General features: G+C 46.4%; 1 protein-coding gene across 2 annotated transcripts; it reads right to left on the reverse strand.

Annotated features, from left to right (window-relative positions):
• Positions 1 to 13113: 13113 nt before the first annotated feature.
• LOC125435258 lies at positions 13114 to 58142 on the reverse strand. 2 transcript variants are annotated; one of them, XM_048501444.1, is made up of 9 exons: positions 57927 to 58142; positions 30261 to 30362; positions 29115 to 29228; positions 27389 to 27533; positions 26661 to 26774; positions 25196 to 25340; positions 21828 to 21976; positions 16295 to 16434; positions 13114 to 14542 (listed from the first exon to the last, which is right to left on the reverse strand). In XM_048501444.1, exons 2-9 carry the CDS (start codon positions 30301 to 30303, stop codon positions 14424 to 14426), a joined length of 969 nt encoding a protein of 322 aa, XP_048357401.1. In that variant the 5' UTR covers positions 30304 to 30362; positions 57927 to 58142; the 3' UTR covers positions 13114 to 14423. The 2 variants fall into 2 exon arrangements, with proteins under 2 accessions (XP_048357401.1, XP_048357410.1); XM_048501453.1 differs by lacking the exon at positions 30261 to 30362.
• Between the last annotated feature and the right edge of the window lie 13947 nt (positions 58143 to 72089).

Below are 72089 nucleotides of genomic sequence, written 5' to 3' on the forward strand. Positions count from 1 at the left end.
AAGACAGGAGAACAAGGGAAACCACTTTGGGTCTCCAATGGGGAGAAACACAGGGATTGATAGAGTAAATGTCAGATTGCAATCTGAGAAACCCAGGTTCGAATCCCCACTCTGCCAAGGAAGCTTGCTGGGTGACCGTGGGCCAGTCACATATTCTCAGCCTAGCCTACCTTGCAGGGTTGTTAATAAACAAAATAAATACATGCGCTTCATCTGTTTTTCATAGATCTATTGTACCCTTGCATACTGCATTTCCTTATAGTTTTCAAGAGCTCACAGGCTGCTAAACTCGACATTCTTGTTTATAGTAACGAGATGTTATCCTCCTTAATCATACCAATTAGGTGAAAGTGGGTGTGCTTGTCTCCAGTCCGTTCCAAAGGGGGAGGCATGCCATTTTCCTGCTCACATGAAATGGAAGAAGGTTTTGTTCTTGCGTGTAGGTATGTTAATCCTTGGATTCATGCCATCTCTTTCAATCAGATATGGCCAGTTTTTGCACAGTGCTCTTGAGCACTTGATCTGGGTGTAAATATGTCATGCCTTTGTTTGGGATGCTGCCCAGTTCTTATCCAAGATGCTCTGGCATTTTAATCTGCCACTGTGTTGGGTGTTATTGGGCTACCAGCAAAAATCAGAACTTCCCCGAGAGACAAAAAAAACCCTTTTGTAACAGTTTTAAAGCTGTTTAGTCACTGATGGCATTAAGTCGGCTCAGCTGCATTTAGATAGCCAAGCACTATAGCAATTAATAAGTCAACACGATCCAGATTACAGCTATGCCAAAAACACCCAGTAACTAAGGCTCATTCCGCACATGCAGAATAATGCACTTTCAAACTGCTTTCAGTGCTCTTTGAAGCTGTGCAGAATAGCAAAATCCACTTGCAAACAGTTGTGAAAGTGCTTTGAAAATGCATTAGTTTGCGTGTGCGGAAGGGGCCTCAGTGACTGTGGACTTCATACAAGCCAAAGAACCAAGCCGCAAGCTATAGGTAAGCAGAAAGGGTGTCTGGAATTGCTAACTCTGGGTTGAGAAACTCCTGACGGTTTCGGGCTGGAGTCTGGGGAAGTGGGAACTTGGGGGGTAGGACCTAAGTGGGTTATGGTGTCATAGAGTCCTTTCCACACATATCACCTAAAACATTTGTAAAATGTTTTCAATCCCCTCCTTTTACCACAGTGTCTGTTAACAGTCATTCCCTAAAGACCGAGCATTCCCTGCAAGACCGAGCTGTTCCACCGGGATTTTGGGGAGGCCAGCCACTGATACGCCCCCCTCTTGTTCTGACATCGCGAGCCCTGTTGTCCCCCCCTTAGGGGAGTTTTAAACTGTCGGACGCCATCTGTTGTCTTCGGTAATATGATAATGTGGTCATTGAGCGCTGTATTTTAACGGGGAGGGGTATTAAGATGCATGGAATTTGTTTATATATTTAATTGTATTTATATAGTTATGTTGTGAACCACCCTGAGCCCTTCGGGGGAGGGCGGTATACAAGTTTAATTAATTGATAGATAGGTAGATAGATAGGTAGGTAGATAGGTAGGTAGGTGGATGGATGGATGGATGGATGGGTGGGTGGGTGGGTGGTAGGCAGGCAGGCAGGCAGGCAGGCAGGCAGGCAGGCAGGCAGGCAGGCAGGCAGGCAGGCAGGCAGGCAGGCAGGCAGGCAGGCAGACAGACAGACAGACAGACAGACAGACAGACAGACAGACAGACAGACAGATAGATAGATAGATAGATAGATAGATAGATAGATAGATAGATAGATAGATAGATAGATAGATAGATAGATAGATAGATAGATAGATAGATAGATAGATAGATAAAATGATTCATGGCTGCCATTTGGTATCTCCCCCCCTTTTTTGGAGTTATTTGTTGAATCAATGCTTTGATGTTTCAATGCTTCATGGCCCAATTTTTCACAGTCAAAATGCCCCGTGGTAGATCTGGGAGCGAACCTGCTGTGGTGCTTTTTGCCCTGCTTTTGACTCTTCACTGCTCCCCGGTTCTTCCTGGGATTTGAGGCAGGGCCAGCGCATTATGCCCCAACTGTTTCTTCATGAGCCTGGTGCTTCTCCATTTGCATCGCAAGCTCTTCTGCAATGTCTTCCACGTATGCGCAGACAACCTCCATTTCCCGCGTTCTGATTGGCTGAATCTTCCCCGTTCCCACCACTTACATTCACTATTTTAGTTTTACCTGACTCTGAGCACAAAACAGGTGCTGAGAATCAACACCTTCTCCCCCCTCCCATCTAAAATCCTTGCGTGTGCAAAATAATTGCTGTCCTCCACCCCATATTAAAAATCTAAATCTAAAATCCTTGCATGTGCAAAAGAATTGCTGTCCTCCACCCCCCATATTCTGTCTAAAAACCAAGGTTTCTCCCTCCGTTTTTTCCCCACTGCAAAGGGTAGGGGGAGGGCGTCAATTCTCAGCGCCTGTTGATTGGTGAGGCGAGTTAGAGCAGTGAGGTGGGGAAAATGGCCCCGGTTCTGCTACCGTGGAGTTTTCCACAACAGCAGAAGGCACCGGAGCAACAAAGGAGCATTTCAAAAGAACCTCAAAATTGGTGGTTCTTGAAATTCATGGAGCAAAGCCAATGCTGTAGGGCGCCGCTGGAGCAACAATTTGACAGACACGTTGCAGCACCGGGAGCTGTGGAGAATTCCCGGCTACACCGGGGTATTCTCCGTGATAACAATGGAGCATTTTTACTGTGGAAAATCGGAATTCTGCGATACTCTGTCACTTGTATAATCAACGCTTCAAATATTGTATCCCCCCCCCCCAAAAAAAAGCAGGCGGAAATGATGAAAATAAACAGGTGAGATGGAATGGAGTGAGCCCAAAAAATGGCACCCAGGAGGAAGTTCAGGGGCAGCAGAGAGGCGTGGAAAACATAGTAAATAGATCACACAGGAAGTGAAGACGTTTTGAAAATGTTTCAGGCTAGAGAACCGTTTTAAAAGGGAATTCATTTAAAATGCTTTGAGGCTGGAAACAAAACATTTTCAGAACGTAAGGGGGGGGGGGAAACAATGCAGAACTCCATGGAAGAAATGTTTTATTTTCTGCCTCAAAATGTTTAAAACGGTTTGGGCAGAAAGGGCCCAAGTTCTTTAACGTTAGTTCTTTAAGCACTGCGTAATGAAGACACGTTGTATTAAAAATTTTAATTATTCCTTCTGGGTTTCTCAACTTTTTTTAGTTTCTAGCTTATTATGTAACTGGGGCGGTTTCCGCATGACCAAGGGAGAGACCCTGCATTGGCATTAATCATGCTGATGCAGGCTGTGGGGCCGTTCACACAAACGGCCCCATGGGATGTGCAGCTGTGGGAGCAAGCTCCACACAGCCGCATATTCCCCTCCCTGGCCCCAAACGCCTCGTTACGTTCTGCTGGCAGCTGCGTCGCTCTATCGTCACTCTGAGGAGGGAAGGGGACATGCCCCCATGGCCACAGCGAGGCCAGGGGGCGTGTCCCCTTCCCTCCTCAGAGCAACAATAGAGCGAGGTAGCTGCCAGCAGAAGGTAATGAGACGTTTGGGGCTGGGGAGGGGAGGGGAGGGGAAAACACCGGCTTCCACCCGCTGCCATTCGCATGGCAGCAGATGGAAGCCGGCGTTTGCAGGAAAACTCGCTCCCCAAGTGAGTTTTGAATACACCGTTTTGGCAGGCGCAGAGCGCTGCTGCATCCATTTGGCAGCGGCGCCTGTACGAAGGGTCCCCGCCAACACGGTGTTTTACTGGGCTGAAGCCGTTGCTTTCAGCCCGTGCAGAAACCACCTGGGATTTTGTATTCCCTTCTATTTTTTGTCTGCCTCTTGTATGGTTACCATCATTCAATTTGGACTTAACTTTTCAAACATCCCATTTCTGATTTCCAAAGGGCTTGACTGTATGATCCTCTTAGTCCGCTGAGGGCTCTGTTGATTTCTGTCTGAGATCCTCTGCCGTGGATTAGGTTTAAACAGTTTAAAAACAAATCCTGTTTGCTTATGCTGCTCACAAGGAAGCTTTGATTTCTATCTCGTTGGTGACGCTAATTCTGGGCAAACCTGCCGGCAACAAACCTGTCGGCTGCGCATGAAGATGGCCTTTCGATGGATGGGTGTATGGACCACCATTTGTTCTTAAAGGATCTCATTGGAAGGTGTTGGCCTTCATATTTCCATGGTTACCAATGTTTTATGTTTCAAAAGTAGTTATGTATTATAGCCTGTCTCAGAAAAAAATGTTAGTAGGGTTGCATATTTCTCCACCACAGAACTCAACATGCCAGACCTTCTTTGGCCCTTTCCCCACTTACCTTAAACCCCGTGCTACTCTCCTAAAGTAGTGTGGGGTCCAGCTGCACTCCCCACTTCAGGGGCAGCGAGAACACAGCTGCCCCGACGCTGCCTCTCTCGCGCCCCCTCAGCATGTAATTCCTGGCGCCTTTTCAAATGGCACCTTTTGATGACCCCGTGCAGAGCACGGGGTCGTGGGGAAGCCGGGGCGCGAGCCAGGAATTGTGCGCGCTGGGAATTGCGCGCAGCGATTCTCCGACAAGGGTAAGTGGGGAAAGGGCCTTTTTTGCAGAATGCTCTGCTTTAGGTCCTGGTGCCCACCCAACACCACTAGGCCAGGATTGATGATAATCATTCAATGAACTATAAATGCTCTTGCATCATGTTTCCCCAAAAATAAGACCTACCCCGAAAATAAACCCTAGCATGATTTTTCGGGATTTTTGGAGGATGCTTGAAATATAAGCCCTACTCCATAAATAAGCCCTAGTTACAGATTCCCCGGTGCAGCTGATCTGGTCATGTGAGGGGGGGGGGACACAAAAAATAAGACATGTGTGATTGGCCAGACCAGAAGAGGAAATAAGGAAATATGTTGTGTAGTTAGCCACTGCCCTTGACAGTGTTGCAATTTCACCCAACCCCCCTGCCCAAATATCACCTGGCTTTTGAAATGTCAATTCTTTTTCCTATTCATTCTAAGAGGTGCTTGAGTGAATACTCACTTGTGGCGTAATCAGGGTCTTGGACTTACGCCAGCACCTCATTCAAAAGCACACTTCTGTATCATGTGGGAAATCAGTTATCTTACCATTTATGCCACTCTTAAATTTCACAGATTCCTAAACCAACCCAACATGAGTTCCATTTATAGATCTAATAGCAAAGGAGTGGTCCTATTTGCGGATGCCTAAATCCCCAGATTGGGGCCACGCTTACCTTAAAAAACACATTGGGGAAGTTAGATCTTCTCCCAAATAATAAAAGGTTTCTGCGCATGCACTGTGGCTCACCGGGGTCCTGTAGACAGGGTGGCTGTTCTCAGTGGGCCTGCCACAGTCATTGCTATTCCCAAAAACCAGGCTGTCGTGGTGGCTGTTGAGGGCCTCGCTGCAGCTATTGGGGGTGGGGGGGAGAGGGAAAGCTGATATAAAAGGGGTGAAGGGAGAAAGGGGTGAGAAAAGATTGGTAGATGGGGGCAGAAAGAGAGGGGGAAATATTGGCCCCTTCTGCACACGCAGAATAATGTGTTTTCAAACCACTTTCACAACTGTTTGCAAGTGGATTTTGCTATTCCACACAGCTTCAAAGAGCACTGAAAGCAGTTTGAAAGTGCATTATTCTGCATGAGCCATTGACAGAGAGGGGGGAGAAGAAAGAAAGCAAAGGCGAGAGAATGCAAGTTTCTTGCAGGTCCTCACTTTTTCTCATGTGTGTTGACCCCAGCTAATACTTCCTCTTGTTGTCAAGTTACATCTGACTTCTGGCAACCCCTAGTGGAGTTTTCAAGGCAAGAGACATATAGAGATGGTTTGCCAAATTGCCATTGCCTTCCTCTGTTTCACAACCCTGGTCTTCTTGGAGGGCTTTTATCTGAGTACTCGTCAGGGTCGAGCATGTTTAGCTTCTGAGATCTGATGAAGGCAGACTCGTCCTGCCTATCCGGGACAGAGGTTATTATTTTCAGTCAATTTTGTTTGATATAACAGCTACCCGTTCTTTAGCTGATTGTTAGCCCTTCATTACAATTCGAGCCTCACACAGAGGCCTAGGACATTGTAATGTGTTGGCATGGTATTCATGCAGATTCATGCAGATCCCAGCAGGGCTGCCTTCTGAATCTGACAGATGTTGATTTTGTCAATTTGGAGATGTTTCAAATGCTACCCTAGTTCTTGGAATGGTGCCCATGGTGCCGATTACCACTGGGATGGCCTTGCCTGATTTGTGCAATAGTCTATTCTTGTGTCTATTCTATTCTTGTGCCTGGTTTGTGAAATAGTCACTGAATCTCAAATTATGATGATGATGAAGAAGAAGAAGAAGAAAAAGAAAAAGAAGACGGAGAAGGAGAAGGAGAAGGAGAAGAAGACGACGATGACATTTACGGTCAATGACCAAATATGGCAGGAATTGTATGCTTCAGGAAGTTACACTGATCCAAGGAGGTCAATGACCAAATATGGCAGGATTTGTATGCTTCAGCAAGTTAAGCTGATCCAAGGAGAAGGAGGAGGAGAAGGAGAAGGAGAAGAAGAAGAAGAAGAAGAAGAAGAAGAAGAAGAAGAAGAAGAAGCAGAAGCAGAAGCAGAAGCAGAAGCAGAAGAAGAGGTGAGGTGAGTGGGGCTGTGAGGTGGGTGGGGCTGAGAGAGCTCCAAAAAGCTGTGACTAGCCCAAGGTCACCCAGCTGGCGTGTGTGGGAGTGTACAGGCTAATCTGAATTCCCCAGAGAAGCCTCCACAACTGAAGCGGCAGAGCTGGGAATCAAACCCGGTTCCTCCAGATCAGAGTGCACATGCTCTTAGCCACTGCTCTTAGCCACTACGCCACTGCTGCTCCCCACAAGTACATAATACAAATACTTAATACATAGTACAAAAAGTGGAGAACTCCCCAAAAATGAACAAATGCAAAAAGAAGCAAAAGAAATTATTTGCTTGTCTCTGAATGCAAATTTGTGTGTGTGTGTGTGTGTGTGTGTGTGTGTGTGTGTGTGTGTGTGTGTGTGTGTGTGTGTGTGTGTGTGTGTGTGTGTGTGTGTGTGTGTGTGTGTGTGTGTGTGTGTGTGTGTGTGTGTGTGTGTGTGTGTGTGTGTGTGAAATTTGACAAGTCTTCCCCTGCCTTTCCGGAAAAGGACTTGACAATGTCTCTGCTTTTCAGGAAAAGGACGACTATTCTTCCCCTGCCTTTGAGAACAGGACTTGAACATTCTTCCCTTGCTTTTTGGTTTCTGCTCAGTGCTCAAGGTGTTTCTCTCCCCTGGTATCATTTCGACAGTCTACACACTACGCTGCTCCCACAGCGAACCTATTTTCAGGCTATCAGCTGAACTGTTCCTCTCCTCTGTTTGCAAGAGGACCTCAACCAGCTAGCAACTTTTCCATCAGGAAAAAATGTTTTTAACACAGCTGGAAAACCAAAGCTTAAGTTAATTAGCTCAAAAGCCACTTAAGAATCACATTAGAAACTCACAAGGAATCCACAATAAACGGGATAAGCAGCCCCCTCCCCTCCCCCCGGAAAATGGTTGTTCTTTCTTGAGCTGAGTGAACGGAGAGGACTTTTTGTTTCAAAATCAATTGTGTGTAAACGTCTGTTCTGTGATCTGGAATGCTTTATTTTTCATGTTTTTTTTGTATTCCTATATGCATTGGATCCCAAAGAACCCTTTTGTGTTTGTTTTTTGTCGATCACAAAAACACCTGACTTATTGGGGCTTTGTAACATTTGCTTTATTGACAAATATAGAAGAGAAGAAGAGTTGGATTTATATCCCCCCCCCCCATTTCTCTCCTGTAAGGAGACTCAGAGAATCTCCTTTTCCTCCTCCACAACAAACACCCTGTGAGGTGGGTGGGGCTGAGAGAGCTTGGAAGAACTGTGACCAGCCCAAGGTCACCCAGCTGGCATGTGTGGGAGTGCACAGGCTAATCTGAATTCCCCAGATAAGCCTCCGCAGCTCACATGGCAGAGCGGGGAATCAGGGTGTATTGGAAGAAGAAGAGGAGTCTCAAAGTGGCTGACAAACTCCATTCCCTTCTCTCACAACAACAGACAATGTGAGAGGCAGATGAGGCTGAGAGAGTTCTGAGGTCATTGTTACTGGCCCAAGGTCACCCAGCAGATTTCATGTGGAGGGGCAGGGGAACGAATCCAGTTCGCAAGGGTCGAATCCCCACTTGAAATTTGCACGCAGATCCAAACCTGTTCATTGTGAAACTATGTCCTCTTCATCAGAGTTTCTCCCTCCCCACCACAGCGAGCACACAGCAGACATACCCAGTTGCAGAACTCTTAGCAATCCCAACTACCAGGCTAGCTCGCTTCGCCGGTCTCCCCTGATTGGCTGACATGCCTTTATGGGGCGGGACCTTTTCCCACTGCGGAAATGGACATTGTAGGGGTGTGATAAAAAAAACCAACATGTAAAAGTTTAACGTTTAACTGTTTAACTGTGCAAACAATTAATTGCTACCTGTGTAAACCATGAACGATTCAAAGTTATGCGTTTGACTGTTTAATGTTTGCATCCCCTTCTGCTGGCCTATCGCAAAAGCGGAAATGAAACCAAGTAAGGCTGCGTGTGCATCGCAGTGCTGATTTGTTGCCCAAATTCTGCGTCACACTCCAGGGCGGGAAACGAGTCAGGGTTTCAACCCTCATCCCTCCCCTCGGATCAGCTCTGAACTGTGTTAATGGGGTCTATGCCACTTGCAACCAGGTCCTGCCGGAACGCGGATTAACGGGGAGAACGAGCGCCAGAAACGGAATCTGCTACGCAAGCCATGGGGAGGTCATCCCTCAAACCTGGTTAGTTTGTGTTCTGAAACCTGGCTAAGACGGTAGTGGGGATTCGACCAAGATTAGACTCCACCAGTCATGTGGAGGAGTGGGGAATCAAACCCAGTTCTCCAGATTAGAGTCCACTGCTGTTAACCACTGTGCCATACTGGTGTACAAGTGGGCAGCCAATTAATAGTAGAACCCCTCCATGGGTACAGATGATGCTGAAGTCCACTGCCCATTCCTTAGCTGATGAAGGAAAGCCCAAGGCCACGTCTGCCTGGAGGTGTGTCCTTGGACTTCCCTTCATCATCCTCTCCCATAAGTTATACCCGGGGTGGGAGTGAACCCAACTGCATGAATGACTGCTAGCCCCTACCAGTCTTCTGTCTGAGTGGTGTGGTCAAGTCATCAGCTAGAGAAGGTTAGTGACCCCAATGTCCCTTTTTGTTACCTCTTGTCTGTCTATAGACTGATACTCCTGGGTCTAATATCCTGCTTCTTCAAGGCAGTGATGGCGAACCTTTTAGAGACCGAGTACCAGGGGAGGAGCAAGGGAAAACTGCGTCTGGGACACGTGTGCACCCTGCGCCCCTGCCACGCCCCTGCCCGCCCCTGCCCTGCCCTGGAATGCCCCGAAACACCCCATCACACCTCTGGAACTGGGGCGATGGCGCGTGTGCCCACAAAGAAGGTTCTGAGCGCCATAGGTTCACCACCGTGCCATAGGTTCACCACCACCGTTCTAGGAAGTTATTGTGAGAGACTTCCTAGCTAGCAAGGTCGCAGCATGTCATTTTTCCTCCCACCCTTTCCTATCCTACATGTAGTCCCTGAATAAACATGTACATTTTTACCCTTTTAATCAGTGTGTTAGCTGCTTCCCCGCCCAACACAGATTCATGGAGGAGAGATTTATGCTTAGTGATTGAAGAGAACCACCGGCATTCAGAGGCAGTAAATCTCTGAATTCATTGCCAGGAGGCAACTTCAGGGGAAGTCCTCTGCCTCTATGCCTTGTTGTTGAACAAAGAAGTATACTTCCCTACACTGGGTTAAATGAAAGAGTTGAGAAAGAGAGCTGACATCCATCTGTGTCTATTAATATACTTCAAGAATGGGGTTGGACAAAAAGTATTTGTATTCTGTGTTCCACTTGGTCACTCATCTTTGTTTCGGAGAGGGGGATTAGCACCCACTGCCTTAAAGAGGGGGATTAGCATCCACTGCCTTAAAGGGATAAGTTGCAAACAATCTACGGGAGCCATGGGGAATGGGATGAATTGCCACTATTTTCTTTCTGATGACAAAACAGGAAACCTTGCCGAAAAGCCATGAAAAAGTGATTGAGAAAAGTCCAGGGTTCCCAGGAAACACTTAACTAAAGCAGCAGGAGTAGTGACTCGCTCTAGTCTGTGAGATCAGCAGGAATTGTAGTAGTAGTAGTAGTAGTAGTAGTAGTAGTAGTAGTAGTAGTAGTAGTAGTAGTAGTAGTAGTAGTAGTAGTAGTAGAAGAAGAAGAAGAAGAAGAAGAAGAAGAAGAAGAAGAAGAAGAAGAAGAAGAAGAAGAAGAAGAAGAAGAAGAAGAAGAAGAAGAAGAAGAAGGACGACGACGACGACGACGACGACGACAACAACAACAACAACAACAACAACATTTACGGTCAATGACCAAATATGGCAGGAATTGTATGCTTCAGCAAGTTACACTGATCCAAGACATTTTAAGTACTCTGCAGCTCATTAGTACTTAGTCACCGCACAACTGCGTCCAGTGTCAAATACTGTAGCCTGCCCTGTTGTTGGACCTCCAGAGGAAATGTGAGACAGAATGCTGGACTAGAAGGGCTACTGGCCAGATCCAGCACTTCTTGTGTTCTTATGAGAAAGTGCATTAAAAGTAGGGTTCCCAACTTCCGGGTTGTCGTTGGAGACCTCCCACTATTACATCTGCTCTCCAGGCAAAAGAGATCAGTTCACCCGGAGAAAATGGTCGCTACAGTGGATGCTACGGCATTGAACACCATTTAAGTCCTTCTCCTCCCCAAACCCCATCATCATCAGTTTCCACCTTCAAAATCTCCAGTTATTTCTCAACCCAGGCATGGCACAAATTGAAAGGCCTGTCCAACCAGTGAAATGGAACAGAGCAACTGTGGTCGTTTCCCCACTTACCTGCTGCTGCGCGCTACTGGGGCCAAGTAGCGCGGGGTCCCCCGGCACTCCCCACTACAGGGGCGGCGACAATGCAGCCGCCCCGACGCTGACGCTGTCATGCCCCCTCAGCGTGCGTCAATCCTGGCGCTCCTTGAAACAGTGCCTTTTGATGACCCCGCGTCGTGGGGGGAAGCCCGGGAGCATGCCAGAAATGACGCTGGAAGTAGTGCGCAGCAACCTTTGGTCGAGGTAAGTGGGGAAACGACCTGTGGTCCAGATGCAAATCTGCAACTACATTGATTTCCACCTGCAGGGCAGTTTTCAAAATTCATTGAAGGGCTTATAGCCATTAAATCATCCACTGAGGGATGCAGAGATACGAATTAACTCTCTGAGTAAGGAAAAGAGGCTTCAGCGGTCATCTCTCTCCTTTGAATAGGAAAACGAAGCAACTGAAACTGGATGTAAGAATGTTTTATTTGTCACCCTGGCCCCTTGGAGGAAGCAACCATCAGAGTAACCAAACATAGCATATTGAACAGGATTTCCTAAAACGAGTTTTGCTCAGGGAGGCTGATCTAGGTTTGACAGATATCGGTGGTGCCACCATGTTCAAACTTGACCTCTGACCTTTCTTTCACTTCCTGAAAACCACGTTTGAGAAAAGAAGTGGAAAATGACATTCACATGCACCCCCAGACACACAAAGAGACACCCACAGACACACATAAATTTGATTTGTATCTGACAGAGTTCCTAGAAGCGTCTGTGTTATTTACGTGTCCCAGACATGCATCCAAGCAGGAGTGAAAGTAGAGGAAGCTCTCAGGTTTTGGCTTCATGCCATTCAAATCAGCTGATCGCTTTCTCCTGTCAAGAGCGGGCGGAAGATCAAGATGAGAGATAGTGCCAGGAAGAGCCGATCAGAAGGTGCATATTTCGATCTCTCTGCCTGTTGATTATGAGGCAGTGATGTCAGTTTTTAAAAACTGAGCCAATACTAATCAACAACGGGCACTTTCGCACATACAGAATAATGCACTTCCAATCCACTTTCAATGCACTTTGCAGCTGGATTTTACTGTGTGAAATAGCAAAATCCACTTGCAAACAATTGTGAAAGTGGATTGAAAGTGCATTATTTTGCATGTGTGAAAGTGCCCAATTATTAAAATCTGATGGGAAGACCGAAAACTCGAATGCTTTTGTGTTGAATAAGTTCTGAAGCTTTTTCTTCATCCTCATCTGAATGTCTCTTCATCCTTCCACAGGGCCTGCAAGATGGAGATGCCCCATCGGGCTTTTGGCTGAGACTACCTGTTGTCCACTATTCCATCCTGCTGGCCTCCCAACTATTAAATTGTCTATGGTGAGCAGCAGTGGTTAAGAGCAGGTGCACTGGAGAACGGGATTTGATTCCCTGCTCTGCCACTTGAGCTCTGGAGGCTTATCGGGAGAACTAAGATTAGCCTGTGCACTCCAACACATGCCAGTTGGGTGACCTTGGGCTAGTCACAGTTCTTTCGAGCTCTCTCAGCCCCACCTACCTCACAGGGTGTTTGTTGTGAAGGAGGAAGGGAAAGGAGTTTGTAAGCCGCTTTGAGTGGGCTTAGGTGAGTCTGACTCTACTGGAGTATCACAAGGCTTAGTCTGGAGAATATAAATCCAACTCTTCTTCTTCTATTAAGTACCAACTGCTCCCCTACCTCTGTTTCTTTATTCTCCACACCCTCTGACAACATAGAACTGTCGAGGTGGGGAGACATACATTATAAGCTATTATACAATGCTGCTATGTTATTATTTGCCATCAATAGACTGAATGCTTAGGTTTCAGTGGTATTTATTTATCATATTGTTTTATTGTATCATTATGTTTTATTTTTTTTAAAGCCACCCTGAGCCCCACCATGGTTGGGAATGGGCAAGATATAAATGTAATAAAATAAAAATAAAATCCATCCTGTCCCAGTAAAGAAGAGTTCCACAGCATGGGGCATTTCCATGTGTTTTTAGAAAGCAAGCTGGACCAGATAGGACTTTTGCCCAGCAAGGATTCTGACTGGCTATTGGCAATCTGATTGGCTGTGCAGGTTTTTTTTTCTTCTTAAATGTGCTTCAGCAACAGTTGCCACCACAGCACCGGGATCTTCACTGTGTGACTGAAGGTAACCCTGTGGCAGCCATTTTGTGGGTGGCTCCACCTCTTGTGGCAGCCATTTTGTGGCTACTCCCTCATGCTGTGTCAGAATTCCAAAGGTGCCCACCTGCCAGAGGCGCAGCAAGGGAAAATGGATCTCGGGACAAAATCTGAGCTTTGCGCCCCCCACCCCCATGCAGGCGACCGTCCTCCCCCACCATGACCAAACAATGATTTCTTGCACCAGGTCATTTCAAAGTCACCATCGCATTATAAAACATGTCCCCAACTCACAAGTCTGAACACAGCAATGGTCCTGTGCTCCATGGGCAGGGAGGCTTCCTGGGGATGGGAGGGGGAGGCTGAGAGAGCTTGCTCTGCTCTCTTGTGATCCATGGGCAGAGCAAACTTGCTAGGGGTGGGAGGGGAAAGCTTGCTCTGCCCATGGATTCTATGATCCATGGGCAGTGGAGGCTGGAGTGCCCCTCTTTCTCTGAGAGGAACCCTCTCACAGAGAGAGGGGTGCTCCAGCCTCAGTGTTTGTTTTTTTAAGCCGAGAAAGAGACCCTTTCTTGGCTTTAAAAAAGTGCTGAGCCACTTACCTGGCTGCTGTGGAGGAACGTGGCTGGCGGGGGGAGGGGGAGGTGAGGGAAGGCGACAGCTGTGGCTTGGCCTGGAAGGGCGAGGGAGGGGCCTTTCCGAGCCCCAGATCTCTCCGGGGCTCGGAAAGGCTCCTCTCTCACCCTCCCTGGTGGGATTTAGCGGGTTAGCTACCGGCTGAATCCCACCACTGGCCATGCCCCCAATGCTCCCCACTTACCTTATCCGGCAACTGGGCCTGACAAGGCGAGGCGGAAAGAATCCCCCAGCAACTCCCCAGAAAGGAAGAGGGGCATTGCTGGGCCTCACTGTGATGTACACAAGTCATGCCAAGGACCAGCCACTTCTGGGAATGAGGAGGCCCAGCCATGCCCCTCCTCCTTTCCAGAAATATGGGGGCAATTTTTCCACCCCCATGTGACTTTCACAGGGGTGCCCGGGGCGTTTGTCCCCAGATGTCCCTGTGGCAGCTACGCCACTGCTGCCTGCTTAAAAATGTTGGGGACTCCTGCTGTGATGGATTCTGCAAGTAATTTAGTACCTCCCCACAACGCCAAACCAGGCAGGATAGCTGGGCAGGGGAGAGAGGAGGAAGGAACAGAAGAGTGGTACAGTCCCCATCCACAGGGAGCTGTTTGAAATCCCAGGTCTCCATCCAGTGAGCCAGTATTGAAAGGTGCACAGGTCTGGCCACCTCTGTCTTCCGCTGAAGGGCTTTGCTCAGGAAACAATTCTCACTGTAGGAGGCGCTGGCTCATTCATTAGCTCTTTCAGCTTTCTGCCAGCGAGGACTATCAGTCGGATGGTACCCAGACCACCAGTCACTACCAGTAGCAAAACTGGAGGGAAAAGGAGAAGAAGAGAGCATCCTTGATTTACCTTTTTTTTTTAGCAAGCCTTTATTGGCATAGACAACAGTACAACAATAATAAAAAATGGATTAAAAAGCATATACAATACAGGAAATAAATGTTAGGTCGAAGGAAATTTCCAGGAGAAAGTCTGCCACTATCATACAGAGAGAAGGATCAGGATTGTCCAACAAGTAGTGTAATCTACTTAAATCGGGGAGATGGGGTAAATGTAAGGGAGTAAGATTCACATACTTGGATCTGATTTCCTTGAATCTGAGACAGTGTAGTAACTGGTGGGCCAGAGATTCAACTGAGCCATCGTTACATGGGCACAATCTTTTAGCCTTCTCTTGCTTATTAAATCTGCCATGTAACAAGGCAGAAGGCATAACATTAAACCTGGCGAGCATCATGGCTCTCCTTTGAGCAGGGTTTATTAAGCAGAGACTCTTGCACTGAACCACAGTCCCTCCCCTGGGGGATGAACCATCCTAATGGTTCCAAAGTAAGAACAGACTGTCCAACAGCAGCACAGGATAAAACACAATAAAGCACAAAACCCAGCAGTTCAGTAAAATAAATACACATCAGAACAACAGAACCACTTTTGATATCTTTCCTGCTTGTTCACAGGCTGCCAAGACTTGTTGAGTTCTCAGTGGTCTTGTCATGTCTCCAGATAGGGCCAGGAGATTGTGGCATCTGGTGGGTTTCCATTCCTGTTGTATTACATTGCTTATGCTTAGACATTTGCTGTTTGCTATCTGCCGGCATGTGCGGGCTTTAAAGTAATGCCATGCCCAAGGTGGATATCTAGGCTGTTATCAAGAGACCTTGCAATGGTGCAGGCTTGAGAAAGCATGAAGAGCCATTGGGGGGGGGGGTTAGAAGGAGGGGGTGTTGCTCTTCCCACTGAGGGTTTTGGGTGCAAAAATCAGACTCGACAAAGATTTCCAGACTGTCACCTGCCTGATACTTCTGTCAATAAATGGAATTCGTTTTCAGCTGAGTCTCAAGGACGTAGGAAAGGGGGGGGTTCCTCGGGTTCAACCCCCCCATTCATGTCCGAAGCTCCGCCCACCCGTTTGTGGGTTTTTAAAACATTTTAGTATTTTTTTGTTTTTGGCCTGCAGGGGGCGCATTGTTTAGGCTAGCAGCACCCACCTTTCAGGGAATGTTTGGGGGACTCTCCTGGTGATACTACCCAGGTTTGGTGAGGTTTGGTCCAGGGGGTCCAAAGTTATGGACTCCCAAAGGGAGTGCCCCCATCCTCCATTGTTTCCAATGGGAGCTAATAGAAGATGGGGGCTACAGCTTTGAGGGTCCATAACTTTGGACAGCCTGAACCAAACTTCACCAAATCTTGCAGGTATCATCAGGAGAGTCTCTTATTGAGACCAACCAGGCTTTGTGAAGTTTGGTCCAGGGGGTCCAAAGCTATGGATTCCCAAAGGGGGTGCCCCATCCCGCATTGTTTCCAATGGGAGGTAATAGGAGATGGGGCTACACCTTTGAGGGTCCATAACTTTGGACCCTCGAACCCCCCCCCCCATAAAAAATCTATACCTACGTCCCTGCTGAGTCTGTTTGGAAGATCTAAGGGACACAACTCTGCCTTGGGTGATTTTGCACCGTCACTTGAAATCGAGTGAATTTCTGACGTGTTGCTACGGCTGTACAATACTTATCTTGCAAGAATGCGGTAAAACAATCTAAAGAAGATCGTGAGCGGCTCACCTACTAAGACACTGGTCGAGTTCGGAGAGTAAGATATAGGCTTCTTCTTCAAAACACCAGCCAACGCCAAAAGGACGCCTGGGTAGACGGTGAGATTATAACGCACATACTTATCAAAGACGACGGTTTCCAGATAGAACCTGGAGGGAGACATATTAGAAATCAAATTAATCTCTGTGGGGTATCTCTTTAAGAGTCAGGGTGAAAGGGCTTGGGGTATTTGCTTTGGTGAGGTGTTTGCTTTAAAATTGTGGTGTTTTAAATTCTGACTTGCCTGGAACCATGAGAAATAAAAATAAATGCCATCAAGCTGCAACTGAGCTATAGAAGCCCCTGTACAGTTTCCAAGTCAAAAGACATTCCGAGGTGGTTTGCCATTATCTGCCTCTGTGTCAGTCCTGGACTTCCTTGGTGGTCTCCCATCCAACAACGAACCAGGGCTAACCCTGCTTAGCTTCCACTGTTCAATGAAGCCAGGCTAACCTGGGTTATTCAGTCTGCTAAGCCATGAAACAATATATGTACTGTAATAAATAAATTAAATAAATAGCATTCCAGAAAGCCAGAGCTTTCTGTCTTATCAGTGGCATAGTGGTTAAGAGCAGGTGCGTTTCAATCTGGAGGAACCGGGTTTGATTCCCCGCTCTGCCGCTTGAGTTGTGGAGGCTTATCTGGGGAATTCAGATTAGCCTGTGCACTCCCATACATGCCAGCTGGGTGACCTTGGGCTAGTCACAGTTCTTCCGAGCTCTCTCAGCCCCACCCACCTCACAGGGTGTTTGTTGTGAGGTGGGAGGGGCAAGGAGATTGTAAGCCCCTTTGAGTCTCCTACAGGAGAGAAAGGGGGGATATAAATCCAAACTCTTCTTCTTCTTATGACATTATGTATTTTACAGTTCCATCTTAAGTAGAGTCAGACTCACCTAAGCCCACTACAATCACAAGGCTTAGTCTGGAGTATCTTCCTGTAGGGTGAAACTGTGCATGCTTTAAACACCCTTGGCGTCTTGTTTTTGTTACTATTGAAGCTTTGGTGATCCAAGGGATTTATGAACAGGCAGGATGAATCCAGCAAAATAAACCCTACAGAAAACTACCCCAAACTATCAAGAGGCTAGAACAGCGAGGGCACAAAATAAAAGGCACCAATGTGCTATTTAATGTATAACTAAGCAAACACCACCCTGGGTTATTCAAACAACAAGTATTCTTAGCAGGTTACAAATAGTACTCCATGTACAACATTATGGAGGAAAATACGTATCAGATGTTTTCAGTTAATATAGAAACACTAATCAGTAGCAATTACTTGGCCATATATCAAGCAAGCAATCACAAATACGCAGCAAATATAACACAAATATCAACACAAACAGTACAGCCAGCTACATACTGGCTTTCGTTCTTAATTGCTTTATCAGTATTCGAAGATAACTTATTGTAATCAGTTTTCAAAGGGACTTTCACCTTGGCAGATTACTCTTGCTTGCTATAAGGAAAACTCCGACTGCAGCAAAATATGTTAGCCCCCTACGCGCCCATTCTTTTAGCGTGCTATTAGCTTGCTAATTGGAGAAGACTCCTTAAATACAGCAATAAGAGGACATTCAACCCAATGTTAGGATAAAGACCATAATAAATAATGTCAAAGAGGCAGTCCTTACTGGTGAGCGTACGAGGTTAAGAGCTCGTGTATCTAATCTGGAGGAACCGGGTTTGATTCCCAGCTCTGCCGCCTGAGCTGTGGAGGCTTCTCTGGGGAATTCAGATTAGCCTGTCCACTCCCACAAACGCCAGCTGGGTGACCTTGGGCTAGTCACAGCTTCTCGGAGCTCTCTCAGTCCCACCCACCTCACAGGGTGTTTGTTGTGAGGTGGGAGGGGCAAGGAGATTGTAAACCCCTTTGAGTCTCCTGCAGGAGAGAAAGGGGGGATATAAATCCAAACTCCTCTTCTTCTTCTTCTTCTTCTTCTTCTTCTTCTTCTTCTTCTTCTTCTTCTTCTTCTTCTTCTTCTTCTTCTTCTTCTTCTTTAATGAAAACTGCTGAACTTAGGAAAACAATTCTGTCGTGCAGTGTGAGGCTGGAATGCACATTCCAACTTGTGGTTCTATATTAACTGAAAATATCCTTTCTCCTGTGTATAGGGAGTACTATATGTAACCTGATAAGAATCATTATTGTTTTGTATAACTCAGGGTGGCATTTGCTTAGTTATACATTAAATAGATCATTGGTGTTTTTTGTTTCATGCCTTGGGTCTTTTAGCTTCTTCACAGATTTTGGTAGTTTTCTGTAAGTATTCTCTTTTTGCGTTGCCCTCTAATATTCACACTTCGCAAAATAAGCCTGAGCCACTTCTAGTGTCTTTCATTTTTGAGCAATTTATTCCAAGGCAGAGCAGAAAACGAAGGCCCATACCCTTTCAGCTTTCCCACAGATTTGCAATGCTCTGTCTCAATTAGACATCCTTCTGTAATAGGGGGTGAACGGGGCGGAGCGAAGGAAACTGCGCCTGGGACATATTTGTACCCTGCACCCCTGCCCCACCCTCGCCCGCCCCTGCCATGCCCCGGAACGCCCCAGGAACATCACGCCACCACTACACCCTTGCACCGGTGCTCATTCGGTGCAAGACGCCCTGCCCCACCCCCTGGGCACTACGCCACTGGGGATGAAGCACCAACTTTGGGTATAATATCCAATTTGAACAATGGGAGAAAATGTTTTCACAGGGGCTTAAACAGATATTAATTTCCAATTGGAAAGAGAACTTTTATAAAATTATGTATCATTGTTATACGATACCAGAAAAACTGGCAAAGTTATATAAAATGTTACAAATAAGTGTTCGAAATGTGAACAACAAGAAAGGACCTTTTATTATTTGTGGAAAAGCTAAGGGATTTTGGAGGTCAGTACATACAATAATCTAAAAGCTTTTACAGATTAGTTTACAAATGAAACCTGAGCCTTATCTGTTGAGACTTATAGATAGATCTTTGGAAAGAAAACATGGAACTTTGTTTTTATACATGACTACAGAAGCAAGAATACCCTATGCACAGAAATGGCAAACTCCAGATAAACCTACAAATGGAGAATGGTGGGTGAAGGTATTAGAAACGGCAGAGATGGCCAAGTTAACTTTGCTACGCAAAGAAAAGAACTGAATTAAGTTCATGGACCACTGGAAACCCTTGATAGAGTATTTAGACAAAACATTAAAAAAAATTAAATTGACGACTAGAGGGATCGGGAGGTTAAATACTGTTAAAATAAGAACTGATAGAGAAAAGTGAGACTTTTTATTAGTAACAACGCTAAAGTTTTAATTTTATTTTGATGTTTAATGACCAAATGCTAAAAAATTCTTCCTAAGGGTTAATATTCAGGGGAGAAGGAACTGGGAATCTTTATGAAGTAAATACTTTGCAACTTGATAGATTTTTATTTTTGTGTGTGTTGGAACGGTTTTGAAGTACAAATAATTTTTTTTATCTGTAATCAGAGAGGATCATAGGTGTGAGTCAATATGGGGCAATATGGGTACAGTCACGGCTGTTGATGCCCCATTGGTCGATTCCCCACGGTCAATTTATCGCGATACTCACACACAAAAAACACGGTTTAAGCAAGAGCTCCCCACTGTTTAAGTGCCGAACACGGATTCATCCTTGTTCTGGCACATGCTCCCCCTTTATCCCATGTTTTTTCAGAACCTGAATTGAAGTGCACCTTTTTTTCCAATCACGCTCCGAAGACGGATCGGTGGGGAGAAACAGGGGGCAGACGCAGCTTATTGTTCCTGCCCTTTGAACCTTCCAGCCAATCAGAGCACTGGGTGTGGCTACGAAAGAACGTAATTACGAAACCACGGAACAATGGTTTTGATGAATTGTTTATGCGTGGCTACGTTCTAACGTAGTTATATTTGGTGCAAATATAACTTCGATACCGTTGTGCTGAGTATATAGCTATTATGTATAACCACCTTGTAGTCAAAACCTGAAAGTCAGTTTATGCAACAGCGCAAGTAATGCTGCAGACGGTTGTTTAATACTAGGAATTCTTACACTGCATCTCAGCTAAGTCTTCCGCATCACAAGCATGCATGTCTGCCCTGTAACATTTCCTGTCACCAGATGACTCCTGAATTATTTCTTGATTGACCTACAAATTCCCAAGTCAAATTCACAGTTCACGGGTGAGTTGCACAGTAATTCATCTGGAAAATACATTTAGACACTATAATTTGTAAAACTATTCAGGTCCAGGAATCAGTTGCAAGAATAAAATCAGGGCTGGAAAACATAACAGGTTTTTATTATATGTCCAACTGGAATAAAAGCACAGTTATTTAGAGGACTGTAGGCTTTTACTATAGGGACTTTTAATTGCCTGCCTTTGGCTCTTTTAGGTGTACCTGGCAATCCTACTATAAACTGGAGCAAGCCTGACAATCTAGACCACAGGTGTCAAATTCGCGGCCCTCCAGATGTTATGGACTACAGTTCCCATCATCCCCTGCCAGCATGATGGGAACTGTAGTCCATAACATCTGGAGGGCCACGAGTTTGACATCTATGATCTAGACATTTCAGAAGAAGGAGAGTTTGAATTTATACCCCACTTTTCCCAGTCTCAAAGCAGCTTACAAACTCCTTCCCTTTCCTCACAACAGACACCTTGTGAGGCAGGTGAGGCTGAGAGACTTTGGAGAGACTGGCCCAAGGTCACCCAGAAGTCTTCACAGAGCCCTTCGGGGGTGGGCGGTTTAAAAATTAAATGAATGAATGAATGAATGAATGAATGAATGAATGAATGAATGAATGAATGAATGAATGAATGAATGAATGAATGAATATGGAGGAGCAGGGAAACAAATCCAGATCACCAGATAAGAGTCTATTACTCATGTGCAGAAGGGAGGAAACAAACCTCGTTCACCAGGGTTACTGGATTCCCCCGGCCTCTGGGGGGAAATGGGGACGCAAGGTTGCCAGATCCAGGTTGGAAAACTCCTATAGATTTGGGGGTGGAGTCTGGAGAGGGGAGGGACCTCAGTGGGGCACAGTACTATCTAGTCCACCCTCCAAAGCATCCATTTTCTCCAGGGGAACTAACCTCTGTAGTCTGGAGATCTCAAAGGATTTAACAGAAAATGAGAGATAAACACAATCCTCTCTGCTCCTTCCTCTACATAGACCTCATTGGTTGTTAGAATAGGGTAGGCTCTTAAGCTTAGGATGTTACAGCTGTCTACAGGTTCTCCATTATCTAGAAGCTGTCCTTCATCTCCTTGGGCGAGCACATGGTCAAAATGGCGAGCTGTAATTCCAAGGGATCCCCAGGTCCCACCCGGAGGCTGGAATCTTTAGGTTTCCTACTGGCAGTTACAGGAACTGATGTTGCATGGACCTGTAGAAGGCTTTGAGGCCTGAGCTCATGTAGACCCCAAAAGCCTAGGTCATGGTTTCAGAGTCCCTGGTCAGGGTGTGGAAGTCCCTGACAATCTCTGCATGGCCTACTTACCACCCCATCAGCCCAAAGAACAGGATGCACAGAGAGGTTATGGTTGCAGTGGTATTACACACATCCCCAAGATAGACCAATACGACGGTGAAGTTCAAGAGTGTGGCTATGGTGGTCCATGTGGCATAAAGGGTAATTCCATTCTGTACCTGCCATGCAAAGAAATAACATAGGATGGGCAAGTGAACATGGAAAGAGGTTTCTGTAACTTAGGTCGATTCCCCACTCACGATTAGATGTGTGCTCTTCACTCCAAATATCCAGGTTTCCAGCAGAACTCCCCACTGCACCAGCGCCAAACACGCATTCATCCCATTTCTGGCACTCTCCCCCCCCCCCAGCACATGTTATTTTAGAACCTGAAAGAAAGTAGACCTTTTCAAAAAACGTGTGGTCAATCTGAAGCAGTGGGGAAGTTGGGGGGTGAATCCAAATTCGAACTACCCATCCTTGCGAGTGATGAGGAGCCTTCCATCCAATCAGGACGCAGTGGGCTGTGTGCGATGCGCGTGCAGCCCCCTTTCTTTTAAATTTTGCGGACCAGAGATCCACGTGGATACGAAGCTACATAGGCCCGGTTTGGACTGATTGACTGAATAGAAGGCAATACAAAGCTGTGCTACCCGTCATATCCACATGGATCCAAGTACATGGAGGTGCGCGGAAACAGGGCTTTGCTTTAATCTCCCATTTCTTTGTCTCCGCATAGAGTTGTTCTGCACATGTTCGCGCAGACGTGGCTCCGTCAGTTTGAAAATTTAAAAAATCCCACCCCAGCACAACGCAGTAGCCAATCAGGATAGCCCCTGAGCGGATCGCGTGTTTGATCCGCCAATAGTGGGGACTCCTGCGTGGCTGTGGCATTTCTGGGAACAAGGGGTCAGAAGCTGCAGTGAGGACCATGAAACTGTGCTCAAAAGGTCCCAAATCTAACCAAACCGGTTTGAATCTACTTTCATTTTTTTAAGTGGGGAATCAACCTTAGCTGCTAGGAATGAACCTTTCTACCCCTCGCAAATGGCAATGCTCATACACTTTAAATACTTAGAGAAAAGGGTCTAGATTATGACATAGCTCAGCTTGACTGTACTGTAAGGAAAAGGAAGTTGTAAACAGAACTAAAATGATCTACATTATTTTTGATCATCCATAGTAGGGTTGTCAGACAGCCTATCAACTGGCAGGATTCTGAAGAGGTGGACACATAGAGGTCCTGGCAGCGTGGGTATAATGTCTTTTCTGGGTTCCCCCTCTCTACTCACACCTCTCTAGGAATCACCAGAAATCCAAGCATAGAGTTTTTCTCAATTCGGAGAGTGGAGTGTGCTTTTTTAACATTATATTTTATCCCAGTGGCTGCAGGATCAGTGGCAGGAAAGAGTAACTGGAAGGAGGTGAAGGAAGCCTGTAATTTAAAACCTTTCTTGGCTAATCACTTTATATAGGCACACAAAGTAATACTGAGGCAGAGATAACTTAAACAGAATAAAATGTTTCAGTAAGCTTAGGCTAATTCCCATGGGCCAAAAACAGTGGTGTGAAAACGGTGTGAAAACAGTATAAACCCTTTTACACCATTTTTAACCCTTTTACACCATTTTCACACCGTTTTCACACTGCTGTTTTTGGCCCATGCGGAATCAGCCTTAGATAGTAAATAAGATGTTTACAGTTCCTTGTACTTCAGATAGTACTCTGGGTAATTGATTCCTTTTCTAACATACAGGGTCCTATCAGGCTTGGTACATTAACTTTAGTACCCTCACGCAGCCCTCACAGGCAGAATCCCCAAAGTAAACATAAAACACTCTCTTTAGAGGAAAAGCAAAGCAAAACCCAATTCGCCAGACTAACTGGTATTTAGAATTCTTCTTCCCTCTTCCTGGAAGAGTTATCTCTAACTGGCATGACAGAGTCTTACATTGACTGCCACTACTTTCCTCAGAGAGGTAGTATTATGTCACAGCAAAGGCAAATAGCTGTTCACTTCAGGAACTTCAAACTCGCAAAGCCCCTCAGATTGTTTTACACAGGAAGGTAACCTCCTCTCTTTCAGTGACATCAAGTCTTCTGTGACCAATCAGAGTGCAGGGTTGCCTCGGGCAATCAGGTGTCTTCCCTGTTCCCAGGTCTTTATGCCCTCCTGAGTGTAAACAATAATGGGTCTTGACAGACCTGTACTAATTAAAACGCACTTTTCTGTGTGGGGGGGGCGCGTAATATTTGAGGCAAAGTGTGGAGAATTACAGCACGAAGCTATGAAGCATGGAAGCATTAATTCATCAACAAACTCAAAATGTGTGTGTGGGGGGGGGGGCAGATAAATGAATCCATGAATCATTTCCAGGGAGTGAGTGTGGACAAAGGAGGAGGGATTGAAAATGTTTTATAAACATTTTACAAATGTTTTAGGAGATTTGTGCAGAAACAGACAATATCTTTAAATTTTGAAAGGTTCTAAATTGTTAATATAGTTTGGACAATACATTAATTCAGTACGTGAATCTACCAGATTTGATATTAAATTTGTTCATCATCACATTTGCTTTTTGGGTGTTGAGATCAGTTGAAATGGATTCTTTACAGGCGCTGAGGTTTATAGGAAACCTACAGATGTTGATTCTACGTTGGTTTTGATAGTTTTCATCTTTGGCATCTCGAACAGAATTTAACTCATTCCTAAATGTTGAGGTTGCACAGAAATTGTCATAACCTCACAGACTTTTTCAGACAGGCCCATGTGGTGATGGAAGAATTTGAAATGAGGGAATATTTGTCCAGAATTTTGAAGCAGGCCCTACAAAAAGCTAGAAACATTGACAAGTCGCTATTGTTAAGACCAAAGTGTCAGTCTAAGAAAACAAACAGACTAGTATTCCATGCAATGTGGAGCTCAAAAATGGAGCATATAATTCCCTACTTTGGCTTGGCTGCTTTTGTTAAAGGGATTAGAAATTAGCCTTTTTCATTGTGCTGGACTTCCAAGAGTAATACGGACATTTCTAGTCAGTTCTGATGACTTGATTTTCTGAATCCCTACATGAGCAGAGGTGGGATCCAGCAGGTTCTCATAGGTTCCCGAGAGTAGGTTACTAATTATTGGTGTGTGCCGAGAGGGGGTTACTAATTGGGGATTTTGCCACGTGATTTTTCCCTTAGTTACGCCCCTCCTCTCAGCAGTAGCGCACAGAACTGGCCATGCTGGCAGGGGCTGATGGGAATTGTAGTCCATGAACATCTGGAGAGCCACAGATTGCAGTCCCCTGAAACAGACGGAGTTCTCCAGCCACCGACTGGAGGTTATCAACTTGGAAGGCAACTGAGGGTTTCATTTTTTCTAACAAACAATGGGAATTCAAACTCCATACCAGTATCCGGACGAGCAACAGATCTCCATAGCTGTGCTTCTTCAACCAAACTGTATGAGGGTGCAAAGCCCGGTGTGAAATAATGAGGGCGATGTAACAGGTGACCATGCGAAGTACCATCATCAATAAGGATGGAATTAGATGCCTAGAAGAGAACGATAATAGGGGGCAATATAAAGCAATTCAGACTGGTATTATCTTTTGTCGGGGGTCTCCAACCTTTTGAAGAGTGCAATCCAAAGGTCAGGGGGGAGAACAGAGCCTTGGAAGGGGCACGGGGTTATCATGATGCAGGTGCCCACTCCACTGGCATAAAGAGCAAATTATGCCAGCAGAGGCGTGGCAGGGCGCAGCACAACTACGCAGTGCCCAGCTTGGAAGCTGCTGCACACACTGGCACCCCTCCACCGTGGGACCCCATGCCAGCATGGGTGGGTGTGGTTCAAGGGTGTTCCCAGGGGTGGAGCCAATTTTAATCAACTTCCACAGAGCTTTTGGCCCCGGAATGCCCCCAACACCACCTGGGGACTTATGCATGTTTCAGTGTGTCAGTGTGGATAGTTAAGAGCAGGTGGGCTCCTATCTGGAGAACGGGGTTGGTTCTCCACTCCTCCACATGAAGCCTGCTGGGCGACCTTGGGCCAGTCACAGTTCTCTCTGAACACTTTCAGCCCCACCTAGAAGAAGAAGAAGAAGAAGAAGAAGAAGAAGAAGAAGAAGAAGAAGAAGAAGAAGAAGAAGAAGAAGAAGAAGAAGAAGAAGAAGAAGAAGAAGAAGAAGAAGAAGAAGAGGAGGAGGAGGAGGAGGAGGAGGAGGAGGAGGAGTTTGGATTTATATCCCCCCTTTCTCTCCTGCAGGAGACTCAAAGTGGCTTACAATCTCCTTGCCCTTCCCCCCTCACAACAAACACCCTGTGAGGTGGGTGGGGCTGGGAGAGCTCCGAGAAGCTGTGACTAGCCCAAGGTCACCCAGCTGGCATGTGTGAGAGTGTACAGGCTAATCTGAATTCCCTAGATAAACCTCCACAGCTCAGGCGGCAGAGCTGGGAATCAAACCCGGTTCCTCCAGATTAGATACACGAGGTCTTAACCTCCTACGCCACCTCATAGGGTGTCTGTTGTGGGGAGAGAAAGGGAAGGAGGTTGTAAGCCCCTTTGAGTCTCCTTATAGGAGAGAAAGGGGAGTATAAATCCAAACTTTTCTTCTTCCTTTTCTCCTCACAATAACTATGTAAGGTAGTGAAAGCTGAACGTGTGTGACTGGTCGAAGGTCACCCAGAGTGATTCCATAACAGAGCAAGGATTCAAACTTGGGTGCCCCCCCCCCGATCTTAGTACAACCCTTTGGGCCCCCCCTCCCATCTTAGTACAACCCCATCACAGCATCTTCCATCAACTAGCAGCCTCCCTGGGGAGATCTGGAGGCCTCCAAAAGATATGCATTTTCACTGATGGGGATTACTTACATTCTATCCCATAGAAACAGCCACTCGATGCTTAAGATATTGTTCAACATCCATAAGAAGTAAAAAGAATTGGGCAATATATCTGGCTTCATGTAGACCCAGCCAAGTTCATTCCTGTCAACAAAGAGGAAGAAAAGCAAGGAAGAGGAAATAATTTGTAGGTGTGCACTGAGCTGATGGAAGCAGCAGTTGGTGATGCACACAAGGGCAATCCTGGAAACTGAGCGCAGAACCTGGAGGCGAAGACCAGGAGAAACAGTGGGAGGAGGTCACAGCAGAGTCCATGCTAGCGACTGGCAGGAAGTGATGTCAATGCTGGTAAGTGATCAGGGAAGGGAAAAAGTATTAGCAAATGGGAGAAGGGGGGTGAGATTTCCCTTCCCTGTGTTTCCTTGCTTGTCTCCACTTATTAGTAATCTATTTTTATTAACCATTTTATTCATGGGTTACAGCTGTAGAATGCCCCCTTCATTCCAGATATAACGCCATAGAGTTCGCCCTCCAAAACAGCTATTTTCTCCAGTGGAACTGATCTCTGTTGCCTGGAAATCAGTTGTAATTATAGGAGATCTCCAAGTGTCATCTTATTTCATGGTGAAATCAGCCTTTTGGAAAACAAATGGTATTGGTGGGGCTTACAGAGAAATGGGAGGGGAGAATATTTGTGATAAATCCCCTCTTGCAACATACTTTAGTGTGGTTATTCAAAAACAATGAACTGTTAGTACCTTCTGAAGAGTCTGGATAATACAAATCCCAGCCACATGTATTGCCATAAGTAGATGACGTTCCATATCTGGAAAGTCCAAGGTGCCGGGGTGAAGTCGGTGTCGAACAGGCGTGAGATGTTTCCAGTAGCAGTATTAAATATATCTGCAGTCATGGACAACAGTAGATGCTAAGACGTTTTTGTAAGTGAAGGACTCAGCATTTTCTTTATGAGGACACAAAAAGAAGTCTTCGTGTGAAAGGACATTTTCAGATTTGCTTTCTTATAATGTAACTAGCGGGCCCGGCCACACGTTGCTGTGGCTCAGTCTGGTGAAGAGGAAAAGAAAGAAAAGGGGAAGCGAACAGTTCGAACATGTGTCATTGCACAATGCTTGCAAGGGAGGGGAGGGGCAAGGGGCCCCTCGCTCTCTCCCGTTCCTTTGCATGGCACCCTCCCCGTCCCTCCCTAACGTTCCCCTTCCTCTGCTAGGGTGGGTGGGCCATGTCCAGGTGGTGGGCCCTGTCTCTTTCACTCCCTTCCCTTGCAGGCGAATTACGTAGCTTAAAACACGCTGGGAGGCATGAGCTACGTTGTGTTCAAATTTCAGAGCATTTGGTCCAGCAAACCCCCAGACCCTCCCCCACCTTCCCTTTCCTCCGCTAGGGTGGGTGGGCCATGTCCAGATGGTGGGCCCCATCTTTTTCACTCCAGATGGCAGTGGTTTTCAAGGAAGGCATGGTTGTTTCCCTTGTATCAGAGGGTGTTGCTTTGACGGCCAGCAGATGGCGCTGTTGCGGAACAGAACTGTGGTACCAACTGTCACAGGTGTGGCATGTACCCAATAACTGGCACAGTTGTGACATGTACACAACAGGAGGTGTGGAAACAGTATGGAAACCTGGCCGCATGCAAATGTGACGTTGTGTGAAAATTTCAAGGCAATTGTAGTCCAGTAGTTTGGGAGATTACTTGTCAGCAGAAAAACGCACTGATAGATTTTTATACGTATAGATGTATTAAGTGGCTAACTTTGCTGGATCAAACCAAGAAATTTATCTGATCCACTTTTCTGTTTCCAATAGAGGACAGACAAGTGACTCAGAGAAACTTACAAAGAGAACATGAAGGTGAAAGCCCTCCTCGGAATCATAGGCCCATTCCACACGGGCCTCACAGGCTTAGTTGATGGCGGTGCACCCCCTGGATCTGTTCGCACGTGCCCCAACGGCCCGCGGGGTGGCCCTCGCACAAGCCGTGCCGCTGCAGGTTCCCTCTCACCTTATCCAGGCTGTATGGCTGTGTTCTGGAAGCATTTTCTCCTGATGTTTCACCTGCACCTGTGGCTGGCATCTTCATTCCTCTGAAGATGCCGGCCACAGACGCAGGTGAAACGTCAGGAGAAAATGCTACTAGAACATGGCCTTACAGCCCGGAAACCACACAGCACCCCAGAAATATTGCTGGCAGAAAAGTCGCAGGATCCACTAGGCTAGGTTGCCAGCCCCAAACTGGGAAATTCCTGTGGATTGGGAAGAGGAAAGTCCTCGACAAGGTATAACGCCACAGAGTCCACAGTTCAACGCATCCTTTTCCCCCTTGGGAACTGACTACTGTAGTCTGGAGATGAGCTGTAATTCCAGGACCCACCCAACGTTTGGCAACCCTACAAGACCTGCTATTATTCTTGGGGCCAGCCTGCCAGTCCACCAGTTTTTATCACTGAAGACTCATCACTTCTTCACCTTTGAATGCTCCCGAAGCTGCGCCTTCGTTCATCACCACCATGGCTGTGTAGGTCAAGAGCGACATCAGCGTCAGGCCAACCTTACTCAGATTGTGGGTAGGCATGGTTAAAGCTGGATGGGAGAAAGACAGACAGGAAAGGGCAGCAAGGTCAGTACTCGGGAGACACGGCCATCTTCGCATCAGTTCACTTGGCTGGTAAGTTGGCCACCGTCAAGTTTACATTTAGGGCTGTTTCCACGTGAGGGTGTGAAAACACGTTCCCAACAGAGCGACAGGAAGTGGGGTGGGAAAAGGGTCTGGACCAGAGGTGGGATCCAGCAGGTTCTCACCAGTTCCCGAAAGTGGGTTACTAATTATTTGTGTGTGCCGAGAGAGGGTTACTAATTGGGTCTGCTTTTCCGTTAGAAATTCCATTAGGTCCAAAAATTATAAAGTCCTGTTGTTGCCTATGTGGCTGGTTAGCGAAGGTAGAAAACGGGATAATTCTCCCTGTTGGGCTGTTTTAAAAACATGTTTTAGAAATATGGTAAAGTTCCTTGTTTAAGGAAAGTGTCCTTCTTTTGATTTCTAGAAACAAAATTAAGTATTTGCAAGTATTAAGTATTTGACAGGCAGTCAATTAGAGGAGAAGTAGTTGTTTCTGTTGGCAGTAGACGATAGGACTTGCTATAATGAGTTTAAATTATGGACAGAAAGATACCAGCTGGAAATTAGGAACTTTTTTTTTACAGTAAGAGTTTTTTTTTTACAGTAACAGAGAAATTATTAACTCCCCGCCCCTGGAATGCCCGGTCACGCCCCGGTCGTGCCCCGCCCAGCCCCATTGGCGCTACGCCACTGTTTGAATCCCACTACCATGGGAACCTGTTACTAAATTTTTTGGATCCCACCATTGGTCTGGACACACCTGTCCCCACGACTTCTCTGCCCCCTGCTCCTCCCTCTTTCTTTCATAATGTTTACACAATAGAACAAACTGATGGTGATTTTGGTGCCCTTCCCCCAGCCAGAACTTTCTCTTCCCCCTTTCATTTTTCTTGCCTGGCCGATAGGACTGTCAGCTCTAGGATAGGAAATCCCTGGATATCTTGGGGTAGGTAGTGGGAGGGGCCCCCACAGGATGTAGTGCAAATAGAGTTCACCCTCCAGTGATGTCATGTTTTCCAGACCATTTCTAATGGGCATGTTTTCCAGGGGAAATGATCCACCTGGAGATTCATGGTATATACTGTGGCTAGGTGCACCTGTAGAGATATGGAATAATAACTGCACCAACGGCTCAAAACTGAATTATAATGTATTATACTTAATTAGTAAATATTTTGCCAGATAACAGTCTCTGTGTATCATTTAACCATTCATTTACAAATTCAACACCAAAAAGCACTTTTTTTTCATAATCCTGCACCTGAGCTCACCTGTCTTGGCCTGTAACCATGTTTACACAAACTGTGTGTGTGTGTGTGTGTGTGTGTGTGTGTGTGTGTGTGTGTGTGTGTGTGTGTGTGTGTGTGTGTGAGAGAGAGAGAGAGAGAGAGAGAGAGAGAGAGGTTTGTAATGCCATGAGAAACAAAGGAGGTGCTTCAGTTACACTCCTCACTGACTGTATTGACTCATTAAGAACATAAGAAAAAGCCTGCTGGATCAGACCAGAGTCCATCTAATCCAGCACTCTGCTACTCGCAGTGGCCCACCAGGTGCCTTTGGGAGCTCACATGCAGGAGGTGAAAGCAATGGCCTTCTGCGGCTGCTGCTGCTCCCGAGCACCTGGTCTGCTAAGGCATTTGCAATCTCAGATCAAGGAGGATCAAGATTGGTAGCCATAGATCAACTTCTCCTCCATAAATCTGTCCAAGCCACTTTTAAAGCTATCCAGGCTAGTGGCCATCACCACCTCCTGTGACCAGTGGTGGGATCCAAAAATTTTAGTAACAGGTTCCCATGGTGGTGGGATTCAAACTGTGGCGTAGCGCCAATGGGGCTGGGTGGGGCACGACGGGGGCGTGGCTGGGCATTCTGGGGGTGGGGCATTCCTGGGCGGGGCTGTGGCAAGGACGCAGTCGCTGTGCCGGTCCTTGGGCGGGAAACGAATGCATGCAGGCACAGGCTGCCATGCATGCCGGTGCACCTCCTGCTAGACTGCTTCAAGTTCTGCGCGCTACTGCTGAGAGGAGGGGCGTAACTAAGGCAAAAATCACGTGGCAAAATCACCAATGAGTAACCCCCTCTCGGCACACACAAATAATTAGTAACCTACTCCCAGGAACCTGTGAGAACCTGCTGGATCCCACCTCTGCCTGCGGCAATATATTCCAAACACCAATCACGCCTTGCGTGAAGAAATGTTTCCTTTTATTAGTCCTAATTCCTAGTTCATGGCCTTCTCCACCCTCTGGAGCTATCAATTTTGCTTCTGGAAAAACTCTCCAGCAAAAGAGCAGCAACCTTTTAACCTCAGCAGAGATCATAGAGTTTCTTTCATCTCACCTGAACCTCCCATTCATACCGCATCCTTCCCCCCAATATGTAAACAAATCAAAGACTGAATGAGATATAGAGGGAAACCACCTGCAGATGGAGATAGGTCTGAACAGTAGGAATTCACATTCCTGTGAGAAGACAGAAGCAGAGGCATGCAAATACACACTCATCATTTGTTTACTAAAGTTTCAAGTGATGACATGTGTCTCTGAGTAATCCCTTGCAGATCAAACACACGCTTCTCCATCATCTCAGACTCCTTCAATGGGATAGCCTGCTTGCCCCAGTTCTGCTTTACCCAAGCCAGGACTGTGCATGTCAACCAGCCTCATGGACAGTGGGATTCGCACTCTGGACAGTTCCGTTGTGGAATGGGAAGGGTTACCTTATACTAAAAAAACAAGACAGCACCATATAACAATGTGAATTGAACAGGGAACGAGGGATTCCGTTTGACCACCCCGAAAGGCTATGCTGGGGATCATTGGACCTGCATGGACATCTGTGTGGGTTGCGGACTGAGAGGGACAATTGCCACAGCCCACGCGTGGCCGGCCCTGCTAGTGTAGTTATAAAACTTTTTATCGGAGTGTAAAATGCTCTCAAGTGACGGCTGACCTAAGGTGACCCCTTGGCAAGGGGCTTTCAAGTCCAGTGAAAACTCAGCAAAGAGAGCCTCTCATTCCTATAGTGCTTTCACAAGCCAGTTATCAGTCGCCTCCATCACACAGGATTGCTTGTTTTCACTATATTATACTGTGTTTTTCCATCAGATACCATGAATGCCTGTTAGCCACACATCGGTGAACAGTCATTTTTGTGCTTTGTTCCTGGCTTTAGGCAAACCCAAATACAGCCCATAAAAGCAGCAGAGAAATACTAATCAGTTTTTTTCCCCTTCCATGAAGCAACGGTGGCTTTTTTGACATAATTTCTTAATATAAAGGAACTTCTTTGCTCATTCCACTTCAACAGTAGCAGAGCTACAAGGGGACAGGGTGCGCGAGTTGCACCAGGCGTGCGTCTAGGGGTGGAAAATCACCCCCCAGCCCCAACCCCTTCCCCCCATGGTGCCCTGACCCCCCCCCCTTTGTGCCCCCCCACTTACCTTAGTTCAGCCTAAAAAAGTTCAGGCTGAAAAGCGGCCTGAAAAGGGCCCTGGTGAGAACTACACTACCCAAGAGACCTTGTGCACCCTCTATCACCCCCTCTGTCACCCCTTAGGTATGCCACTGTCTTTATAGGAGGAGGCATTTCTTCAGATAGTCCATTAGAGAGGCCTGATCTGCAACACACTTGCAGATGCTTCACAATCCACTTTAGTGTCCCGACTCACAGTTTGGGAAACGTTTGCAATTCTGAGAGGTCTCCAAGCTCTGCCAGGAAGGCTGGCAACCCTAATTGCCAACAGTTCTCCCGGTGTCTGAATAGAGAGAGATACAGTGGAACCTCCGTTTTCGTTGGTAATCTGTCTGAAAAGAACTGATGAAAACCGAGGCAAACTTTTCCATAGGAATCAATGTAAATCCAGTTAATCCATTCTAGGCACTCCACAAAACATACCAAAAACACATTTTGGGGTGAATACTGAAAACAGTAACAAACAATAACACCAGGACCAGCTTCAGAGCCAGTGGACCAATGTCGCACCAGAAAGCTGTCCAAAGAGGTCTGTTTCTGATGCCTCTTTAAGATTTGTCTGAAATGGGGCAAGACATTGTCATTTAACAAGTTGCAGACACGGCCTGCAACAGCTTTGTCTGAGTGATTTTTCTCCACAAACCCCTGCACACTGCAAATCGATGAAAACCGAGGCAAATCGATGAAAACCGAGACAAATTTTTCACTGAAAAAATCAATGAAAACAGAAACCGATGAAAACCGAAGGCAATGAAAACTGAGGTTCCACTGTATGTCTTTTCTGGTTTGCACGTAGCCATACACTGGAAAAAAGTCTCTTTTTCCATGTACCGGAGCTTGAAAAATATGCACATTTCTCCATTCATAGAAAATGGCAGCTACACACATTGGGAACATTGTGAGTTGTGCCCACTCCCAGTATGCATAGTTGGATCCCCTCCCTCCCCAAAAAACATAACATCGGGGGGGAGGGATCTAAGCAGAGATGGGTATTTCTGTACAAACTCTGTTGAAAGGCTTTCCCAACAAAGAGCAATCTTGCCACAGGGCAAATAAAAGACAGAGATTTAGAACAGAAACGCAGTGTGCAGCCGCATAGGGAACGGTCACGCACAATCTCTTCCTTCTCCTTTTCGTTTCACAAGACAATGAACATATTTTCAGCATTTGGAAAAATCGTAGTTCAATCCATGCCTTCTGGAAGAGGTTTAAATGTTATGCACGCTGCCTGTTTAATGCCAATTTCATTTGCAAACTTTCTTCCCCGTAGATTCAGGCTGTCCTCCGACCTGATTCTGCACTCTGGTTTTTAAGGGCAGGGGGGGAAACCTCCTGGAATTTCATACAGCAGACTTTTGCAAGATTGATAAAAGCTAGAAAGAAAGGTGATACTCAAATGGTATAGAACCCCAATACATCTAGCCTATATGATTAAGGGATTAAGCCCAAAATGTTAGCACTGTGGAGAACAGGGAGCATATTATATTCATATGTGGATATAAATGTAAAGTGGTAAAAAAGTTTTGGGAAAACATTTTGAAATATGTAGAACAGTTAGTAAAAGTAACAATTGATGTAAACAATGATTTATTAATAGTGGGAATAATAGATGATATAAGAGTAAATAGAACTTTGGAACCAATGTATAAAATAATTATTAGAGCAGCACACGCAGTGTTAGCATTGGGCTGGAAAGATAACAAGAAATGGACAGTCTCAAAATGGTTAGAATATATCTGGGAACAAATACAGCTAGAAATTTTTGAGAGACTGGCAAAAAATACACTGTGGCAAGAGAAATTAGAAGATATTATGAAATTATGGACATTGTATGAGAAATGGATGGAAGAAGCTGGATTTAACGAAGAACTATGGAACAAGAGAATAAGAAGAATGAACCTTCTGCTGCTTGCTTGAATAACCAATGAAAAGAAGGGGGGCGGGGGGAGAAAAAGGAAAAATGTACAGTTTGAATAAACATATTGAATGTAACAAATTTAAAAAAGATTGATAAAAGCTACCTGTTATGAAAGAAGTTATTTCCTTGTGTGTGTAAAGTGCTATCAAGTCACAGCTGGCTTATTGCAACCCCGTAGGGTTTCGAGGCAAGAGAATAGCAGAGCTAGTTTGCCATCACCTTACTCTGCACAGCGACCCTGGTATTCCCTGGTGGAATCCCATCCAAGTACTAGCCAGGAGCAAAACTGCTTAGCTTCTGAGCTCTGACGAAACCAGACTGGCCTGGGCCATCTAAATCAGAGCAGTTCTTTTCTTAGTGCCTTAGTGCATCTCTGACTGGATAAACCACCTGTAACACAACCATTACGCAAAGGCAACGTAGTGATTTAGACAGGCATTTGCACACTACTACGCTTGCACACATGGACAAAACTACTTAGAATACTGGTACGTTGTTTTTTACACCTTAAATATAATCAAACAATCAGCCAGAGTGGAGTCCAGTAGCACCTTAGAGGCGAACAAGCTTTTCACAGTATTAGCCTTTGAGAGTCAAAGCTCCAGTGATGGGATTCAGCCGGTTCGCACCACTTTGGCCGAACCGGTTGTTAAAATGGTGCTTGTAAATAACCAGTTGTTAAATTATTTGAATCCCGCCACCAGAACCGGTTGTTAAATTATTTGAATCCCAATACTGCAAAGCTCCCTTTGGCAGATACGATTCTGAACAGACAGCTCTGATTCATTATATCTATCTATCTATCTATCTATCTATCTATCTATCTATCTATCTATCTATCTATCTATCTATCTATCTATCTATCTATCTATCTATCTATCTATCTATCTATCTATCTATCTATCTATCTATCTATCTATCTATCTATCTATCTATCTATCTATCTATTTATTTATTATTTGATATACCGCCCTATCCCCGAAGGGCTCAGGGCGGTGAACAATATACTATTATATATAAAAACATATAAAAGTTTAAAAGTTTGCATTCTAAAACAGTACCCCACAAAACCCATATGCGACCCTCCCAAGAGAATATTGGGTCCCGATGGTATTAGGGACCTTATACAGCAGGGGAGAAGGGCAGAGCAGGGCATCCTCAGCGACTGGTCTCTCCAAAGGCCCGGTGGAACAATTCGGTCTTGCAGGCCCTGCGGAACTCTCCAAGGTCCTGCAGGGCCCGGACAGCTGGTGGTAGAGTGTTCCACCAGGCAGGGGCCAGAGCCGTGAAAGCCCTGGCCCGAGTGGAGGCCAGCCGCATGATTGAGGGGCCAGGGATCTCCAGTAAATTGGCCTCTGCTGAGCGCAGAGGTCAGCTCGGGACGTATGGGGTAATGCGGTCCCGAAGGTACGAGGGTCCCATGCCGTGTAAGGCCTTAAAGGTCAACACCCACACCTTGAAGATGATTCGAAATTCAACCGGTATATCCCAGACTGAAGGTGAGAAGGAGTCAGGAGGTACAATGCAAAATGGAACCAGCTGATTTAGAGCAGAGGAGAAATGCATAGCGGCAGAAAATTAGCATCTGTAGTGAGATAAGAATCCTATGTCCCTATTCCTGTGGTGGTGAACCTATGGCACTCCAGATGTTCATGGACTACAATTCCCATCAGCCCCTGTCAGCATGGCCAATTGGCTATGCTGGCAGGGGCTGATGAGAATTTTAGTTCATGAACATCTGGAGTGCCATTGGTTTGCCATTCAGTCCATTTCTACTTGTATCTGATGAAGGGATTTTTGCCTCCTTCCCCAAAAGCTTGTTGAACTTTAAGGTAGGGTTGCCAGCTTCCAGGTTTCTCGAGCCACAATCCCAATCAAGGGAATAACAATGTACAATCCAATCTTGTCCTTGACACCAACTGTGTCTCACAATCCAAATGAAATCTAGACAGATGATCTAAATCAGTCCGTGTCCATATGCTTTATATTGCTGTGTTTCAGGTTTCAAGTTAATCAGTCGACAGCTTCAGACATGATCTCGATGCCTTCTTGGACCAAAGATGTTAGATGAACTGCCTCGGGAAGGCTTGATGAAGAATTGCCAAAGTGCTGTCCTGGATGAAAATATATAAACACAGTGGCATGGAGAAAGACTGTCCAAAAGTACATAAGAACATAAGAACTAGCCTGCTGGATCAGACCAGAGTCCATCTAGTCCAGCACTCTGCTACTCGCAGTGGCCCACCAGGTGCCTTTGGGAGCTCACGTGCAGGAGGTGAAAGCAATGGCCTTCTGCTGCTGCTGCTCCCGAGCACCTGGTCTGCTAAGGCATTTGCAACCTCAGATCAAGGAGGATCAAGATTGGTAGCCAGAGATCGACTTCTCCTCCATAAATCTGTCCAAGCCCTTTTCAAAGCTATCCAGGTTAGTGGCCGTTATGCTAATGTGTAGTTTCATTACTGCATCAATATCCAGGTTAGTGGCCATCACCACCTCCTGTGGCAGCATCTTCCAAACACCAATCAAACGTTGTGTGAAGAAGTGTTTCCTTTTAGTAGTCCTAATTCTTCCCCCCAGCATTTTCAATGAATGCCCCCTGGTTCTAGTAGTTTGTCTTGTGTCAAGAGCAAGATTGTATTGTTTAAGAATAATAGTTTGTACTTTGGGTTAAAATTGAGACTGTAAGATACGGTTTGTGTCTAGAATAAGTTTTATTGATTTCGTTCAGAAATTAGAAGAAGTGTTTGGATTTTTATCCCGCCTTTCTCTCCTGTAAGGAGAGTCAATATGGCTTACAAGCTCCTTTCCCTTCCTCTCCCCACAACAGACACCTTGTGAGGTAAGTGGGACTGAGAGAGTTCTGAAGAACTGTGACTAGCCCCAGGTCACCCAGCAAGAATGTAGGAGTGCAGAAACACATCTGGCTCACCAGATAAGCCTCTGCCACTCAAGTGGAGGAATCAAACCCGGTTCTCCAGATTAGAATCCACCTGCTTTTAACCACTACACCGCGCTGGCTCTCAGTAATTATTCAGTACTTTTGTACTGCTAGCCATTTGGAGCAAAGTGGTGGTTTCCAGATGGTGGCTGGAGTTCTCCGGGGATTACAACTGATTCATATGACAGAGATCAGTTTCCCGGAAGAAAATGGCTGCTCTGGAGATCGAACTCTATGGTGTTATATTTCCTTGAAGTCCCGCCTCTCCCCAAGCCCCCCCTTCTCAGGCTCCACCCCCAAAAACCTCTGGGCGTTTCCCAACTTGAAGCTGGCAACCTTATCTCAAAGTCAAATCCAGCTCTTCTACTGCAGACCAAATGGCCTTCCCCTGCGTTTGATCCGGAGACTAAAACTGGTCCAACATGCAGCGGCGCGTCTGCTCACAGGCAGCGCCGTTCGAGATCACATTCAGCCTGTTTTGCGCCAGCTGCATTGGCTCCCGGTAGAGTTCCGAATCATCTTCAAGGTGTTGGTGCTGACCTTTAAGGCCTTATGTGGCCTGGGACCCTCGTATCTTCGAGACCGCATCACCCCATCTGTCCCTACACGGCCTCTCCGTTCGGTTGAGGCCAATCTACTGGTGGTCCCTGACCCTTCAATGGTGCGGCTGGCCTCCACGTGGGCCAGGGCCTTTACAGCTCTGGCGCCGGCCTGGTGGAATGCTCTCCCTCCAGCTGTCTGGGCCCTGCGGGACCTTGGTGAGTTCCGCAGGGCCTGTAAGACGGAGTTGTTCCGCCGGGCCTTTGGAGGGACCAGCCGCTGAAGGTGCCCCCCCCCCATTTTTTGGCTCTTTACATCTGGACCCTTTTTCATTTAATGGGACTCGCCAGCCCCTCCCTCTTGGGGAGGATTTAAATATGGGGTTTTGTTGGATGCCTCTTATTGTTCTACTGCTGTTTTTTAAAGGTTTTAGCAATTATACTTAAAACCGTATTGAGATTTTATGCTGTACACCGCCCGGAGCCCCTTGGGGATGGGGTGGTATAAAAATCTAAATAATAAATAAAAATAAATAAAATTAATGAAATGGGGGGAAAGGGAAAACATAAAGGGGAGCCTTAAAGATTGCCTCATTTGGGGGGGGGGGGTTGCTTGTAAAAGGTATCATTCTTTTTATTTTGCACCATTTTGACACGGTTTCTTTTCTTTTCTTTTGCAACACCAACATGTCATTTTAAAATACAGGATCTGTCATTTTCCTCCATAGCACACCATGTTTCTATCGCTTTAAAACTGTTGGCAGAGATGTACTGTTCTGGCTGAAAGGACTTTGCCAGAAACCACTCCTAAATGAAACTGAATGTGACTTTGATAAGTGAGTAGGAACTAAAAAAAAAAATTAAAATAGCACAACAGTTCCCTTGTATTGAATTTTTTTTTTAAAAAAATCGCATTTTCCACCATTGTAGCACAATCAAATCAGTACAGTAAATTGACCTTTTCTTAAGGGTGGGCCTTAAGCGAAAATGGACCAGAAATGAAGAGGAATTAGAGTTCAAGTCAACCTTTATTGGCCTATCAGCAAAAAAAAAAGACAGAAAATTAAGGTTGCCAATCTCCAGGCGTGGTCTGGAGATCTGCTGCAATGACAACTGATCTCCAAGTGGCGGAGAAAATGACTGCTTGGGAAGGTAGATTCTGTGGCATAATCTCCCACTAAGGTCCCTCCTGACCCCAAAACCTGCCCTCCCCGCGGGCTTACCTTTAGCCATGATCCGGAAATTGAAACTCGTGCAGAATGTTGCAGCCAGGCTCCTCTCTGGGGCAACAGCTAGGGACCGGATTACGCCGGTCCTATACCAACTGCACTGGCTGCCTATTGAGTACCGGGTCATGTTTAAAGTTTTGGTACTGACCTTCAAAGCCATTCGCGGCCTTGGCCCTGCTTACTTGAGGGACCATCTCTCCCTATATCGCCCTTCTAGGCCCCTCCGCTCATCGGAGGCGGACCTACTGGTGATCCCTGGCCCCAAGGCGATCCAGCTGGCCTCTACAAGGGCCAGGGCCTTTACGGCTCTGGCCCCTACCTGGTGGAACAGGCTTCCAGGTGAGATCAGGGCCCTGCGGGACTTACAAAGTTTCCGCAGGGCCTGTAAAACGGACCTGTTCCACCAGGCGTTTGGCCAGCCGGGATGATGTCAACTCCGCCATAAGAACAACTGGCCTCCCGTGGGTATATAAAGGGGGAGGGAGGGGCTGAAGCCATTGGGAGTCTTGTTATTTTATGTATTTATATAAATTATATACGATGCTTTAAGCTGTTTTTACTATTGATGGACATGGCCCTGAGCCTTTGGGGAGGGCGGTATACAAACAAACAAACAAACAAACAAACTTCTCAACCCAAAGCTGGCAACCCTAGGTGGAAACCAAGTGGTCAAGTCTTGAGGTGTTAGAGTGGAAGGCACCACTTCAGAGTGGAAGGTACCACTTCAGAGTGTGGGGGACAGACAGTTCTCTCGAATAATACCTTGTAAGCAGAAAACTAACCTAGCGTGCAAATGACTTGGCTCGATCCTTTCTGCCTGATGTGCTCTTTTGTGTTTTTGGTTTTAATTTGCAGGGAGGTTTTACATGGGAGAATAATAACAATGTGGACTCCCTGTGGGCACGGTCAGAAGTGGCAAAGTCCATTCCAGCACCTTGGACTGCTCCCACCTTTGCTGGCTGCATGAAAAGAGCTGTCCAGCTACGGAAGCAGAAAACTTCAGTCCTACACTTTTGTTTACAAATTATGCCTTCATGTTGTAGGGCTGCCAACCTTAAGGTGGGGCCGGGAGCAGAGGTGGGATCCAGCAGGTTCTCACAGGTTCCCGAGAGTAGGTTACTAATTATGTGTGTGTGCCGAGAGGGGGTTACTCATTGGTGATTTTGCCACGTGATTTTTGCCTTACTTACGCCCCTCCTCTCAGCAGTAGCGCACAGAACTTGAAGCAGTCTAGCAGGAGGTGCACCGGCGTGCGTGGCAGCCTGTGCCTGCGTGCATTCATTTCCCACCCAAGGACCAGTGCAGCGGCTGCATCCTTGCCACAGCCCCCCCCCCAGGAATGCCCCGCCCCTGGAATGCCCGGTCACGCCCCCATCATGCTCCGCCCAGCCCCATTGGCGCTACGCCACAGTTTGAATCCCACCACCCTGTTGTGCTCCCCGTAGGGCCTTTTATCTATCATGTATTCATGCAATTGTTCCCGACTTATGTAACTCTTTCTGACTATGCCAATAAAGGCTTATGTATTATTATTATTATTATACACAAAACAGCACAGCACAAGTGTCTGGAATTCATCTCTGAATATCGAGTCCTTCCCAAGGACCTAGGATATTAGAGGTATTTGTGTAGAATATGTGCAGTTCCTAGAAGTGCTGCTTTCTGCAGCATGTGGACTGATGTTCTGTTCAAGTTTAGGCTTTCCAGATGTTTTTCAAGATTTCTTGGGATTCCTCCTAGAGCACCGACTACGAGTGGGATTACTATTGTTCTTTTTTGCCACAATCGTTCAACTTCAATTTGTAGGTCCTTGTATTTTGTGATCTTTTCCAGCTCTTTGTCCTCTACCCTGCTGTCAACTGGCACAGCAACATCTATGATCCAAACATGTTTTTTCTCTATTATTATTATTATTATTATTAATATTATCATTATTATCATTATTATCATTATTATCATTATTATCATTATTATTATTATTATTATTATTATTATTATTATTATTATTATTATTATTATTATTATTAATTCGATTTGATAAACCGCCCTACCCCCGAAGCAGTATGTATGGATCCCACCACCATGGGAACCTGTTACTAAAATTTTTGGATCCCACCACTGGCCGGGAGCTCTCCCAGACTACAGAGATCCATTCCCTTGGAGAAAATGGCTGTTTTGGGGGGTGGATTGTATGGCTTGATACCTCCGTGAGGTTCCTTTCCTCACCAAATCCCGACCTCTCCAAGGCAGTTCTCCAAACTGCCTCCAAACTGCCAGGAATTCTCCAACACAAAGTTGGCAACTTGACGTTCATGAAGAGCTTCTAATGCAGTGATGGTGAACCTTTTCGAGACCGCGTGCCCAAATTGCAACCTAAAACCCACTTACTTACTTACTTACTTACTTACTTACTTACTTACTTACTTACCTACCTACCTACCTACCTACCTACCTACTTACTTACTTACTTACTTACTTACTTACTTACTTACTTACTTACTTACTTACTTACTTACTTATTTCTTGGATTTCTATACCGCCACATCCCCAAAGGGCTCTGGGCGGTATATTTATCGCAAAGTGCCAACACAGCAATTTAACCTGAGGTTTTAGTTTAGAAAAAATAGTTGGCTCCAAGGCGCATGTTACTCAGGAGTAAGCTTGGTGAAGCAACTGTGCAACACTTCGAATGGGTGAATCACGACCCTAGGAGGGTTTACTCAGAAGCAAGCCCCATTGCCAGCAACCGAGCTTACTCCCAGGTAAAGGATTGTGCCCAGGCCAGCCTAGATGTGTGTGTGGGGGTGTGATTTTCTGCCCCCCCCACATGATGAACTCTGCGCGCGCGTGCCCACGGAGAGGGCTCTGAGTGCCACCTCTGGCACCCGTGCCATAGGTTCGCCATGACTGTTCTAATGCCTTATTCCAAATCCTCATCTATGCAGCGTGCCAAACACCATGCCAAATCTCCCTTGCGCCGCAAAACAGAAACGGACTGATCGGCCACAGCACAGAAGGATTCCCCGGATATTTTAGCTTCAAAATGATTGGTTCCTGTGCGCTAGACTCCCACCCCCCCAACTCATCCAGCTGCCATTTCTTGGCATAAGCTTTAGGATCCAACTGGAGTTAATTCTTGGCCCTGATCCAGGCAAGCCGCTTTAGAAGGTGAAATGCTGAGCAATCCACTCTAGCATCTCTCACATAACACGGCTGACCCTCAGCAGACCGGAAAGCTGGGCCAATGAACGGGCATGAGGCATTGGGAGTCTCAGCTTGGGCTGGACAGTTGCCAACCTGCAGGTGAGGCCTGGAGATCTCTTGGAATTACAATTAGTCTCCAAGTTATAGAGGTCAGTTTCCCTAGAGAAAATGGCTGCCTTCGAGCACAGGTGTCAAACTCGTGGCCCTCCAGATGTTATGGACTAGAGTTCCCATCATCCCCTGCCAGCATGATGATGGGAACTGTAGTCCATAACATCTGGAGGGTTACGAGTTTGACACCTATGCCTAGAGGATAGACTCTATGGTATTCTACGGCCCTAAGCTCCCTCCCCTTAACAAACTCAGCCTTGAGGTTTCTGGAATTACACCTGCTCTCGAGGAGACAGAGATGTTTCCTCGGAGAAAAATGGCTCCTTTGGAGGGTGGACTCTTATCTCATCATGTGTTGCTGAGACATTTCCCACTATCCTCCACAGCCTCCATCTCCAAATCTCCAGGGATTTCTCAGTCTGGTCCTGGCAGCCCTAGGCTAAGTCAATGAGATTCCCACACAGAGAAGCACATGGCAGCATTACTGAGTGGGAGGACTTGCAGTCTTGTGCGCCATTTCTTTGCTCCGGCCGACCAAGACTTTTAAAGAGAAAGTGCAAATTGTTTAGGAGCAGCAGTGGCGTAGGAGGTTAAGAGCTCGTGCATCTAGCCTGGAGGAACCGGGTTTGATTCCCCGCTCTGCCGCCTGAGCTGTGGAGGCTTATCTGGGGAATTCAGGTTAGCCTGTGCACTCCCACATGCCAGCTGGGTGACCTTGGGCTAGTCACAGCTTCTGGGAGCTCTCTCAGTCCCACCTACCTCACAGGGTGTTTGTTGTGAGGGGGGAAGGGCAAGGAGATTGTAAGCCCCTTTGAGTCTCCTACAGGAGAGAAAGGGGAGATATAAATGCAAACTCTTCTTCTCTTCTTCTTTATCTTCTGCAGGGTTTTGGTCACCCAAACCTCAGATGATAACAGACAGGTTCAGATTCCTCAAACCAATTGGGAAGTGCATCTCTTTTCTCATTTGCAGGAGAAGTAAACGAGCAAACAAAACACACTTTTAGAACATGGTGACTGAAAAGCAAAAGTGAGCTTAGATTATGTTCTGTTTGCCTTATCACAATTTCTGATTGAATTAGTATTAGGAGATGGAGGGCAGTCATATTATCTGTGTAATAATATGTTGTGTGATTCTATTAATACCCGTGTTGTAATTGTTATAATTGTTATAAATATTGTAGGTATTGTATGTTAGGTAGAGTTGGTTATATATATAAGATCAGATCAATAGTAATTACCAAAGAATTTACAATGGCTCATTCCGCACATGCAGAATAATGCACTTTCAAACTGCTTTCAGTGCTCTTTGAAGCTGTGCAGAATAGCAAAATCCACTTGCAAAGAGTTGTGAAAGTGGTTTGAAAACGCATTATTTTGCATGTGCAGAAGGGGCTAATGACTGTTATACTAAGGTTTTGTGATCTGTTCAATTCTTGTTTGTTTATTTGTTTGATGCAATAATCATAAATAAACTATTTTTAAAAAGAACATGATGACTAAGGAGGGTTGTAATGAAGCATCAAAAAGGTACATTTTATGTGGTCTGCCCAGTAAGAGCACACAAAGGAAACTGTTCATGGAAGCCTGAATTATTTACTTACTTGGTTCATATCATGCCTTTCTCCCCAATGTGGACCAAAAGTGGCTTTTATAGTTCTTCTCTCCTTTTATCCTCACAGCAACCCTGTGAAGTAGGCTAGGCTGAGAGTATGTAAGTGGCCCAAGACTACTCAGCAAAAACTTCCAGCAGTGGGGGGATTCAAACCTGGGCATTTCCAGATCCTAGTCCAACAAAATAACAACTACACCATGCTGGCTCTCAAACAGGCTGTAAATATTGGCATGGCAATAGAAATGACAGCAGTGGCGTAGGAGGTTAAGAGCTCGTGTATCTAATCTGGAGGAACCGGGTTTGATTCCCAGCATTGCCACCTGAGCTGTGGAGGCTTATCTGGGGAATTCAGATTAGCCTGTACACTCCCACACAAGCCAGCTGGGTGACCTTGGGCTAGTCACAACTTCTGGGAGCTCTCTCAGCCCCACCCACCTCACAGGGTGTTTGTTGTGAGGGGGGAAGGGCAAGGAGATTGTAAGCCCCTTTGAGTCTCCTACAAGAGAGAAAGGGGGGAAATAAATCGAAACTCAATCCAAACTCTAAAGATAAGGTTGCCTGGGTTTTAAAAATGTCCTATCCCTTTAAAATAATCACCATTATAATGAAATACCTTCTTGTCACAACCGACTCATGGCGACGGCTCATGGGACATATCTGTACAAAGCATTTAAAACGTTTGCACAACACTTTGAAAACGTCTTGAAAATAATCGTTTTCATGGGTTTTGTCCACATTGCACCTTTTGAAATGTTCCGCAAACATTTTAGCTCATCATGGTGTTTTGAGATGAGCAGAGATTGCTCATTGCACCGTTGCCTTCTCCTATTTTATTTTTGGTTTGGAGTGAAAATGTTTCTAAGTGTTGTTGTAAGTCACCTTGAGTCACAAAGGAAGGAAGGATATAATTAATTAAGCTACAAACCTTCCCCTTCCTCCATGGTTTCCCATCCAAGTACCAATGAAGGCCAATCCTGCTTAGCTTCTAAGATCTCCTCCAACACCACATTTCAAAGGAACCAACTTTCTTCCACATCAGCTTTCTTCATTGTCCAACTTTCACACTCATGCACAGTAGTAGAAGAGTTTAGATTTATACCCCCATTTTCTCCTATAAGGAGACTCAATGATTACAAACTTCTTCCCTTCCTCTCCCCACAACAGATACCTTGTGAGGCAGGTGGGGCTGAGAGAGTTTGAAGAAAACTGTGACTAGCCCAAGGTCACCCAGCAGGCTTCATGTGGAAGAGTTAGGAAAAGAAACCCGGTTCACCAGATAAGAGTCCACCGTTCATGTGGAGGAGTGAGGAATCAAACCCGGTTCTCCAGGTTAATGTCCACCGCTCTTAACCACTACACCGCACTGGCCCTCCACATGAATGGGGAATGCTGTGGTATGAATGATCTTCCTCTTGCTTCACAAATTATGTTGCTGTAAATGGCAACGGACTGAAATATGCTCTTTAATTATAGTGCATAAGTCAGAAAAAGTCACATCAGCACAAACAGCAGAGCGCCGGGTGCAAATAGCTGCCGGCTAGGTCAGGGCGCCTTGGGAAAAGATGGAGGAGATAAAGAACGTAACAAAGATTCTGGGCAGAAGGTGAAAACTCGGGGATTGGAAGATTCGGAACAAGCTGGATATTCAGACCTAAAGTGTAGAAACCCCGAGAGAAGGATGCTGTACCTGAAAACCGTGAGGACTTTGGACCTGGCGATCTTCACGGTCGCCAGTCACCTTTGACTTGTGGTTTTCAAGGCAAAGCATTTAGGATGATCCCAAAGAGTTTTCGAGGCAAGAGATGGTTTGCATGGCCTGCCTCTGCACAACAACCCTGCACTTTCTTGGTCGTCCCCCATCCAGATGCCAACCAGGACTGACCCGGCTTAGCTTCCAAGAAGTGGTGAGATCGGACTAGCCTGAATCAACCAGGTCAGGGATTAGTCCCTATAACAGTGATGGTGAACCTATGGCACGGGTGCCAGAGGTGGCACTCAGAGCCCTCTCTGTGGGCACGCACAAACAAAGTTCATCATGTGGGGGGGGGGAATCACCCCCCACACACACACACACATCTAGGCTGGCCTGGGCCACTGGGCTCGATTATTAGCATCAAACCTAAGACCTAGTTTTGGGGAAGCAGTGTAGGTAACCCTGTTAAGCGCTGTTAAACCCCACTGATTTTCATGCAAAGAACTAAAGCGCAATCCTTTACCTGGGAGTAAGCTCAGTTGCTGACAATGGGGCTTGCCTCTGAGTAAACTCTCATTGGGTCGTAATTCACCCGTTGGAAGAGTTGCACGGTTACTTCAAAGCAAAGTCACTGACTACCACCAAGCTTACTCCTGAGTAATGCATGTCTTGGAGCGAACCGTTTTTCCTAAACTAAAACCTCAGTATTCAGGTTAAATTGCCGTGTTGACACTTTGCGATAAATAATGGGTTTTAAGTTGCAATTTGGGCACTCGGTCTCGAAAAGGTTCGCCATCACTGGCCTATCAGCAAAAAAAGACAGAAAACTAAGGTTGCCAATCTCCAGGTGTGGTCTGGAGATCTGCTGCAATGACATCTGATCTCCAGATTATTAGCATCAAACCTAAGACCTAGTTTTGGGGAAGCAGTGTAGGTAACCCTGTTAAGCGCTGTTAAACCCCACTGATTTTCATGCAAAGAACTAAAGCGTAATCCTTTACCTGGGAGTAAGCTTGGTTGCTGGCAATGTGGCTTGCTTCTGAGCCCCCCCCCCCTTTCTCCTTTTACAACATCTGTGGATCCTACCGTCCCTTCCCTCTTTTTCTTTTTAGAGGATCTGTTAGTAGGACGCCATCTATTTATTTATTTGACTGAACGCTGCTTTTAATGGGGTAGTTTTAACATATATAGAGCCACTATTTAATGCTATTTAATTTAATTTGATATTATTGTTTTTACTGTGTGCTCTATCGGTATGTTTTGTTCACCGCCCTGAGCCCTTTGGGGAGGGCGGTTTATAAATATAATTAATGATGATGATGATGATGATGATGATGATGATGATGATGATGATGATGATGATGATGATGATGATGATGATGATGATGATGATGATGATGATGATGATGATGATGATGATGATGATAATAATAATAATAATCCCTCCTAGGGTCGTGATTCACCCATTGGAAGAGTTGCATGGTTGCTTCAAAACAAAGCCACTGACTACCACCAAGCTTACTCCCAAGTAACACACACCTCGCAGCCAGCCATTTTTTCTAAACTAAAACCTCAGTATTCAGGTTAAATTGCCGTGTTGGCACTTTGCGATAAATAAGTGGGTTTGGGGTTGCAATTTGGGCACTCGGTCTCGAAAAGGTTCGCCATCACTGCCCTATAATATTTCTTTTGCAGATTTAGTTACACGCAGCTCTGCTTCCTGAGCCCTGCGAAATCTTCCCTGGCGATTCTTGCCAAGTCACCCGGCTACCATTGTTTTCAATCGACGGTCCCACTTTTGTCACAAAAACACAGCCAGTGACCTGAGCTCCTGTCAGGTTCACACCAGATCCCAAACGCCACGGCTTAAGTCTCTAAAAACAGCTCAGCATGTTAATCCTGCGCGGAGTTAATCTGGGTTCTTTTAGTGACACAGATTAACATCTCCGTTGGCTGTGTGGGATTTGCGTTGGCCCTCGGGCAAAGGCAGAGTTTAGTGTATCTAGGTTACCTAGATCCAGTTGGAATTAATTTGCGGGGGGGGGGGGGCAAAAATAGCCTATTTCTTATGGCAAAGATGTGACTATATGCAGGTTTTGGTAGCTGAGAACCTTGGAAGGAGTCTTGGGGAAAGAAAATAAACCAAGCAAAATTCAGACCTATTACCCCTCATATGGCAAAAAAGTTTAAAAATGCTTGGGTTGATTGATTTTGCCCTATCTAACCTTTTGCTCAAACTCCAGATTGGCAGCACTGACTGAAATTCCCCATTAAAACGGTATTTTTTCTTTCCCAGTGTTTGCAAAACAAACAGTAGATGATTGCCAGATTGCGAGTGGAAGTCTGGAAGAGAAAGAAATTATATAATAGCTTGTCCAAATATTTACAACACAGTGGTGCGGTCAACATTACCTACTGCAGAGCCTTTATTCTCCATTCTCACCAGTGGTGGGATCCAAAAATTTTAGTAACAGGTTCCCATGGTGGTGGGATTCAAACAGTGGTGTAGCGTCAATGGGGCTGGGCGGGGCATGACGGGGGCGTGGCTGGGCATTCCAGGGGCGGGGCATTGCTGGCGGGGCTGTGGCAAGGACGCAGCCGCTGCGCCGGTCCTTGGGCGGGAAACGAATGCACGCAGGCGCAGGCTGCCACGCACGCCAGTGCCCCTCCTGCTAGACTGCTTCAAGTTCTGCGCGCTACTGCTGAGAGGAGGGGCATAACTAAGGCAAAAATCACGTGGCAAAATCACCAACTAGTAACCCCCTCTCGGCACACACAAATAATTAGTAACCTACTCTCGGGAACCTGTGAGAACCTGCTGGATCCCACCTCTGATTCTCACCCTGCATCACGGAAACTATACCTGTCAGTTTCTGCCATTTGCCTGCGTAGCCAGGTCTCCAGAGAACAACGCAAAAATATCTCCCGTTTAGAACAATCCTGTTCTTGTTCCGACTCCATATCTGTTCCTGTGGATAATCCTCTTCTACTGGTGTTTCAATTTGACATGTCATTATGTCGGTGAGTACCGTCAAGTCACAAACTGACTTATGGTGACCCCACCAAAGAGTGTTCAAGCAAGCGAGAAGCAGAGATGGCTTGCTGTGGCCTTCCTCTATGGAGCCTTCCTTGGTGGTCTCCCATCCAAATGCCAACCTCGCTTAGCTTCCGAGATCTGACGAGATCAGGCTATACCAGTGGTGGTGAACCTACGGCATGGGTGCCAGAGGTGGCACTCAGAACCCTCTCTGTGGGCACGCGCAGAGTTCGTCATGGGGAGGGAAATTGCGCCCCCCCCCCCACAAATCTAGGCTGGCCAGGGCCACTGGGCTTGACTATTAGCATTAAACCTAAGACCTAGTTTTGGGGAAGCAGTGTGGGTAACCCTGTTAAGCGCTGTTAAACCCCACTGATTTTCATGTGAAGAACTAAAGCATGATCCTTTACCTGAGAGAAAGCTCGGTTGCTGGCAATGGGGCTTGCTTCTGAGTAAACCCTCCTAGGGTCATGATTCACCCGTTGGAAGAGTTGCACGGTTGCTTCAAAGCAAAGCCAGCAACGACCATCAAGCTTACTCCCGAGTAATGTGTGCCTCAGAGCCAACCGTTTTTTCTAAACTAAAACCTCAGTATTCAGGTTAAATTGCCGTTTTGGTACTTTGCCATAAGTAAGTGGGTTTTGGGTTGCAATTTGGGCACTCGGTCTCGAAAAGGTTCTCCATCACTGGGCTATACCAATGCTGCCTTCCCTCCCAGAAATAACATTGCAGGCTGTTTGTTTATATATATTTTCAATAGGGTGGCTTTCCTTTTTCATACCTTCTTCCCAGAAGGCCATACAACCTGATACTAGCCACACGTGGCACCCTCTGGAATCAGCTGAGTATTCTACTCAAGAGGTAGCCAAGGGGTCTTCAAATCAGGACCCAGAAGACCCCTTATCCCCTCCCCTCCTCTTGTTTTTCAACATCAGCTAGATCAGGGGTCTGCAACCTGCGGCTCTCCAGATGTTCATGGACTACAATGGGAATTGTAGTCCAGGAACATCTGGAGAGCCACAGGTTGCAGACCCCGGAGCTAGATGAAGACCTCTGGCGAAAACTCTGCACTCCGTTATGTTGGAAAACGGAATTATATTACCTTCCCCACCCCCACCCAAAAAATTTGCTATGCACCACAACAGCTACCTAAGAGCCAATTCACACACTGTCCTGGCAACTCCCATGAGGTGTTCTTTGTATCAGATGCATGATGGGAGTTTGGTAATTCCTAGATGTACACAGGCCCAGTCCCTGCTGTGGCCACAGCATCAAAAAGGTAAACAGAAAATATCCCACTAGGTATAGAAAAGTCAAAGTCAACCAACATAAACAAAAATTCTGTACCTGGGCTACACTCTACAAAAATAGCAAACCTCTAGTGCAAAAATGACAGTATATTATAGATCAACATCTGCAATAACAATTAGCCACTGAAGTCTTGCAAGAAGACAACGCATATCCAATATGTGAAAAAGGCAAACTCTATGCTGGGGATAATTAGGAAAGGAATTGATAATAAAACTGCAAAGATTGTCATGCCCTTATATAAAGCCGTGGTGCGATCGCACTTGGAGTACTGTGTTCAGTTCTGGTCACTGCATCTCAAAAAGGATATCGAAGAGATAGAAAAAGTGCAGAGAAGGGCAATGAGGATGATTGAGGGACTGGAGCACCTTCCTTATGAGGAGAGGCTGAAGCGTTTGGGACTATTTAGTTTGGAGAGGAGACGTCTGAGGGGGGATTTGATTGAAGTCTATAAAATTATGCATGGGATAGAAAATGTTGACAGAGAGAATTTTTTCTCTCTTTCTCACAGTACTAGAACCAGGGGGCATTCATTGAAAATGCTGGGGGGAAGAATTAGGACTAATAAAAGGAAACACTTCTTCATGCAACGTGTGATTGGTGTTTGGAATATGCTGCCACAGGAGGTGGTGATGGCCACTAACCTGGATAGCTTTAAAAGGGGCTTGGACAGATTGATGGAGAAGTTGATCTATGGCTACCAATCTTGATCTGCCTTGATCTCAGATTGCAAATGCCTTAGCAGACCAGGTGCTCAGGAGCAGCAGCAGCAGAAGGCCATTGCTTTCACATCCTGCTTGTGAGCTCCCAAAGGCACCTGGTGGGCCACTGCAAGTAGCAGAGAGCTGGACTAGGTGGACTCTGGTCTGATCCAGCTGGCTTGTTCTTGTGCTCAAATACAAAAAAAATATCAGTCCATCAATGCAAACAGTAGTTACTCGTTTTGTGGAATGAACTATTGTCCACTTCCTCAGTATGGTATCATCAGTCTTGCTCACTCCTCTATAAGGTCGCCCTCCCATTAATAGCATCTGAATTTATTATAATCTCTAACAACAAGGAGGTGTCGCATCTGACGCTTAACTAAGGAGTCTAATATGCATTAACATATTTAATGTGCTCTCATTTTGCACTCCCTGTTTGCAATTCTTGTACAGTGCAGATTTTTTTATGTGGCCATAGCATACCTGGAGGAGGAGTCACTGCCTCCCCAGCCCACACCTGCTAGTCTCAATTCCTGAAATGGCCCAGAAGAAGGAGGAGGAGGAGGAGGAGGAGGAGGAGGAGGAGGAGGAGGAGGAGGAGGAGAAGAAGAAGATCAAGAACAAGAACAAGAACAAGAAGAGTTGGATTTATATCCCCCCTTTCTCTCCTGTAGGAGTCTCAAAAGGGCTTACAAACTCCTTTCCTTTGCCCCCTCACAACAAACACCCTGTGAGGTAGATGGGGCTGAGAGAGCTCAGAAGAACTGTGACTAGCCCAAGGTCACAGTTGGAGTGCATAGGCTAATCTGTGTTGGAGTGCATAGAAGAAGAGGAGGAGGAGGAGGAGGATTTATATCCCTCCTACAACAAACACCCTGTGAGGTAGGTGGGGCTGAGAGAGCTCAGCAGAACTGTGACTAGCCCAAGCACATTGGTGCCTTTTATTTTATGCCCTTGCTGTTCTAGCCTCTTGATACTTTGGGGTAGTTTTCTGTAAGGTTTATTTTGTGGACTCATCCTGCTTGTTCATAAATCCCTTAGATCACCAAAGCTTCAATAGTAACAAGAACAAGACACCAAGGGTGTTTAAAGCATGCACAGTTTCACCCTACAGGAAGATACTCGAGACTAAGGCTTGTGATTGTAGTGGGCTTAGGTGAGTCTGACTCTACTTAAGATGGAACTGTAAAATTCATAATGTCATAAGAAGAAGAAGAGTTTTGGATTTATATCCCCCCTTTCTCTCCTGTAGGAGACTCAAAGGGGCTGACAATCTCCTTGCCCTTCCCCCCTCACAACAAACACCCTGTGAGGTAGGTGGGGCTGAGAGAGCACTGAGAAGCTGTGACTAGCCCAAGGTCACCCAGCTGGTTTGTGTGGGAGTGCACAGGCTAATCTGAATTCCCCAGATAAGCCTCCACAGCTCAAGGGGCAGAGTGGGGAATCAAACCCGGTTCCTCCAGATTTTAATGCACCTGCTGTTAACCACTATGCCACTGCGTAGGGAGATCTGTTTGTTCCACAGTGAAAATTATATGTAGCCATATGTAAGTTACACAATTTGAACAAATAGATGTTCTCTAGAGTAGTTTCAATGTGCCAAAATGGCCCGATAGGAATGTGTCTCCCATGCACTTGGAAGCCAAAGAGTTCTCATTTGTTTATTATTGCACGGCAAATGTTTAAAAAGCATTCATACAAATCTTAAAGCCAGCTCCTAAAAACCACAACAAGATACGATTCAGACAGATTCGATAAATTTAAAAATCACTAAAAACAGGACACAGACAAAACGTGTCGTTTAAAATAGGACAGAGAGAGACAGGTTTTACAGTCTCACATCCAAATGAATTATCGGCTCGATCAGTTTTGTTGGAACATTTAAGAATTCCCACACGTCGCCCTTAGGAACGAAGAGGGTTTTCTCTTAGGATGTGACTGATTGTTTGTCTGTTGGCTCCATGGGAACTTTGTAACATGCAGGGGGGCCTTGACTCAATGGCAAACCACCTGCTTTGAATGCAGAAGAAGAGGAGGAGGAGGAAGAGGAGGAGGAGGAGGAGGAGGAGTTTGGATTTATCTCCCCCCCCTTTCTGTCCTGTAAGGAGACTCAAAGGGGCTTGAAAACTCCTTTCCCTTCCCCCCTCACAACAAACGCCCTGTGAGGTAGGTGGGGCTGAGAGAGCTCAGAAGAACTGTGACTAGCCCGAGGTCACCCCGCTGGCATGTGTTGGAGTGCACAAGCGAATCTGATCCACCAGGTAAGCCTCCACTGCTCAAGTGGCAGAGTGGGGAATCAAACCCAGTTCTCCAGATTAGAGTGTGCCTGCTCTTGACCACTACACCACACTACACCACTACACCGCATGTAGATTGCCAGGTTCAATCCCAGGCCTCTCCATTTAAAAGGATCAGGTGGGTGGGTGATTTGAAAGACCTCCCCCTGAGACCCTGGAGAGCAGCTGCCAGTCTGAGTAGGCAATACTGAGTAGGCAATTTGATGGACTGAGGGTCCAATTCAGTAGAAGGCAGTTCGATGTGCTCATATGTGTCCATTCACTGTTCCTATTGCCTGGGGCATGGGTTCCTCCGTGGATCCCGTCACTGGCATCTCCCACAGCTCCAGATATCCAGCTTTTGGGGAGGAAGGGCCATGGCTTAGTGGTGGAGCATCTGCTTAGCATACAGAAAGTCCCGGGTTCAATCCCTGGCATCTCCAGGTAAAAAAGACCAGGCAGAAGGTGACGGGAAAGACCTCTGTCTGATGCAGGGGTCTGCAACCGGCGGCTCTCCAGATGGTCATGGACTACAAATCCATGGAATTGTAGTCCATGAACATCTGGAGAGCCGCAGGTTGCAGACCCCTGATGGCTTAATTCAGAGTACACAATACTGACTATGCTGGACTGACGGTTAGATTCAAAGAAAGAAAGAAAGAAAGAAAGAAAGAAAGAAAGAAAGAAAGAAAGAAAGAAAGAAAGAAAGAAAGAAAGAAAGAAAGAAAGAAAGAAAGAAAGAAAGAAAGAAAGAAAGAAAGAAAGAAAGTACAAAGACTGGGGTGTTGTGGGTTTTCCAGGCTGTGTGGCCGTGGTCTGGTTGATCTTGTTCCTAATGTTTCACCTGCATCTGCGCCTGGCATCTTCAGAGGTGTATCACAGAGGGAAGTCTGTTACAAACTGTTAAGTGAAGATGCCAGCCACAGATGCAGGCTGGTCTGCTGGAATGGGTCCAGAAGAGGGTGATTCATTTAATAATAATAATAATAATAATAATAATAATAATAATAATAATAATAATAATAATAATAATAATAATAATAATAATAATAATAATAATAATAGGTCTAGAATCCATGCCCTATGAGGAGAGACGTAGGGAGCTGGGTGTGTTTAGTGAAAAGAAGGTTAAGAGGTGACATGATAGCCATGTTTAGATATTTGAAGGGATGTCATGTTGGCAGCCCTGCTGATCCAGAGACTAGGACCAGGAGTAATGTGTTCAAGGGGAAGGAAAAGAGATTCCACCTAAACATCAGGAAAAACTTCCTGACAGTAAGGGCTGTTTGACAGTGGAATGCACTACCTTGGAGCGTGGTGGAGTCTCTTCCTTTGGAGGTTTTTAAACAGAGGCTGGATGGCCATCTGTCAGGAGTGCTTTGATTATGTGTTCCTGCATTGTAAGGGATTGGACTTGATGGCCCTTTGGGTCTCTTCCAACTCTACGATCCTTAACCCTGTAATTTCTTTCTTACTTTTATACAGGACCTCTCTCCTCTTTTTCTGTTTCTGATTCAGTACGCCACAGCTTCATGCGTTCAGCTGTGAACGTCCCTTAGCCTTAGTCATCTTCCTTTCCTTAGTTTCTGGATTAGAATGTAGCGACGACTAAAATATTCTCATCCACGAAAAACACCACAATTGGCTGAAGAAGCAAACACACTGCCAAACTCCCAACCCTTCCAGAACATCTGCAGCCTCGCTCTGACTTCCGATGGCTTATTTTTATATCTTAAACTTTTATCACACCTTCAAGATCAGAAAAATATCCAAGGGATGTACTGGATGAAAAACACAAGACTCCAAGAAGTTCTCGCTTCCTCCTGCGCAGAGCTAACATCCATAGCTCTGGGCTTCTAGTTCAACACAGAGTTTCCTTTCTATCTGTTCCAGGGTGGGGGTGGGGGCGGGGGCGGGGGCGGAGAGACCCTCACGTTTTCAGTGCTGCATTTCTCCCCACCACTTAATCTGCAGCTGATTTTGGAACTCCACAGCCATTTGACTGGCACCTTCCGTTCGATTCCAGTCAGGAGATTATATTTTGCTTCTTCACTCTCTTTCCACTCTTCCTCTCCTGGAGAGGGCATCTTCTACCTTTTCCTTCTCCTCCTCCAGCGACCCAGCTTAGATTCAAGTCCGGTAGCCTCTCAGAGATCAGCAAGATTTTGGGGGGATGAGCTTTGGACAGTCAACGCTCCCTTCATTAGATACAAACAGGAATGGAGGTGCATGAGTTCTTATATCCCGGTTGGGAGGCGGGAGGGGCGTTGCAAAGAAAAGAATCAGGCTGCAGAGGTGCAATGTACATTTATCCCCTGCTCTCAATCCAGCTGATTACAGTGTACATTGTACTTATGCATCTTGACTCCTTTTTTTTGCAACACCTCACCCACTATACTGGGATATAAGGACTTAACAGATCTCCCTTCCCACTTGTATCTGAGGAAGGGAGTTTTGGCTCTCAAAAATCTCACACCCTGGAAATCTTGTTGGCCCCTTCCGCACACGCAAAATAATGCGTTTTCAAACCACTTTCACAACTGTTTGCAAGTGGATTTTGCCATTCCGCACAGCTTCAAAGAGCACTGAAAGCAGTTTGAAAGTGCATTATTCTGCATGTGCGGAATGAGCCGTTGTTTTCTAAGCTGCTGGTGGATTTGAGTCTAGATGTCCTACCACAAACCAGCTCCCCTCTGAAACTAGCTTCAGCGTCAGCAGCAAAAAGCTGCCGGGACTGATTCTCCTTTCTGTTCTTCTCTCTGATCGAAATCCTGCCTTCTGTCGCCACTTTGACCTCTGGCCGCGTGCTGTTTGACCCCGCGCCCCATCAGACGGATCGCACCAGCAAATAATCCCACTGCTAAACGGCTTAGGAAGGTATTCTCGTAGTTTGCTCTCTAGAGCGGCGATTCCCAACCTGTGGGCCTTGAAGCCGAGGAAAGTGGGCTTTTGCAGTTTTATTGATTTGTGCACAGTCTGCTTTTAGTTTTGTTTTGTTTTGAAGTGGATCACCCTAAGGCCATGGTGGTGAACCTTTGGCACTCCAGATGTTATGGACTACAATTCCCATCAGGCCCTGCCAGCATGGTCAATTGGCCATGCTGGCAGGGGCTGATGGGAATTGTAGTCCATAACATCTGGAGTGCCAAAGGTTCGCCATCACTGCCCTAAGGAATGCCAGCCTCCAGGTGGGATCCCCCAGAGTTACAGCTCATCTCCAGACTGCAGAGATCAGTTTCCTTGGAGGAAATGGATTCTTTGAAGGGTGGACCCTATGGGAGAGGTGGTCAACCTATGGCACTCCAGATGTTCACAGACTACAATTCCCATCAGCCGCTGCCAGCATGGCCAGTTGGGGCTGATGGGAATCGTAGTCCATGAACATCTGGAGCACCATAGGTTGGCCACCCCTGCTCTATGGCATTGTACCCCATTAGGGTCCCTATCTTCCCCAGGCTCCATCCCCTAATCCAGAGGTCTGCAACCTGTGGCTCTCCAGATGTTCATGGACTACAAATCCCATCAGCCCCTGCCAGCATGGCCAGTTGGGGCTGATGGGAATCGTAGTCCATGAACATCTGGAGCACCATAGGTTGGCCACCCCTGCTCTATGACAATGTACTCCACTGGGGTCCCTATCTTCCCCAGGCTCCATCCCCTAATCTAGAGGTCTGCAACCTGCGGCTCTCCTGATGTTCATAGACTACAATTCCCATCAGCCCCTGCCAGCATGACCAGTTGCACCAGATTCCTTCTGTGCACCAGATTCCTTCCGTGCAGAAGAGCAATTGGCCATGCTGGCAGGGGATGATGGGAATTGTAGTCCATGAACATCTGGAGAGCCACAGGTTGCAGACCCCTGCCCTAATCTGTAGGAGTTTCCCAACCCAGATCTGTAAACCTTCCCTCCTTCCATTCTTTGCTGTTCACTGGGGCGGGAAGGGGAGGGGGGGACCTGGCAACTCCAATCTCTATTGCAAATAAATTTGGAATTGTGGGTCAGCATACCAAAAGAAGAAGAAGAAGAAGAAGAAGAAGAAGAAGAAGAAGAAGAAGAAGAAGAAGAAGAAGAAGAAGAAGAAGAAGAAGAAGAAGAAGAAGAAGAAGAAGAAGAAGAAGAAGAAGAAGAAGAAGAAGAAGAAGAAGAAGAAGAAGAAGAAGAAGAAGAGGAGGAGGAGGAGGGGGAGGAGGAGGAGGAGGAGGAGGAGGAGGAGGAGGAGGAGTTTGGATTTATATCCCCCCTTTCTCTCCTGCAGGAGACTCAAAAGGGCTTACAATCTCCTTGCCCTTCCCCCCTCACAACAAACACCCTGTGAGGTAGGTGGGGCTGAGAGAGCTCCGAGAAGCTGTGACTAGCCCAAGGTCACCCAGCTGACATGTGTGGGAGTGTACAGGCTAATCTGAATTCCCCCGATAAACCTCCACAGCTCAGGCAGCAGAGCTGGGAATCAAACCCGGTTCCTCCAGATTAGATACACGAGCTCTTAACCTCCTACGCCACTGCTGCTCCTCCAGGAACCATGACTTTATAGATCCTCCAGAGCGGCCAGCCCTGGAGAAAGACCCTGTCCTCTGGTCTACTGTTACTCTGGCACTGAAAGATAAAATATACTCACCGTCCTTTGCAGTCAGTTGACACTTGCGACAAAGAAACGCTTTCCAAACGAATGGAAAATTTGCTCAGGGATCTGTCCAGAGGACTGCAGCGACGGATCCCAGGACCCACGGCACCAGATTCCTTCCGTGCAGGAGAGCAAACACAAAGACAGACATATAGACTTCAGATACTATAAAGGAAGTCAGGGTAGCTGTATTGGAAGGATTCACCTAGATGACAGAAACGAAGTGAAGACCAGCCATTTCTTACAGTACTATATACCCACCCACCCCCCATGTCAAAAAATCACATGGTTTTTCGAGTTATGCAGTCGTTTGTTTCTTGGGGTCATAAAATGTGTAGGAACTGGTTTTTGATCCACAGGCAATAAGGGGTATAACTACACCTGTTTACCTTAGGGGCAGCCTTGCCAATGCTATGTTGCAGACCCGGTGACTCCGACTCCAAATTCCTGCCTTTAGGATTCCTAGATTCCTATCAAGTAGCTGGTGGGCTCCAACTGACGTCAGCCCTACGTTACGCCGAACAAAGGTCACGCTGACAATGGGGTGAAATTTCGGTTGCTGCACGGCAGGTGGATTTTAAATTCGGATCTGTGCTCCACAAAACTTTCCTTGTTAGAACGGAATTCTGCTGCCATACTTGTGAATATTTGAATGCAGCACACAGTTTTATGTATCATACAGGGTACGGCTAACCATTAGGGATCAGTTATATGTTAAATAATAAACTGTAACGTTGTGCACTCAGTCAAATAGCTTTTCAGTTTCATAATAGGTTGCTAGCAGATAACAGTGAAAGACTTCTACTTACCTACGAAACCTTTATGAAGGGCAATTTATTTCAATATAATTTTTATTTTCTCACACATAACAAACAAACAAGACATACGAACACAAAGAAAACCCAACACTACACATCAGATGTTGACTTCCAGGTATCTCATCTTTGATTTAAAGTTCTCTCTAGGTTCACAGATATAGTAGAACTAAAACGTTAATTCAATAGTTATTTCCGAAGTGTATTCTAATGATTACATCTACTGTTTTCTTTACATTTCAAACCCTGCCACTGATTAGATAGGCTTCCAGAAGATATCCCATGAAAGATTTCTAGTTTTCCAGAAAAATGTTCAAACTATCATATCTTAATGATGTCATCAGGGTTCATTGATATATAATTATAAGGCTAATAATATATTGACATTAAGTATATATTATTTAACAGAATTCGTGAAGAATTCTGGTGAAGTGTAATTTTTTAAAAAAGAAGTGGGATTCTTGCTTTGTGGAACCAAAAGTATTTTGGAGGGAAACCCCCCCCCCCCCCGCCCAAAAAAATGCTATGGCATGTCCACAAAATGATTTTTCCTTACTATCTCTGTCATTTTGTTTGGAGGCAAGTCCCTTTCTTCTGGCAGCATTTCTCCACTGAGCCAGACATACAAAACCTCTGTTGGTCTTAGGCATGAGGCTGCTCCAACATAACACCATCTCCATTTCCCAGGGATAGGCACATTCCAAGCAAATATGCAGATGCATATAGACAAACCCTGCTTTTTTTATATACAGATATCTCATCAAAACTCATACAAGCAAATATTTTTAGGAATAAATACACCATGCAGAATGTATTGCATCTTATTTTAAGCTCGATCTCCCACTATAATCTCCTAATGAGACAAGGTTTGGGGGAGGGGCTCAGGGAGGTATAATGCCAAAGAGTTCACCCTCCAGAGTGGCCATTTACTCCGGGGAGCTGATCTTGGTCATTGGAAGATCAATGGTAATAGCAGGAGATCTCCTGGTGCCACCTGTAGGTTGGCAACCCCAAGAGAGGAGGGGAATTGCATTCCTTCCCCATCTATTCCCACTTCCCATCCTTGCCCCATTCACTTATCCCAAACCCCACATGCACCGCTCTTCACACTGGTCACCCCCCCTCCCCCCCGCCCTTGTCTCTCTTCTCTTTTTGCCTGTCTACTCCTCTATCTCAGAATTTCCTTTCCATCTGTTTTTTTAAATAATGTTTTATTGTATCATTTGAATTTTACAGTTTATAGTAATTTCCTTCTTCATACATTTTCAAACAATCCTTTCCCCCCCTTTCTCCCTCCCCCATTACTTCTTCTTCATAGTTTTGTCACACAAACAGCAGTAAGTTCGTTCTCTGTAGCCTCTTCTCCCACATTTCTTCATTGACTCGAGCTTCTTTCATCCAGTCCACGTATATCATCCATATCTTCAAAATTTCATTCTGTTTATCTTGCCACGTCTTATTTTTGGTTAGTATGTCGAAAATATCAAGTGTCACTTGTTCCCAGATATATTCTAGCCATTTCTGAATTGTCCATTTTTTCTTTTCTTTCCAGCCCAAGGCTATTGTTGCATGGGCTGCTTTGATCATTATTTTATACATATAACTACATTGTTTATCCACCCTTCTGTCTTAAGAACATAAGAACAGAAGAACAGAAGAACAAGCCAGCTGGATCAGACCAGAGTCCATCCAGTCCAGCTCTCTGCTACTCGCAGTGGCCCACCAGGTGCCTTTGGGAGCTCACCTGCAGGATGTGAAAGCAATGGCCTTCTGCTGCTGCTGCTCCCGAGCACCTGGTCTGTTAAGGCATTTGCAATCTCAGATCAAGGAGGATCAAGATTGGTAGCCATAAATCGACTTCTCCTCCATAAATCTGTCCAAGCCCCTTTTAAAGCTATCCAGGTTAGTGGCCATCACCACCTCCTGTGGCAGCATATTCCAAACACCAATCACACGTTGCGTGAAGAAGTGTTTCCTTTTATTAGTCCTAATTCTTCCCCCCAGTCTTCCATTACACCCATGAACATTAAGTCATTATTTAAATCAATATTTATCTTCACCAGTTTCTCGATATACAACAATACAATGGTCCAAAATTTTTTTTACTTCTGCACATTCTATGCACATCTCTCCATCCGTTTGTTAACTGCCAGAATTTCCTCTCCATCCGTTTGTTAACTGCCATTGGTTTAGGCGACTGGGTGGAGTAATGCACTTAAAGTAATCATGGTATTTGTTTTGGCTCATTTGCAGAAGCTGGGATAAAAGCCCCGCTTGTTCTCCAAGCCGGAGGAGAACTGGTTTGAACAATTCTGATTTGTTAACAGTGGAATGTAAAGAGCAGGATCGGGGATCCCCCCCCCCAACTGGAGTAAGGAATAGATGGCATGTTGCTCTGAATTTCTGCACGTCTGTGTGCCTGTGACAATCACATTATATAGTTTCCCGATCTAAGTGGTGGGAAATGAAGGCTAAATGTGCTGATTGTGCGTAATGGTCAAGATCTTACACTGCTTTTTGATACCAAAACAAAAACCTCTGTTCCCCACTGGGATCAAAAAGGCACTCACGAGGCAATTCCGCACATGAGTAAAATAGGTTCGACCCAGTTCCCTGAGAAGGGTACTGACCTAGGTCGAAGCCATTGTTGTTCCCCACTGCAACCAGCTTGATCCCAGTTCAAAGGGCATAACCATCCTGTGCCTCTTCGTTGCTCCGTTCTGATTGGCTACTGTTCTACGGCCATGTTCCGTCTATCCCCGCACACGTTATAAAAAAAACTGCCACAGGAATGGAGGGACAGCTGTACGCATGCCCGAAACACTCAGCTGTGATTGGCTGAATGGGGGACTCCTGGTACCAGAGATTCCGCACTTTACTGGAATCGAGCTGAGTTCGAGCGTGGTTCCCTGAAAAAGTAGTAGTTCCCAACTGGAGTCGGAAATTTGACTGTTACACAGGGCGAAGCTGGTACAAAACCACGTCGATCCCAGTGGTTGTGCGGAGCACTTAGGTCAAACGCAGCTCGAACTTAGGTCGATAACGCAAGTGCGGAATCAACCACGTTCAAACAAACAGGGTGGATCCTACCCTTTGTTCTCCAAAGTTGCCTACTTCAAACTAGGAATTCCCTGCAGATTTGGAGGTAGAGCGGCAGGAGGATGAAATTTGGGGATGGAGGGACTTCAGCAGGGTGTAGTGTCCAGGCCGTCTAGCCTCCAAGGCAGCCGTTTTCTCCAGCGGGGCTGATCTGTGTCCTCTGGAAATCAGCAGTAACGTGGAGAGCTCCAGGACCCGCGCTCTTTAACCTATTCATAAATGACCTGGAAGCAGGGATGGGTAGCGTGGTGGCCAAGTCTGCGGATGATACCAAATTATGTAGGGTGGTGAGAACCGCAAAGGATTGCGAAGAGCTCCAAGCGGACCTTGATAAATTAGGGGAGTGGGCTAAGAAATGGCAAATGCAGTTCAGTGTAGCAATGGGTGTCGTCTTTCCCAGACTGCAGTTTCTACGGCTTTCTCTCATCACGACTCCATCTTCAAAGGAAAGAAGAAGAAGAAGAAGAAGAAGAAGAAGAAGAAGAAGAAGAAGAAGAAGAGGAGGAGGAGGAGGAGGAGGAGGAGGAGGAGGAGGAGGAGGAGGAGGAGTTTGGATTTATATCCCCCCTTTCTCTCCTGCAGGAGACTCAAAGGGGCTTTCAATCTCCTTGCCCTTCCCCCTCACAACAAACACCCTGTGAGGTAGGTGGGGCTGAGAGAGCTCCAAGAAGCTGTGACTAGCCCAAGGTCACCCAGCTGGCGTGTGTGGGAGTGTACAGGCTAATCTGAATTCCCCAGATAAGCCTCCAAAGCTCAGGCGGCAGAGCGGGGAATCAAACCCGGTTCCTCCAGATTAGATACACGAGCTCTTAACCTACTACGCCACTGCTGCTCCTCCAGAAATTGGAAAGCCTCCGGGTGGGGCCTGGATCTTCCAGAATTACAGCTCATTATCAGACTACAGAGATCAGTTCTCCTGAAGAAAATAGATGCTATTGGGTGTGGGGTGGTGGTGGTGGAGGAGTCTATGGGGTCCCTGTCTCCCCAGGCTTCACCCCCCTCCCTTCCCAAATATCCAGGAGTTTCTCAACCTGGAACCGGCAACTTTACCCCCTCCCCAATCACTTGTTGGTGGCAAGGGGGGATCTGGCAATTGTAGCACGGTAAGGCTAAAGCTTGAAGGGAAATCAAGGTGTCTGTTGTGGGGAGAGGAAGGGAAGGAGTTTGAAGGCCCTTTGAGTCTCCTACAGGAGGAGAAAGGCGAGGTATACATCCAAACTCCTCCTCCTCCTCTTCCTTTTCAGCTTCTAAGACAGGGGTCTTCAAACTATGGCCCTCCAGATGTTCATGGACTACAATTCCCATCAGCCACTGCCAGCATAGCCAAGTGGTAGGGCTCATGGGAATTGTAGTCTCTGAACATCTGGAGGGCCATAGTTTGAAGACCCCTGTTCTAAGATTTAAAAAATCGTGCAAGAATGGGAGAGTGAGGCAATCTCTGTCCATCCTCTCTCCTCGTCCATTTTCCTGAGTGGTCTCCCACACTGTGACCAACCTCCAGCAACAGCATTTCAAGGGACAACGGTGTGAGAGGTAGAAGGATCCATCCTGTGAAATTGGTTTCTTCATGGTCCACCGAACCCACCCGAGTGTAATGTGACAACTCCTTTGAGAAGAGAGATATCCTAGTGAAATTTCATAGGTCTGACCTGGGTGGACCAGTCTAGACTGATCTGGACAGATACTGGAGGTGAAGTAGGGTCTCCCCTGGTTGGTAGTTTGGTGGGAGACCACCAAGGAAGTCCAGGGTTGCAGTGCAGAAGAAGGCAATGGCAAACCACCTCTGCCTCGAAAACCCCATGAAAAGTCGTTATAAGTGGGTCGTGACTTGACGGCACTTTCCACCCCCACAAGTAAAACTCTGTAAGAGTATCTATAGTGTAATTGTTGTGGGGGATCCAACCATCTTCCCAGGAGCCCTTATTCCGCAGGCTAGCCTGATGTCATCAGATCTCAGAAGCTAAACCATTAATAATAAGACCATAGTGCTCCGGGATTTTCTCGGAGCCCAACAAGTGGACCTGGCATGTATCACCGAAACCTGGGTGCGCGAAGGTGAGACCGTCGCCCTCGGCGAAGTCGCGCCCCCGGGTTTCGCGTGTCTTCACCGATCACGAACCCAGGGCCGGGGAGGTGGTGTTGCATTGTTCATCCGTGATTCTATTCCCTTCAGGGCAGCCCCCGTCCCGGAGGTCACCGGCATAGAGTGTGTCGGCCTGAAGTGGTTGGCCTCGGAGAGGTTGGCTGTTCTCCTGGTGTACCGGTCGCCTAGCGCACCGAGAGACAGCCTGTCGCAGCTGCTGGAGGTGGTGGCGGAGTGGGCGTTGCGGTTCCCCAGACTTATTGTCTTGGGGGACTTCAACGTCCATGCTGACGCTGCCTCCTGTACGGCGGCTGCGGACCTAGTGTCATCCATGGCGACACTAGGCCTCTCCTTGATAAACTCTGGCCCCACCCATGAGGCTGGGCACACGCTGGATTTGGTCTTCGGGTCGGGGATAGGCTTGGTCGTATCCTCTACTGATAGAGTGCCATGGTCCGACCATTTTGCCCTGAAGGTCCGGGTGGACATGCCGCACCAAACCCGTCTAGGCGACGGGCTGATTTATGCCCGCCAGTGGAGACTCATGGATCCACTTGGTTTCCTGAATGCTCTGCGGGACCCTGAACCCACCGGCACACTCGATGAGCAGGTGGAGGACTGGAATTCCCGACTCTCCGCTGCCATCGATGTTGTTGCTCCCCGGCGTCCTCTACGCCCCCGCTCTCGGCGCGCTCCATGGTATACAGAGGAGTTGCGCCGTATGAAGCGGGAGCTTAGACGTCTAGAGCGAGTATGGAGGAAATCTCGCGACGAAGCTGCGCGAACATCCTATAGGACGCTTATGAAAGCCTATGAGATGGCGACGAAGGAGGCGAAGAGGACATTCTTCTCCTCCTCCCTCGCGTCCGCTAGCTCACGCCCAGCACAATTGTTCCGTATAATTCAGTCATTGACCTCCTTACCGGAGAGATCTTCAAATCCTCAATTGGATATCAGCTGTGAGGCATTTATGAGCTTCTTCGCGGATAAGATCACGTCGCTCCGCCATGACCTTCCATCCACGTTGGCTACAATTAGCGAACTGGAGACTCCCTTGCCGTCTTCGGGCTCTTGTTTGACCCAGTTTTCCCTGCTCTCTGAAGCCGCTGTTGACAGAGCCTTAGCTGCTGTTAGACCTACTACCTGTCCTCTGGATCCGGTGCCGTCCTGGCTTGTGAAAACCTGCCGGCGGAGCTACGACCCCATCTGTTGAGTATCATCAATGGTTCTCTTGAGCAAGGAACCTTCCCGGATGGGTTGAAGGCGGCAGTGGTCCACCCTCCCTTAAAAGGACCATCGTTAGAGCCAGGAGATCAGGCCAATTACCACCCGTTTCGAATCTTTCGTTTCTGGGGAAGGTAATTGAGAGAGTGGTGCTGGAGCAGCTTCAAGGTTTTCTGGATGACACATCGGCTTTTGACCCCTTCCAGTCCGGCTTCCGTGCTGGGCATGGGACGGAGACTGTTCTCGTCGCCGTCACAGACACACTCCGCATCCAGCTTGACCAAGGCGGATCAGCGCTGCTGGTGTTGTTAGATCTCACCGCAGTGTTTGATGTGGTCGACCACGATCTTTTGACCCACCGCCTGGCCGCCTCCGGAGTGCGGGGCACTGTCCTTCAGTGGATAACCTCGTTTCTCCGGGGCCGGAATCAGCAAGTGAGGTGCGGGGACCAGGCCTCCCGGAGGTGCCCGCTACAATGCGGTGTGCCTCAGGGGGCATTACTGTCCCCGCTGTTATTTAACATCTACATGCGACCCCTTGCTCAGTTGGTGCGGAGTTTTGGGCTGATTTGTCATCAGTACGCTGATGACACTCAGCTCATTCTGTTGATGGAGGGGGGAGCAGCCACCGCCCCTACGGCTCTACAGCATTGTTTGGAGGCGGTAGCTGGTTGGTTGCGACAGAGCAGGCTGAAACTGAACCCCTCGAAGACGGAGATCCTCTGGCTTGGCCGTGAAGGGGGGGAGGGGACTTTCCAGCAGCCGGTATGGGAGGGGGTCACATTGGCACCAACCCCCTCCGTTCGCAGCCTGGGGGTCCACCTGGACTTATCTCTCTCAATGGAGACCCAGGTGGCCCACACAACCCGGGCTGCCTTTTTCCACCTCCGTCAGGCCCGGCGACTGGCCCCCTTCCTCTCCAGAGCGGATCTAGCCTTGGTGATCCATGCAACGGTCATCTCCAGACTTGACTATTGTAACTCGCTCTACGCGGGCCTTCCCTTGCGTTTGATCCGGCGATTAAAACTGGTTCACCATGCAGCAGCACGTCTGCTTACAGGCAGCACCTTTCGGGAACATATCCAGCCTGTGCTGCGGCAGCTGCATTGGCTTCCAGTAGAGTTCCGGATCATCTTCAAGGTGTTGGTGTTGACCTTTAAGGCCATTCACGGCCTGGGACCATCGTATCTTCGAGACCGCATCACCCCATACGTCCCTAGGCGGCCTCTTCGATCTGCGGAGGCCAACCTACTGGTGGTCCCTGGCCCCTCGGCAATGCGGCTGGCCTCCACGCGGGCCAGGACTTTCACTGCCCTGGCCCCGGCCTGGTGGAACGCTCTTCCTCCAGCTGTCCGGGCCCTGCGGGACCTTAGGGAGTTCCGCAGGGCCTGCAAGACGGAGCTGTTCCGCCGGGCCTTTGGAGGACCCAGCCGCTAATGGTGCCCCGCCTTTGGCCCTCAACATCTGGGCCACAATTACATCTTTGAGACTCGCCATGCCCCCCTCCATCATGGGGAGGGAGGGTTTTTACATTATTGGAACGCTGGACGCTATTTTATATCTTGAATTTTAACCTAAATTTAATCTTGGGTTTTAATTTGTGAATGCATTGGGAGTTTTATCGCTGCTTTTAAATGTTATTTAATTACACTGTTTTAAATGCTGTACACCGCCCAGAGCCCCCCGGGGATGGGGCGGTATAAAAATCGAATAAAATAAAAATAAATAAAAAAAATAAACAGGGTCGGTCCTAGTGAGTATTTGGATAGGTGACCTCCAAGGAATACAGGGGTTGGCACGCAGAGGCAGGCAATGGCAAATCACCTCTGAATGTCTCGTGCCTTGGAAACCCCATGGGGGTCTCTATGTGTCAGCTGAGAGTTGACTGCAAAAAGAAAAAAGAGGAGGACAGATTATCCATGTGGTAGGACCACTAGTTTGACCATGGAGTGACACTTCTCGAATGAATTGAGATGCCAGTGTATTTTCAGGACCGGTAAACTCTGGGCGTTTTCCCACTTGCCTTCTGCTGTGCGCTACTGTAGCCAAGTAGCGTGGGGTCCCCCGGCACTCCCCACTACAGGGGTGGCAACAACGCAGCCGCCCCGATGCTGCCGCTGTTGCGCCCCCTCAGTGCACGTCATTCCTGGCGCTCTTCAAAACGGCGCCTTTTGATGACCCCACGTAGAGAGCGGGGTCGTGGGGAAGCCCGAACGTGCACCAGAAATGACGCGCACTGAGAGTAGCACGAGGCATAGGGGGCTCATGGTAAGTGGGGAAACGCTCTCTATTGCCAGATAAACTTCGCTCACAATCTAACCAGGGTGGGCCCTGGTTAGGACTTGGATGGGAGACCCTCTAAGGAAGTCCAGGACAGCTACGCAGAGGAAGGCAACAGCAAGCCATCTCTGAATGTCTCTTTCCTTGAAAACCCTACTGGGTTGCCCTTAAAGTCAGCTGTGATTTGCCTGCCCTTTCCACTACCACCAAACCCTGTTACTCTACTTGGTGTTCCGTTCTCATTGCATGCAGAATTTCTTTTTAAAAAAATAATATTTTTATTAATTTTTACCTGTACATAAACATCTGTACACAAAAAATATTTTTAAAACCCATCAAACCATATTGACAAACAAAATAACAATAGGGTGCTGTGTGGTTTCCGGGCTGTATGGCCGTGTTCTAGCAGCATTCTCTCCTGACGTTTCACCTGCATCTGTGGCTGGCATCTTCAGAGGATCTGAATGACGCTACATTGGCATCTTCAGAGGATCTGATGCCAGCCACAGATGCAGGCGAAACGTCAGGAGAGAATGCTGCTAGAACACGGCCATACAGCCCGGAAACCACACAGCACCCCAGTGATTCCGGCCATGAAAGCCTTCGACAATACAAAATAACAATAAAATGGATCTTAATGTTCAATAAAATATAGACACGATTCAAACTTGACAAAGAACTTTCCATCTTATTTATCTCATCTAACATTCGGCTATTTTATTATTTAATTAAAACCCACTGGTATATATCAAATAAACTTACTTATTGCCTTGACTAATAACATAGCATATTGACCTACCGGTATTCATTTTGTTCCTCAGCATCTAATTTTAATCTCCTTGGGTATTATTGATATTTTTAAAAGTAATTGATTCAGCAATAAATTCCCAGGGGTGCTGTGTGGTTTCCAGCCTATATTGCCGTGTTCTAGCAGCATTCTCTCCTGATGTTTCGCCTGCATCTGTGGCTGGCATCTTCAGAGGATCTGATAGCTGCTAGAACATGGCCATATAGCCCGGAAACCACAACGAACCACAGTGATTCCGGCCGTGAGAGCCTTCGACAATACGATAAAGTCCCACTTCTCATCAAATTTGTGTTTTGACCGTCTGTTGACGAGATTCTGTTTACAAGTTTAGCTACTCTCTTACTTTTTCCTGCCAAATTTCTGTGTTTGGACTTCTTCCGGTTTTCCAGCTGGTTGCCTCTGTTACTCTTGCTGCCGTTTTCAAATACGAACATGTTTCTTTAAGTTTCTTTGGGAAATTCTCAGGAAGGGATACCCAATAACATTGTCTTAGCTGCAAATGAAAATGTGATCTGCAATATATATTTTTTTGCATTTTCACCTGTACTTCCACCCATTTGCATGCAGACGTTCTGTGACTTTTCATGTCTGCTGTCCTACATTATGTTAGGTAAGACATTCATCACGGATCAACATGAATAAAAACACCTGTGGGAAAATGTTACAATGTATATGGAAAAAATATGTGAATGTAAAAATAAAGATAAAGATAGATCTATTATTTATAGCATAGGTGTCAGACTTGCGGCCCTCCAGATGTTATGGACTACAGTTCCCAGCATCCCCTGCCAAGATCATGCTGGCAGGGGATGATGGGAACTGTAGTCCATAACATCTGGAGGGCCGCGAGTTTGACACCTGTGATTTATAGGCATACTGGATTATACAAGAATAGAACAAAGAAAGAGAATGCTTTTTAAACTTATGATCAGAGCGGCCCGTGCAGTAAGAGCATTAGGGTGGAAGGACAAAAAAATCTGGACAATACAGAAATGGTTGGAATATATATGGGAACAAATACAATTGGAAATTTTTGACATAATGTCAAGAAACCGAATATGGCAAGAAAAACAAAAAAGATATGAAGTGGATCTGGACGGAATTCAAAGACTGGTTGAACGGAATTGGAATCACAGAAGAAAACTGGAAAAGAAGATTAGAAAGAATGGACCTGCTGCTGCACATTTAAAGAAGAAAAGAAGAAGGAAGGAGGGAGGGAGGGAGGGAGGGAGGGAGGGAGGGAGGGAGGGAAAGGGGGTAAAAGGATATGGAGGATGAAACATAAAGATGTATAATATAAATCTGTAACAATCCAAAATATCAATAAAATTTTTTTTAAAAAAGATCTACATGAGTTGGGTTAATCTTACAGGACTGCAATAACTTACTGCAGACGCGACATTGGCATTTTATTTGTGCATGGTGGGAGCTCACCAGTTGCGCCTATCAGCAGCATGTGGTACTCCGCTTTGCATGCGATATACAAAATCCTGCAACATAATAAAATGCATAAATTGTCTATGCAGGTGCCGCTTCCATTTGCATGAACCACAACCCTGGAGAATCGCTGAAGACAAGATGTATGCACACACACACAAATGCACATGTTGCCACTGACTGGGTCACGCATACTAAGCTCCTGAAATCCATGACTGCCGATCTCCCACAACGTGGGAACGGAATGCCGCCATAACATCTGTGGAGGGCTATCTTGTCTTAAGAATGCATGGGTGTAACTCGGTTTCTGTTATCTCAGATCTTTCCCGCCGTTTAAAACCTCATTTTTTAAAAAGTAGCTCTTTTTACCAGTTACGATATAATCTGCTTTTACTCTCTCTAGTGGCTTGCTTAATGACTTCAGGGGGTTGCAAAATCATGGAACATTTAAGCAAGAAAAAAAAAACAATAAAACCCTATAAACGGCACCCTTTGAAGCAGAGGAAGAGGCCCAGAGAGATTACAGCCCCAAAACGTGAACTGCCCACAGGTAAGCGCCAACACAAGTTTTGGTCTTTTTTTATCTCATGCATAGTGTTGGGTATAATAAAATGAATGGAAGAAACTGGTTCCTCTTGAAAAACACAATTGTCAACAGTTTGGCACTGCACCCGGGCAGATTCCATTCATGTGCTCAGTACAGACTAATCTGGGAAAAGCAGTTTCTTTACACCAGGGAAAATATCATTCATTGTATTGCTACCGTACCTTTCAGCCTTGAAGGTTTCCCACTAGAATGGAACCCTAGGATTTTTAATAAACTGGAGGAGACTTAATGGTATTTGAATATTCCTTTGGAACTGAGTTTTGGACTGCCCGTTTTCCTTCTGAATGGGGTACAGTTTCCTCCAGTTGCGTACAAATCCGTTCAGCTGGATGCTAAGAAAGTTGTTTGCTTGCAAGGGATTTAGAAATGTGCTCCAGACATGTGTTACACTTATTATCCAGTTTGGCTCTAATAATTGATAAGAATAAGAACATCAGAAGAGCCCTGCTGGATCAGACCAGTGGTCCATCTAGTCCAGCATCATGTCTCAAACAGTGGCCAACCAGTTCCTCTGGAGGTCCAACAGCAAGGCATAGAGGCATAGGTCTACCCCTAAATTTGCTTCCTGGCCCTGGGATTCAGAGGTATACTGCCCCTGAACACAGAGGCTCTCTTTAGTCATTATGGTTAGTAGCCACAGATAGACTTATCTCCATGAATCTATCCAATCTTCTTTTAAAGCAGCCTATACCTGCACCCATCACCAGCATTTTCGGGGTCCACTTTTTTGCTCTCCTAAATTACTGCAGCTTATCTTTGGTCTGGTTTTAGTCAGATACCCAGCCCTCACAGCAAGTGTGTAGCCAGGAAAATAGCAAAGCTTTGTCCCCTGAAAGCCAGTAGTTTTTGACCAAGATGTAACATCTCAGATCAAAGGGTTTCAGACTAACTTTGAAAACAATCCCTTTTATGGCTGTCCACCTGTCAAACCCCAACTTCTTTGTGTCTAGCCTTCCAGGGAAGTCCGGGAGACGGCGGCACCAAAGATTCCCTTCTCTGTGCTTGTGCTTTGTTTGGAATAGTAGCAAAGAACTTTCTCAGCTCAGCCAGACACCACCTGCTCCTTATCTGGTGCCTGACCTTGGAGAGAACCGTGCAGCTTGCAGCTTGGTACTTGGGAACACTTTCCGTCTTGTTATTGACCGTTAGGGGAGGAAGGTCATTAGCTGGGACAGATATAGCTTGTTGTTTTCTGGATGAATGCCAGATTTGGCAAAAAAAAAAAACCTGTGGAGTGTACCAGTTTGTGCTCTGATGCAATAAATCTGATGTTGGCAACCCCGAATCTGGTTATTGGAAGGAGGTCAATGAACAGAACATCTTGTCTCTATTTCGACAACCCCCTTTTGGAGCTGCTATTATTATTATTATTATTATTGTTGTTGTTGTTGTTGTTGGTGGTGGTGGTGGTGGTGGTGGTGGTGTTAGTGTTATTTATTCGATTTGATAAACCACCCTACCTCCGAAGGGCTCAGGGCGGTGTACAGCAAACAACAACAAACATAATTTTAAAAATCGAATAACCCCAATTAAAATACAAAACCTTAAAACTATAGCAGCAGCATCCATCAATAAATAGTTAATAATTAATGATAATCAGGCTGAGGACTGATTATCATTATCATAATCATTAATGATAATCAGGCTGAGGACGCCACCCCGCTCTGCTGTGAGGGAACCCGGGGGGTGGGGTGGGGGGAATGAACAGCCCAAGGAGTCCCACAATGGTCCTTTGGGAACCCAGCAGACTCCTTTCCTTCCTCTCCCCACATCAGGCACCTTGTGAAGTAGGTGAGGCTGAGAGA

Source organism: Sphaerodactylus townsendi, linkage group LG01 (genome assembly GCF_021028975.2).
Source record: "Sphaerodactylus townsendi isolate TG3544 linkage group LG01, MPM_Stown_v2.3, whole genome shotgun sequence".
In the NCBI taxonomy this organism is placed as follows: Eukaryota; Metazoa; Chordata; class Lepidosauria; order Squamata; family Sphaerodactylidae; genus Sphaerodactylus; species Sphaerodactylus townsendi.

Coding starts and splice junctions, on each gene's coding strand:
- LOC125435258 (XM_048501444.1), bottom strand. CDS start 30,303: ATGCCCATTAGAAATGGTCTGGAAAACATGACATCACTGGAGG. Junction 27,534..29,114: donor AGCTTCGGGAGCATTCAAAG/GTGAAGAAGTGA, acceptor CCATGACTGCAG/ATATATTTAATACTGCTACT. Junction 14,543..16,294: donor CTCGACCAGTGTCTTAGTAG/GTGAGCCGCTCA, acceptor TTTTCCCTCCAG/TTTTGCTACTGGTAGTGACT.